This window comes from Miscanthus floridulus, chromosome 2, assembly GCF_019320115.1.
Source record: "Miscanthus floridulus cultivar M001 chromosome 2, ASM1932011v1, whole genome shotgun sequence".
NCBI classification, from domain to species: Eukaryota; Viridiplantae; Streptophyta; class Magnoliopsida; order Poales; family Poaceae; genus Miscanthus; species Miscanthus floridulus.
In genome coordinates, this window is record NC_089581.1 from 66,050,073 (window position 1) to 66,122,161 (window position 72,089).

Here is a 72,089-nt window from a genome sequence, read left to right on the forward strand (position 1 = left end):
GGCCCCTGTTTGATGTCGCTGGATCAAACAACACCAACTGAACGAGATCGGATTGAGAGTCCTGGGAACTCGAGAATCTAGGCTACCAAGATGACCCTTGGGTGCTCGCTTCACGTGTCGCACAAGTTTTCTATATGTCTGACCCACAAAGTAACCTCCCCCCGAAGAAGAAGACAAAGCACGTGGTTGCCTCTGGGAAACAACACATTATTGGAGTTGATGGCGTGGATGATGTTGAAGCTTAGAATAAGTACGATGAGATGCCGCTATTCACAGACTTTCCTAAGAAGATCAGTGTTGTGGAAAAGAACCTCCCCAAAGACATAATGCCATGGAAACGAAAAGGTGTCAAAGGGAAAGTCATTACAGCGGGCTAGCTAGTTGTTGAACGTGGAGTGTTTGTGTAAGTGTGTGTTGTAAGACTTCATTATGCATGCGTGTGAGATCTATATATTTATGTACATGTGTAAGACTACATATTTTTGTATGTGTATGAGACTACATTTTATGCATGTGTGTGAGGACTACCCTTTGCAACATCCAGATGACTCTATTTGAACATCCACTTTATTACTACAAAATTTCATTTATCAAAGTTTGAGCACTTCAAATTTTTAAATTAAAAAAATGACAAGTTCAAATGAGATTTTCAACCACTAAATGTTTTTGAGCTGAAAAGTGATGAATACCAAAGTTGTATAACTCATCAAGATCTATAACTTTTATTTTGATCATTTCTTTATATGACAAAGTGATAGTAAACATTGTTCACAAATCAACATGTTTCTCGTATAGTTCATGAACTATGAGTCATGTGAATTTATGAATAATGTTTACTAATACTTTGTCACATGAAGAAGTGAACAAAATAAAAGTTGTAGATAGTGAGGGGTTCAACAACTTTTATGTTCGCGACTTTAATGTTGACATCATTAAGGTTTCAAATCTTGTTTGAAGTTGCCATTTAGTGAAATTCAAAATTTGAACTGTTCAAATTTGTTCAAATGAAAATATGATCAAAATAAAGTTGTACATATTGATGAGTTCTACAACTTTGGTATTCATGAGTTTTTCATGTGAAATCATTACTCTTTCAAAATATTGTTTCAAGTTGAAATTATTTAAATTTCAAAATTTGAATCGTTCAAACAAAGTCACATGACAAGATGATCAAAATAAAAGTTGTACATGTTGATGAGTTATACAACTTTTATGTTTACAACATTTTCATTTTATTTCATTTAACGTCATAAAATTGTATTCGAAGTTTTAAAATTCAAATTTTTAATTTTTGTTTTTTTTTTGTTTTCTATATTGTTTTGACTACAATTGTTTATATATATATTTCTTCATATATAGAATAATAAAAAATATTATATTTGTGTATATACACAATTTTTTTATATTACTTTGTGTTTTTATGATATAAAAAATATAGAATTTATAATTTAAAAAAAATATTTGTAGGGGCGGTTGGATTAGGAACCGCCCCTAAAAAAATCATTTGTAGGGGCGGCTGGATCAGGACCGCCCCTACAATGCATTTTTAGGTGCGGCTGGATCAGGAACCGCCCCTACAACATGGTACCTAGTATAAATAGGACGGAAAGCGCACGGGAGTCATCGTTTGGGCGCTGTCTTCTTCCTCCGACGCCGTCAGGCTGCCTAGGGTTTCCGTCGCTGGTCCCGTGCCCGCCCCACACCCGCACCCGGTCCCCGGCGCCCGCCCCCGCGCGCCGACCCCGGCGTCCCGCGCACCGGCCCCCGGCGCCCTCTCCCCGCGCGCCGACACCCCGGTGTCCCCGCGCCCGGCCCCCGGTGCCCTCCCTCGCGCACCGACCCCCGGCGTCCCGCGCCCCGGCCCTCGGCGCCCCTCCCCCGCGCGCTGACCCCCCGGCGTCCCGCGCCCGGCCCCCCGGCGCCCGCCCCCGCAACGCCGAAACCCGCGCGCCGACCCCCCGGCGTCCCGCGCCCGGCCCCCCGGCGCCCTCCCCGCGCGCCGACCCCCGGCGTCCCGCGCCCGGCCCCGGCGCCCGCCCCGCACGCCGACGACCCGCGCCCGGCCCCTCGGCTCAGGTTTGTTCCGTCCCTTGAACCTTCTTTTTGTCTTCAGTTCCTTGCTATATTTTTTCATTGTCATGTGAAAAAATGTGGGTATCACTGATTCCCGCAACTTTTGAACGCGCTTCTGCAAATTATGTGGGTATCTATCTATTTTAGAATAGATGAGCTGTCTCGAAGACACCTTGTTTTATTTTTCCAAAAGTTCAAAATTGGCTAGCTGTTCTCACCGCTTCCTTTATCACGCAATGTAACCTATGGAACTCGGGTATGTAGTTGACACCTGTTAACTGATCTTATGAGAGCTGACTTCACATAACGTTGTTCACAGTACGTTTGTTTCAGCACGAGCTCCATTATTGTGTAAATAATAATACAGATTTGCGATCATGTAATGATGTACAAAACCAAATGCTGGGATGGAAATCCAGGCACATGATATAATTTACATATAAGCGATGACGTTGGGTCATTCCAGGCTGCATTTAGAGGGACAGAGTATCGTCCACTAATTTATTTACACATAGTAAAACTTTCTAAAATGTAGTCATGCAAGGCCTCATGTCAAACAAAATCCAGGATGGCCATAGTGCTGTACACTATGGATGGGGCAAATAACATAAATTTATTTGGTGTCAAAGAGGTAGCAATACTAATGAAAGGAACTATCTGTCTACGTAGTCATGTTGAGGTGAAGCATGAGATTGGGCAACATCCTGGTGCGTCTTTTTTGCCGTGGACATAGGATCACTGCGCAAATTGCCATGCCTAGAGTAAATTAGTAGACAATTAAATAAGATAAGATGATACTCTAGAGTGGAGAAAAGCTAACATAGGCAGCGCCTGAGAATTTGCCGTTTGCAGACTTATTCTGTCTTATAGGATAATAAGAAGGTTAAGACGAAGAGGAAGGGTCAGAAAAAATATATCATGTGAAGAGGAAGTAGTAGTGCCAATAATACCAACTGGTACCTTGCTTTATTTGTGTTTATATTACAAAACAGACTCACGTAAGCCTTGTGTTGACAACTGGTACCTTGCTTTATTTGTGTTTATATTATTTGTGAAGAGGCTGTGTATGTATAATAGAGGTCATTCCTTGTGTTGACAATGGCTAGATTGGAAGGCAACACGCTTATGACTAGATTGGGTAATTACTGTACTGTGCATTGCTACACTATCCCATTTAACTAAATTATATATCATTCGGTTCTATTGTTACACTACAATTAAATTATTTGTATTGTGCAGTAGCCATAGTCTTGTGTCATGTAGCTGCCTGTTATGTAGTAACATGCCAAATACTCCAGGCGCCTGAGCACTAGTACCTGTTTTGTCAGAAGTCATTACATGCTTAGTCATTTTGATACTAATACAATCATTTTGCTCAAGTATGTAGTAGCTTATCGAGTTGTTATACTCCGGTCTTTCTTTTGTGAATTTTACAGCTTGGTATTGGGTTAACAATCTACCAGCTTACTGTTGTATGGTAGAAGTAGAAGATCTCTCTCTTTTCTCCATAGGTCACACTAGATGCCTCCTTGTGATGGCATTTAGCAAATTTTCCAACCATTTTGCTTGCCTATTGGCCTCCAGCATGGCTTCTATCGGCTACTAACACTTGTCGGCTTTCTACAGGCCGATTTGTTTTTGCTTCCTACAGGCTTACCGATAGTACTTGCCTATCAGCTTCCTGCATGGCTCATATCGGCTACTGTATGGCTGACATGATCCTATCGTCTCCACTCTGTTTCTTATCCTCTCCTCTATGTTTGGCAGCAGCAGCTGCTCTATTTGTTTTGTCAAGCTCGTGCTGCTCTATTTGTTTTGGCAAGCAGCTGCTGCTTTTTTTGGCCTCCTCTCCTCTCCTCTTCTCTCCTCTCCTCTCCTTTTTGCCTATGATGAAATTGTCATCTCCATATATTATCTGAAATGAGCTGATGATCAAATTCTACTACTACTACTACTTCTACTACTACTGCTGCTCCTACTACTACTTCTACTACTGTCCTACTACTACTAATTTCTGCCTTTTGCTTATAGCAGTAAGTGATTTCCTATGTTTTCACATTGGCCGATTTCTACTGTTAACTATATTTGTGATTTCTGCCTTCATGCACTTATTTCTGCTCTTACTCTACTACTACCACTCCTCTATTTTTTTGCTTATATACTGCTGATGTGTAGTGGCTGCTGCTGCTGCTACTACTACTACTACTACTCCTACCACTACTCCTACTACTACTACTACTCCTCCTACTCCTCTTACTACTACTCCTCTTACTACTCCTCTTACTACTTGCTACTCATAAGTGGCTGCTGCTCTTACTCTACTACTTCCACTCTACTGCTACACTTACTCTACTCTACTACTTTCTACTTACTACTACTACTTGCTACTTCTAGCTACTAACTGTTTGCCAAATCTCCCAGGACTCGCCCAGGACATGTTGTCCTGTCTTTTGCCATCAGCTGCTGCTCTATGTTTGCTAAGCAGCTGTTGGTTTTTTTACCAAATCTCCCCTCTCCTCTCCTCTTCTTTGTTTTGCCGATGATGAAATTGTCCAAGTCCATACATTATATGGAATATGAGCTGATGATCAAGAACTTGTGAGGAACTTGGCATCATTAGCAGCCGCCCCTACATTACCTTCTCCTCTCTTCTCTGTTATGATGCCTTGATGCTCCAAGTTCAAGATCAGATGATGATTGACATGTTTCTGAGGCCTCTACCACTGCTACTTCTTGTTTTTTTATATTGTTGTTTTATAGGACTACTTTGGTTTATAGACCTTTTTTATTTCTTATACCTTCTCGCGTACCTAAAGCACACTTTCTTGCATCTTTTAGAACAAAGCGCGAAATAATGTCGCGGACAACAGACAGTGTAGCTCGATGCCCCGAGCATGATGAGCAGCCAACCCTTGAGGAGCAAGCACTAGAGGACCAGCTTACTCAGGAACAGTTCGATAACGAGGTAGAAAAGGATCTAGAAGTGATGCTTACTCAGGAGGAGTGTGACGAGGAGGAAGGCCCCAAAGGAGAGGCTGCTGAAGGCGAAGAAGAAGAGGATGATGAGTCAGAAGAGGGATATGAAAGTCCCAAGGATCCTTTCCCACCTGAAGCAAGAAGGAGGCCAACGGAGGAAGATTTGGACAAGGATTTTGACCCGAACGAGGAGGTAGGGAAGAAGCCTTAGCTTGTAAATTTTGCTAAAGCTTTGGCTGTGTTACCTCTGCTAACACTTTGACCTATCCTATATACAGGTCCCTCCTAAAACTCAGAAAAGACGACATCGACGTCCGCGGCATCTCGCTAGACAAGACAGAGTAGAGGAAAGGAGAGCAGAGGCAACAACCACAGATACGGATCACGATGCCTCTGCTCCACAAACTCAAGACACAACCACGATTACCAAGCCTAAGAGGAAATGAGGGGATAGAAAAGGAAATCTATATCCAGATAAGGCTTGCTATGTGATAACGGAGGTTGGGCCAGCAGGGGAGATCCTTGAGCCGAAGGAATTAAGAGGACGATTCCGTAATGCGATCGGGGCCCTAGTAAGAGATAAATTGAACCCAGGAATCCCTAACTGGAAAGAGGTACCAGTGAACATAAAGAATGCACTATGGGATAAGCATCTGAAGGTCAATTTTAGATTTCCGGAGGGTAAGCACGAATTGATAAAAAATGCTATCAGGATGATGGGAGAGTCACTTCGACGTTGGAGGTCGGAGCTCAACACGAAGTATATCCAAAAGGGGTTAACTCCCTTCAACGAGTTCAGCAAAATAACTCCTAGTCAATGGGAGGAACTCGTGGCTCAGAAGACTTCAGTGGAGGCATTGGAGCTCAGTGCCCGTAACACCGAGCTGGCGAAGAGGAACAAATACCACCATCATCTAGGCCCTGGTGGCTACTATGCCAAGGAAGAGCAGTTTAGGAAGATGGATGAAGAGGACGCAGCTGCTGGGAATATCGATGTGACGAACTTGAAGGTACGCTCAAGGAACTAGATATATGCGAGGAGTATAGAACCATCCGGCGGTAATCTTAAGTTTGATAAGCCGGAGACCCAAGAGGCGGTATCAAGGATACTGAAATATGCGGAAGACAAAGAGACGGGCTCATTCAATCCTTCCAGAGAGAGGGACGAGCTTAGCCTTGGCTTGGGAAACAAGGAGCACACAGGCCGCACCAGGGGGCTAGGGAAAAGGATGACCTAGAAGCAAGGATTCGAAGAGGATAGGCACATGTACAAGAAACATGGCCGAGACCGGGAGACTAGTCTTGAGCTCCAAGTGAAGGCTCTAGTTGCGAAGGCGCTGGAGGAGCAAGGAATGTCTACGGAGCCACGTATATTAGTGACGCCGCCGGGAGAACTGGCATTAGTTGGCAGCCCTCCAAAAGTTCCTAGCAGCCAAGGTTCCACTATAGCCACAACCCTAGTCGATCTCATACGGGAACCTACTAGTTGCACCTTGGTGTTTCTCAGCGGCCGGCAGAACACTGTGATGGAGGTGGCAACGGGTGTGGCACATCCTCCCGGTGGCTTACACCACAATAATAAGATACCGCCGGACTACACTAGGGTTGAGGTGCATACAGTGAAGCCCGAGTTCATGCAGTGGAGGATAGACTACGCAACTCCTGAGGGGCTGGTGTTACTCGGAGACGTTATGGGGCAGTTCATCCGCTGGCACAAATGGGACACTATATTGACTGCTTCTTCGCCGCCTCCCCCTCTACCAAATTTGGAGCGAGTTGTTGAGGCCGGGGAGATATTTTCACCATCTCGTGACCCCCACATTCCTGAGATGCCACATTCTTCCTCGCCTCCTATCGAGCATGTGCCTAATGAGATGCCACAACATTCTCCAGCTCGTACCGGGCAAGTGCATCATGAGATGCCACAGTCTTCTCAACAAGCACAACCAATACATTAACAACGAGTGCCTCCTGAAGAAGGTGATGCACAAGAAGATGAGGACGTGCCTGAATGGGAACTCCGAAAGAATATTCCAATCAACATAAGGCCAGTTTATGTTCCGATCAAAGACGTCTCGTTGGTGTCCAAGTGGTATTCCCATGATCAGTTCAAGCCTGAAAACCAAGTTAAAAAAGTCCCATCATGGGGTTCTGAGGAGGCCGTCAGTAGCAAACTCCACTAAATTGCAAAGCAGTATCCAAATGTTGATGCCATCGAATGGTCAAAGGATTGCCCGAAAAAATATGAAAGAGGCAAGCCCTTCCTACCAAACCGAGACATCCAGTGCCTACCACTTGGAATGAGAAGGTTCCATGATTGGTACTTGCGTGTTCTCCCAACGAGCATAGATATCATACAAGCATACTTTCCCATTGGCACATTTGGAAGCCCAGACGGGAAAATTGTCTTTGACTTCAATGACATGCACACATGCTTTCACCTGGGAGAAATGGAGATGAATCTAATTCGCACGTGGTGCCTGTAAGTCCTTGTCCTCCTGATATGATATGAATGTAATCTTCGAATTTTGTTGTAACTAACCCAGCCGTGATTTGTAGAATGTAAGTGCACATTGTCAAACAAATGCCAAGTGTGAAAGCTAGGTATGTAGACCCTCAAGCTATAGCCCAAACAAATTTTAATTACCCTAAACGGTGGACACTGGATGCCAAAGAGCTAGCAGCTGCAAAGACTCTTTGGGAGAAAGAGCGCATCCGTAGTGCGAAGCTAAGGGAAGAGTCCCTTAAGGTTGCGGCATACATTGCCTTGGCTTTCAAAAATCTCCAACACCACTCTACTATATGGCTACCATACAACTTCGAGTAAGCTCAACTCTATACTTAAAGCTTTGTTCGATATATTTCATTCGATGCAAAAGGGCTTATCTAGTTCTATGATTAAATCCATGCAGCAACCACTGGATTTGTATAGCCGTCGATGTCGGGAGGAGCATGGCATGGGTCTTTGATTCATTAGATAAGGACACAGTGACATACAAAGACCTCATATCGATTCTCAAGACGTATACATATCGACAATCCTCATTAGCTTATATGTTTGTATACATACTTGTAACGTTCACTTTTGGATACTAACAAGTTGTATTTGCTAAAATAATTCGAACAGGACATTTAGGTTCTATGTCACTAATCATCATGGAAGGCATGATCCAGCAAGGAAGGAAAGGCTGGCTATAAAAACACTATGTGCGGTAAGTGTAACTTACTTCTTCAGTACTCCGTTGCATGGCTGTCAAAAGCATTACTTAACATTTTCATATGCAAAACACACAGTGCCCCAACCAGAACTCTGTGTCTACGGTGGAGTGGATCACGGTGCCATCTCGCCGGAGAGGAGGAAGACGACGTTACGCCGGGCACTCCAGGGAGAGAGAGGCTTAGCTAGATGGCTCTACGGGTGCGCCAGGCAAACACGGTTACGGTGGTGACACTGGTTGGAGATGGGAAGGCTCGGTGGCTCTGGCGTGAGCTCGACAGAGCAGGGCAGCGGTGACGGGAAAAACAGAGGGAAGGGAGAGAGCGATTGGACGGCGCCTAGAGTTATCAAGCGAGCGGAGGGCGACGGAAGAAGGTGCGCTCGACATGTTATGGCAATGCGGACACATCGAAGCAGGAGGTGGCACTCATGGATGCGCGTAGAAGCCGGTGGAAGCATGGCCAGCGGCGAGAGCTGCCTGCTTGCACTGTTCAAGCAAATTACCGAATTGCCACTCACTCAATTTCTCAAATTACTCTCAAATTTATATGGAAACTCAAAATTCTCCAAAAATAAAAGTTGTTCCAAATTCAAAGTTCTACAACTTTGCTTTAATAACCATACCCAAATTCTATCTAGATTTGAAAATGCAAGTTTGAAATCAAAAGGGGACACTTTAAGAATTTATCCCCTTTCAAATTACTCCAAATTTTACATAACAACTTTGAAAACTCTAGAAACCAACTTTGTACACATTGACAAGCCCTACACTTTTCCTTTTAGGTTCAACCCCAAAATGTGCTTAGATTTTGAATTAGGTTTTCCAGGGTAATATTAAATGCTAGAAATTAGGGTTTTAGGAAATTCCAATTCAATGCTAAGGTTTTGAACTTGATTCATCCATACAAGTCAACACATATAATCATAAAATAAACTTGTTTTAGTGAATGCATATCAAAGTTTTCACTAACACACAAATGATGTGCAATGCATATGATGACATGGCATCTTTTAGGGTTTAAAACACCAGAGGTATTACAACATACACATAAGGGCTATACCAGTCATAAATTCCTGTAAAACAGAGTTAACCGATTCCGATGTCTAATCTTAAAACGCCAAAAACACAATCTTCCTGGCCATTTTTTGCAAATCTAATTTCAGCGAAACCGCCCTTGGCGGTGAGAATCGGATGTAAATTTTTTTTTCTCTACAATTTTCATTTAGAGTTCATCTCAATCCGAGGTCGTATGCAAAAGTTATGGTTGTTTTACCGAACAACACTTTTCCTTGCACCCCGGCGCCCCGCAGTAGATCCAATCTATCACCGTTGCGCATCACATGCGCTCGGCACTTGACCTAGGTTCGATTCGATCAATCTGATTGATCTCCATCTTGCCATGACTAGATTTACATGTATCACTTAACTCGGATGGCGGAATTCTGACCGGTACGAGTAGATCGTTACAAGACCAACATGGTAAAATCACGAACCATGATCAGAGACTCATCTACAACCGCATATCTCCATACGCACTCATCCGAACCTATAACAACGCAGTAACCCTCTCTGATACCACTGTAGGGTTATGAGGATGCTACGCTAGCCGGAAAACAAAAAATTCGACCTCATAAACCCGGATCTACTGCTAGTTATAGATCATGGGATTACCACTAGACGCACAGGTGCAGCAGAAGTGACTCGATGTAGTCGTACGCGTCATAGCAGTGCCGTGCAGTTGCCAGGTCGTCCGTACGTCCATCCCCTTCGTGCGGTTCGTCCTTGTGCTCTAGATGCAGCACCTCCGAGGTATCCACACATACAGGGAGGAAGCATCGCGCCTCCGGACTGCTAGGTCCACAAGGAGCAGCAGGCGCGGGCGTAGGATGGGCAGCGGTGGCTACCAAAATGGCGTGGATACCTAGCCCCGTTGTCCACCCCACTTATTTATAGGCGTCCCTAATGAGCTCCCGAGTTGGAGGCCCATTAGTAACCCTAAGCCTTGTCTAACTCAGATCCAATCTGAATTAGGCTTCCAGCCCCTTAAGCGTGTGACCCTATGGGTTCACGCACACATAGACATGGCTCGAGTACTCCTACTCGGCCATTAGTTGATAGCGGCCTCTAGCAAGGCATGTCAACTCCTATGCGTACGCAAAGATCATATCAGACGAACCACCGCAAAACCACATACTTGTTATTCCCCTGCCTCACGATATTTAGTCCAACTCATAGGTTAACACTTAACCCAAGCACGGCCATGCATTTCTTGATCTAATCATTAGAGTGATCCAGTGATATCTCTCTCATATAGAGAGGGGCAAATTCCATCTTGATTGTCTATGTCTCATAGCATGTTTCCCGACAAACCCAAAAACCACCTTTATAACTACCCTGCTACGGAGTAGCGTTTGATAGTCCCTGAGTAGGTCGTTTCACATCTTGAATACATATAACAATCTCAGGTCTAAGGACATAACGTACATGATGTGAATAGAGATAATAACAACATCTCACGTTGGATCAGTCCAGCCCCATGTCATACATGTGCCCACATTATTAGTTTGACATCTCCATGTCTATGACTTATGAAACATAGTCATCAACTAATAATGTGCTGATCCATTATTCATGTGTGTCCTCACACGAACATGGACCAGGGACAACATTAGAATAACCATACAAGTAAAAGAGTTTCACAAACAATTCACATAATTGCTAATCGATACAGGTTGTCTAATGGAAATTCAATGAACTCATAATATATCATGGATACAAGGCAATATAATCATCTCTATGATTATCTCTAGGGCATACTCCCAACAGATACAAGGGTGAAATATATGGCAGATCCTCATAGTTATACCCGCGAACCCTACAGGCCATGATCATATGAGAGCAAGGGGCATGCATGATCTGAGGGACGTGGCAACTACACTCTACTTTTTCAAGATCAACTCGATAGTTTCGTCCACCATAACATTCGCCACCCAAGCTTGTGCCACCCTTGCCCCATACACTAAAGATATGGCGGCGGGGTCCATATGGCTCGGTGGTGTGCTGCTTGGCCAATTCCTCGACCTCCTTCAAATGTTCTGCTCCAGCCTTTCCAAAACGACCGTGCTCAGCTATATTCCTTTGTGCAAGTTCCCACCTCTTGACAAAATATTCGTTGCACTTATGAAAGGAGAACTGAACAATTCCAGACATAGACAATGATCGAACTCCGGTGAATACATGGTTGAAAGACTCCGAGGAGTTAGTTGTCATGATGCCATACCTGAAACCCCCCTCGTCATATGCTAACGCCCACAGAGCCTTCTGTTCCATTTGTGCCTCTAACCAGGCCTTTCCCACTTCATTTAGCATCTTGTCTAGTTCTCTCTTTGTCTCTTTGAACTGGTGCTCTGTACATACACAACATAGAGCCTTTACCTTATCACATACCTCTTTGTTCCTCTGACGCCACCAGAAATTAGCGACAAAGTGTCTCATGCACCATCTATGCACTAGAGGCGAGAACCCATCTATATGCTTAGCTACAGCATTAAGAAGCCCTAGGTGATGGTCCGAGATCAAACATATAGTGCGAGATGGGTCAAGCACTTGTACACATAGAAGCCGCATGAACCATGACCATGATTCATTGTTCTCTCCCTCTACCAACACAAAAGCCATGGGTACTATCTGGTCCTTAGGATCAACAGCAGCAGCCATCATCAAGGTGCCCCTGTACTTTCCTATCAGGAAAGTGCCATCAACAAGTATGACTAGCCGACAAAACTGGAATGCATGTTCTATTTGCGTGAACAACCAGAACACACGATAGAGGACATGCCTCAATGGGTCCCGAAGATACATCCCTTCGGTGTCCACAAACCATTTTAAGCGAGGGTTGTAGTAATGCATTGCACATAAGATGCGGGACACCCTGTTGTATGCTTCCTCCCAACTACCCCAACGAATCGCTAGGGCAATTTGCTTAGCACGGCAAGCCTTTCCGTACTTCACATCATAATTAATGAATCCAGATATGGACTGTTGTAAAGAAGACATCAAAATGTCGTCATTGTCATCAACGAGCCCCAATATACGACGTGCAAGGTAACGTACATTGAGCTACTAATGATTTTCCTTCCCCCTATTTGTTAGGCAAGTGTGGGGTTCGACAACTTTACTTATCCTCCACTTGCCATCACTCTGTCTCTTTCGTGCATTTAACCTCCACATACAACCATTTTTTGCATATCACGTGTACCTCAACTCCTGGTCCGAATGAGTGACGCTATACGGCCAATGGTGATACACATCATAGTTCTAAAAGAAGAGCTTCATCTCTGACATTGTATTGAATATCAGCCCCTTCCTAAGGATTTCTTTCTCATGGTCGTACAATGATTTCCTACACATCTGGAGAATGGTGTCACAAACTGCCATATCCGTCATTCTGATACCCTTATAGTTCATAACGCCCCTGAAAGGTACATTCATCGACCTTAGTTGCTCAAGCTTAGTCGCTGTGTAAGGTGGTGGTGGAACATACTGTTGCGCTTCGCTAATTCTACCCCATGAATCATAGGGGGTATCATCTACTGGTAAATCTATGACGAGTCTACCCTAAGCTTGGATAGCATGCAAAACCTTAGTTGGTACTGGTAATGGCATACCATGAACAGGTACTGGCATGGCATCAACCAGTGTGGGCATAGCATGTCTATCTCCCTGGTCATCATCTAAATCGTTCGAATCACTGCTAACTACATCACCGATCCTGTCCTCCTCCTTCTGCTCCTCCTCTTTCAGTTTGAACTCGTTCACATTGAAGTCATTGCTTATACCACCTACTTGACTTGAATGAAACTGCTCCTACATAAACTGACCGTCCAAATCCATGTTAACCTGAGTTGCTTCCCCTTCGACCCCCAATTCTTGCTCATTGCCTCCAACACCGTCAATGGACGGCCCGTCCAGGACCCCTGCATCCTGTACCCATTCTCCACTACCACCTTAGCCATGGGCACATTGGAACCTTGGAGCACCCTAGTGTAGCGGGACCGGTGAACAGGGTCACGCAAGGGCATCAGGACATAGTGTGCGCTAGTCTTCCTAGTATCAAACCTCGCCTTCAATGTGAAATCACTGCCAAACTTTGCATTCAAACGGACACAAAGGTCGTTGAAAATAGGAGGTTCATCAAACCATTCCAATTCTTCTTCCATATCCTCAAACATACCATCTTCTCTCCTAACACTTCCTCTGTAAAAAAACTAACACAACAATCCATCTATAAAAGCATTTCAAGAAACTTCATCAAGTCGTCGAAATCGTCGTACATACTGTCCATAGTAATATTAATACCTCTAACTATAACTATACTAACTAATCTAATATTAACATCTATACAAGACTAACTACAACAACTAATTATACTAAATACAATGTATAACTAGACTCACTAATTGTACTAACTAAACTAACTAACTTTACTAACTATACTAACTTACTATATTGCCTATACTAACAAAACCAACTAACTTTACTAACTATACTAACTTTACTTATTGTACAAACTTACTATACTAACAATGTCGATTCAATAAACAAATACACTAGGGAAGTACCTCGAGGCAACGGCGCTCGTCCTCGTGGTGGCGGCGGCGCTTGTCCTCACGGTAGTCGCGTGCGCTCGACCTTGCGGCGGCGGCGCGATAGACCGGGCCGGGAGTCGCGGGCGCTGGCCTCGGCGGCGGCGGCAGCGGTCGGACACGGGATAGAGAGAGGGGCGTACGGTAGATGGGAGCGGTGTACAGCGCGGCAGTGAGCGCGGCGGCGGCAGTCGCGAGCGTGGCAGTGACGGCAGTGGCGGGCGCGGCGGGCATTCGTGGCGCGGCGGCCAGAGGGCGCGGCGGGCGGCCAGAGGGTGTGGCGCGCCAGTGTGCGTGGGCAGGGGGCGCAGCGGGCGGCCGGCGGCCGTGGCGCGCCGGCGTTCGTGGCGCGGCGGGCGTGGCACGCCGGCATGTGTGGTGCGGCCAGCGCGGCGGGCAAGCGCTGCAGACGACGGACGCGGCGGGCGCGGCGGGTAGGCGCGGTGGCGGGTAGGCACGGCGAGCGCGGCAGGCGGGCGGGCGCGGCGTGTGGGCAGGCGCGTGTGCGGGCGCGGTGGGCAGGGCGTGGCACTGCGGGACTGGGTCCATGATGCGTGGCGCATCACCGCCGCCGCGTCCGGATCGATGGCGCGGCAGAGCTAGCCACGTCACCGGTCAGGCCCATGGTCGCAGCCGCCACGGGGGCAGCCTTGTCGTGCCCCATGCATGGCGCGGCAGCGTTAATTCGACGCGCCGTGCGAATAGACGTGACCAAAAGTCTTAGATTTGAAAAAAAAAATTAAACATTGTTAGTTTTAAAATTTATTTAAAAAATGTGTTAAAAATAAAAAAAATTCTACAATTTTCACAGCACCTTCACCACCTCTTTCACTATTATGGCTTCCAAGTTTTCACAAAAATTACCCACCTGCCACGTATGTACCGGATTGTTTTTTTCTCAGTTCTTTTTCCTCACCCACATGAAACATTCGCTCGCAGGCGCACGTAACAAGGTCACAGCGGCGATGCGCCTCTAGCCCGTCCTCACCGATTTCAACGAGCCCCACGCCTAGGCCGCCGCGCCCCAGACTGGAGAGGCCTAGTCTGGCGAGCCCCGATCGTCGTGCCCAGGCCGCCATGCGTAGGCTCCTCCGGGCATGACCTCCGGCGGTCGATGGCTTGAGTTGGGAAAGAAGGCGAGGTGGTGGCGTTGCGGGAGGCCATGAGGCAGCAGGCGTCTGTGTGTGGCGGCGGCCGGCCGGGCGATGGCGGGGTGGTACATGACGTCGTGGAAGGACTCAGTCTGCGCCCATAGCTGGCGGACTTTCTCCTCCGTCAGGTCCCCCAAGCTCCAACCTAGCCCTGCCACTCTCTGCTCAAGGCAGCTGGTGGCGAGGATAGCCACCGCCCCACTCGCCCAACCCCACCCAGTTGCTCTACTTGCGGGCTCTGGTGAGAGGAAGATGTAGGCTGTGAGGCTGACGGGCAAGGTCCGCTCATAAGTGTAAGAGTCTGACAATATTTTTTAAAAAAAGCCACAACGGTTTAACCAAACGATTTTTAGCTTTCTCGTAGCCCATATCCCATAGCAGATTTTTCTCAGCCCATAGCTTATAGCGATTTTTTTAAAAGCCATAGCTCAATAAAACAGGGCCTTAGATATTTTATTCCCCTTCTTCTAGGAAGGTTGAATCCTAAATTGGTTCGTTAAGAGGGGGTAAATTCGCTATTGGTCCCCATCTCCCACTCCTACTTCCAACGTCTTGTCTTTGTCTCTATTCATTCCACAGATAAAATATAGGTAAGATATTTTATCAAAGAGGATATGTTTAAATTGAAACAGCTATACATAAGGAGATTGGTAGTGGGAGTGTTTCAGCAGAACCAAGTTCAGGTGTACTATTTGTTATCATAACTATACATGGTTGATCTCATAAATAATTTTCTTGCCATGAAAAAAGTGCTGCTCCATTGCCATGTAATCAGCGTAGAGCAGATTTCACTTTAACAACCAGGCCTTCGGGAATAAAGTTGAGGAACCTGGTATACTACTTGCGAGTGGTTTTACACTGTGGGTCAAAGATGGCCCCAAGTACCCGGGTTGGGGACAACGTTCCAAGCTCGAGGGTTGTTGTAGCTAGAGGCTCGAGACCTTCGCGGCCTCAGCACGAATATAGTGGCACGATGCAAGAGTTAGTTGGCGAATTAACTCTTTTTTTGCCGTTGTCCAAATCCGATCCCCTTTTACAAGATACGTGTATATATTTTCACCAGCCTTGGACTACCCTCTACTTGCTTGTGGGGACCATCTGCGCGACGGTTCAAAGGGTGGCTTCGAGAGTTCATGGAGCCTTTAGTCGGGCCCTCCCTACTTGCCGAAGGCTTGCGTTCCCGGAGGCTTTCCTGAAGACTTGTTCCAGCCTTCGTCCACTGATCGTGTCCTTTGGTGTCGCCTAAAAACACAGAACTCGTACGGTGCATGGCTCCACCCCATCAGATTGCAGAGGCAATACATCAACTAACGCTCTTGCAAGAGGAAATTCAAAGCCTTCGCTCAACCAAGGGAGATCATCCCTCGGATACTCCAAAGCTCAAACCTAACCATAGCCCAAACCTTCAAAACCATATTCGATACTCTACCTACTACAAAGCCGATCAATTTGTGATGAGCTTTGATACAACAATAGCTTTGGAAAAAGGAAACGACAGAATCACCAGCCGCCCCTACAAATGGCCCCCATATAAAACAGAAGCAACACTTTCTTTCTCCTTGGGTCACTCACTCCAACCCGTGAAAGAAAGGTGGGGAGGTCTTGGGCACCTCTCAAAAATTGCTCTACTAAGGGGGGAAGGTTTTGGTCTCAAATCCTTTGGTGGAGAGGTTGTAGAAGGTAAGAAAATGCTATTCCACACTTTTTTTGAAGTTTTAATGGTTGGTTAGTGAGTAATTAGAGTTTTGTTTTTCTTTCTCTTCTATGGTGCTTGAGCTATTTATGAGCAAATTAGACCCAACTTTTAAATGTACTAGGGTAAATTAGGAAGGAGAATAAGATCATACCCTTATTTGGTCCATGTTTCTTGATTTTAGTGAACCATTAGTTAGTTTTATGGATGTTTTATGTGCATATGATCTAGATCTAGGGTTTGGTTTTTTTATTAATTTCGTTTTTGTAAATTTATGTTTGATAAAATTGGACTAGGGTTTGTATGAAAGATATTGGGTAAAGTATAATTATTGCTAATTGTTGTCTTTGAAATTGTTTATTATAATCAATAAATATGTATTTTAATTATTTATGGATAAATGAGCCATTAATTAATTTTCCTCTACCATGGTGTGTTTGTATGTTTCATGTAATTATATTAGATTTATATTCATATATATCTGAGGTATATACAATTATTCTCAAATAATTATTACTTTAATTCATTTTTATATATATCTGAATAAGTAGTCCTTTAATGTTTGTTTTGTTGTTGTTGTAAAAGATGGAGTACAGGAACTCTTGGATGTATGGTTCGTTAAGGTTTAAGGCAGGTTTCCGTGAAGAGGTGGATAAATTTATTGAAGCCGCAACGAAGCATGCAACAACATTGAAAGAGAATAAGGATACAATTATTTGCCCCTGTAAAGATTGCAAGAACTGTATGGCATGGACAGATGTGACTATCATCAGATCACATTTGATTATGCGATGATTTGTTGAGAACTACATAGTGTGGATTCATCATGGTGAAACGGTTATTGTTAACGACGAGGATGAGGAGGAATACGACGACGAAACCATAGAATCCCTGTCCCAATATTCAGCAGAGCTTGATGCACGAATGGATTTTGAGTTTGGCAATGAACAAGGTGGTGATGCTGGTGGTTGAGATGGTAACGACGAATGTGGTGCCAATAATGATGGTGGAGCACATGTCGGAGTTGAAGATGATTTAGATGACATGATTCGAACCCTTGGACCAGAGATTTTACTAAATAGCCCGAAAGGTCTAGAAAATTTGGAAAGAGTGACAAAAGCATCGAAGGAGACTGTGTATGGTGTTGAAAAGGGTTGTCCGACACATTGGACATTGCTACGTTTCGTGCTTGAACTGCTCATCCTGAAGGCTAAGTACGGCTGGTTAGACTGTAGTTTCAATGATCTATTGCATCTCCTGTCATGGGTGCCGCCACAACCAAACTCAGTTCCCGCCAACACGTACCAAGCGAAGAAGGTCATAAGTCCATTGACAATGGGGGTTGAAAAAATACATGCATGCCCCAACCACTGTATACTTTTCATGGCGAAACGTTCAAGTCATTGGATAAATGTCCCCGGTGTGGGGCCAGCCGGTACAAGAACAATGACCTTTACGGTGGGGACGAACCATCCACGGGGAAAAAGAGGAATAAGAAGGGTACAAAAAGATGGTACAAGAATCTCAGCCCCCAGAGGACACTCCATTAAGCAACGATGCAAAGTAGAAAAGAATTCCTGCCCTGGTAATGTGGTACCTGCCAGTGACCGACCGCTTGAGACGTATGTTCCTAAACCCTAAAGAAGCCGCACTCATGACATGGTGGGATGATGAGCGTAAGGTGGATGATGATAAGATTGCACACCCGGCTGATTGTAGTCAGTGGCAAAGGTTTGATGAGAAGCACAAAGAATTCAGCGATGACCCAAGGAATGTACGGTTTGGCCTGAGCACCGATGGAATGAATCCCTTCAATGAGAGGATGAGCAACCATAGCACATGGCCAGTGATCTTGACCATGTACAACATCCCAACATGGTTGTGTTAGAAGAGAAAGTACCTTCTCCTCACTATTCTTATTTCTGGCCCTAAACAACCAGGCATTGATATAGACGTGTTCCTCGAGCCCTTGATGCAAGAAATGGAGAGGCTATGGAGGCATGGGGAGCAGATGTACGATGATTCCGAAAGGAGGACTTCATATGTAGAGCAATAATATTTGTTACTACGAATGATTACCCCACGATGTTTGCTTTGTCTGGACAGATCAAAGGGAAGATGGGATGCTTGGTTTGCTTGGATGGTACTACATGGGTGTACCTGGATGCATCCAAGAAGATAGTTTACCTAAGGAACCGACGCTTCTTAAAGACAAGTCACAAGTACCGCAGCAAATTGTTCTTTAGATTTTATGACAACGCCCCAGAGATTGAACCCCCTCCAGAGAGACGTCATAATGGAGAACATGTGTACAGAATGGTAAAAAACATACGCGTCGTCTATGGAAAGAAGAATCCGGATGGGACGAACAGAGATAGAAGCACACCTCCTATCGAAGGCGTACCTTTCAAGAAACAATCGATCTTCTTTCAGTATCTGCCTTATTGGCCAGACTTGGAGGTCCCCCATGCCATTGATGCTATGCACGTGCAGAAGAATGTCTTTGAGAGTCTCATTGCTACCTTGATGGACACAGGCAAGTCAAAGGATGGTCTAAAAGCACGGAAAGACATGGTGCAGCTAAACGTGATGCCACAGCTTCACCCGGTACCTAAGGCTAATGGAAAATACACTCTGCCCGCGGCGTGCTTCAACCTAACACCAGACGAGAAGAGAGCTATATGCACTTTCCTGAGGGGGATCAAAGTCCCGACTGGGTTTTCAGCAAATGTGAAGAAGCTAGTGTCGATGAAGGACTTGTCAATAACACACTGCAAGGCTCACGATTGCCATGTGATGCTGACAGTGTTTCTACCTATTGCAATCAGGGCTATAAAGCTAGAGTTCTTGAAAATGGCCATCACCCGCATGTGCTACTTCTTTAAAAAGATCTCACAGAAGACGATTGGCAAGGAAGAGCTGAGTGACCTACATGAATTTGTGGTGGAGACACAAAACCAACTGGAGATGTGTTTACCTCCTGCTTTTTTGATATAATGCCATATCTCATGATTCACATGGTTCATCAGATACAGGCGCTTGGCCCTTGCTACTTGCATGAAATGTGGTCCTATGAGCGGTTCATGTCGGTTCTAAGTCGATACGTGCATAATCGAGCATACCCAGAGGGCTCCATGATAGAGGGTTATGGTACTAAAGAAGACGTCGAGTGCTGTCAAGAGTACCTAAAAGTACAGAAAGGGATTGGTAAACCTGATTCTCATCACAAGGGTAGGCTGGCTGGGGAGGGCACCAGTGGTAGAAAAGTGTTCATCGACCATGATTACAAAGAGGTGAGTCGGGCGTATTATAGTGTCTTGCAGAGTACACAACTAATGCAACTGTATATTGATGAACACTTGGATATCATTATGGCGGAGAGAAATGGCCGTTCGGATGATTGGGTCATGAAACAACACAAGCAACGACTAACTACATAGTTGAAGGACCAAAACATACCACCTGGAGAAACCATAGACTCTATTACCATCAGTAGGTTAGCGGAGGGGCCATCGAGACAAGTGACATCTTGGAATGCTTATGACATCAATGGGTATACGTACTATACCCACGCAAAGGATAGTAAATATGTGAACCAAAACAGCGGCGTTCGAATAGAGGCTCTCGATGGATTAGGGCGAAAAATCCAATACTTTGGCATCATTGAAGAGATATGGGAACTTGACTATGGAAGGGATATAACGGTGGCCCTGTTTCGATGCCGCTGGATCAAACAACACCAACTGAACGAGATCGGATTGAGAGTCCTGGACCTCGAGAATCTAGGCTACCAAGATGACCCTTGGGTGCTCGCTTCACGTGTCGCACAAGTTTTCTATATGTCTGACCCACAAAGTAACCTCCCCCCGAAGAAGAAGACAAAGCACGTGGTTGCCTCCGGGAAACAGCACATTATTAGAGTTGATGGCGTGGACGATGTTGAAGCTTATAATAACTACGATGAGATGCCGCTATTCACAGACTTTCCTAAGAAGATCAGTGTTGTGGAAAAGAACCTCCCCAAAGACATAATGCCATGGGAACAAAAAGGTGTCAAGGGAAAAGTCGTTACAGCGGGCTAGCTAGTTGTTGAACGTGGAGTGTTTGTGTAAGTGTGTGTTTGTAAGACTTCATTTATGCATGTGTGATGAGTTAAACAACTTTTATGTTCACGACTTTTATTGTTGAAATCATTTAAGGTTTCAAAATCTTGTTTGAAGTTGCCATTTATTGAAATTCAAAATTTCAACTGTTCAAATTTGGTCAAATGAAAAGATGATCAAAATAAAAGTTGTATATATTGATGAGTTCTACAACTTTGGTATTCATGAGTTTTTCAACGGAAATCATTTACTCTTTCAAAATATTATTTTAAGTTAAAATTGTTTGAATTTCAAATTTTGAATCGTTCAAAAAAAGTCACATGACAAGATGACCAAAATAAAAGGTGACTTTTAATGTTTACAACATTTTCATTATATTTCATTTAATGTCATAAAATTATAGTCAAAGTTTAAAAAAATATAGAATTAATAATTAAATTAAATAGAAAATATTTGTAGGGGCGGCTAGATCAGGAACCGCCCCCTACAAATGCATTTGTAGGGGCGGCTGGATCAGGAACCGCGACTACAAATGCATTTGTAGGGGTGGCTCGATCAGGAACCGCCCCTACAAATCACCCTTGGTATATAAACAGGGGCGCTCGGGTGACAAATTGGTGGGCGCTCCCTTCTTCCTCCCGACGCCGTCAGGCTGCCTCTCCGCACCCCCGGACGGCCTCCCCCGACGCCGCCGCCTCCCTCTCTGCACCGCCTCTCTGCCGCCTCCCGCTGCCTCCCGGACCTCTCCCGACACCGGCGCCTCACTCTCCACACCCCCGGGCCATAGCTCAACATCCCCGCCGCCGCCGCCTCCCTCTCCGCACCGCCTCTCCGCCGCCTACCAGACCTCTCTCGACGCCGACGCCCCCACTCCGCACCCCGGGGCCATAGCTCGACATCCCCGGGCCGCCACGACACCGCGCTCGACCGCGTGCTCTAGCTGCAGATCGACTTCGGCGGTGGCTAGGGTTTGAGCTCCGCCGTCAGGCTGCCTCTCTGCACCCCTGGCTCGACATCCCCGACACCGGCGCTCCCTCTCTGTCAAGTCTTCTACAGGTACTCCCAACCCCTTCTCCATTCCCCGACCTTCCTAGCTGGCCATTTCATTCTAGGTCGTTGCTTCTGTTTGTGAGTTTGTCGGTAGAGAGGAGTTCCCAAATCATTATCCATAGTCTACATCAAAGGGTAAAAGAAATTATTAGCAACAACCAAGACAAATGAACGTAGTTTGGCATAGTACAGAAAAACCATAAAATCAATAGACAGCATAGGACCCATCTTACCTTGACAAGATCTACCAATTCCTCACTGCACTCCAGTTTGTCACTGTAGTACTTATCATCTGCACATGTGAGAAAACTAACTGTAGTACTTATCATCTATATCTATTAAAAATATAAATAAAACTAAGACATATGTTTGTGTCACTCAACCCAACAATTTGGGAGTGATCCATTTCCAAAATACAACCTACAGTTGAAAAGTAAATATATGGAACATGTTACTTCAAGTACATCTTGTTGACAGCTAGAAAAATGATGTCATATGCAACCATATTGAAAAGTGTTTTGTACCTACTCTGGCATCTGGTGAGACTTGATCTTAGTCTTAGCCTCAATGTTAAATATTTGAAGGTGATCCTTTGGCTGCCTTTTGAATCCTTGATTAGCTTATAGTTATTAGTGGTTTAGTTTTAGTAGTCTTTTTTTCAGTTTCATTCATTTCCATTTTTGAACTATACTGCTTGCTTATATCAAGGGCTGTATAACCGGTGCTACTTGCCGCAAGCTTCTCATTCAAACAAAAAAGTCATACACTGCCCTGTGATCATCTATCCTCCATTTGGCATCTCCTTGTCTTGTATTTTTTTAAAATCATCGTTGCTGAACTTCGTCAGGCTGCACAAATACCTCCACTCTTTACTAAAGTTCTCAATTTGCCTGCTTTGCACTAAAAATATGTATGGCTGAACTAAATCAAGTCCACGCACTGCAAGTATCAGGACTAAACAACTCTACTCCTCAACCACTTTTACAGCGAACCTTGCTTCTCTTTTCGGAAACTTAGTGCAACAGGACCGGTTTTGTTCTTCAAGATGATCTCTGAACATACTGTCAGCCACTTATCTTTTAGCCCTGCGTTCCTCTAATCTTCTAGTGCAGCATCACAAGCTACTGCCGAACAGCAAGGCAAGCTTCTGCCCCTACGCTTTATTACCTCTTCTAAACTCATCATTATTTCTGGTACTCTAACTTGGCATTTTGCATCAAAATAGAGTGATCAAGCCACATGCAGATTTGTCTTCTTTTATGCTAGTGTTACTACTATCTTATGCTAGTGCTACATTTTTAGCGTTTTGCTTCTTGATTGGTACTTGCTGGCTGCTACACATTCTTTTTCTTCTTTTATACAGTTTATTGTGACTGTTCTCTATATAAGTGCATGTTCTATGAGTTTAGCACCTTTATCGATTCCTGATTGTCCCCACCCCCCTAATTAATGGGTACTTGCTAGAATCAAGCCTGAGAAGTGAGAACTTGGATGATGTCATTTATTTGAGTATCTATGACGTCCATAAGTTAACAATACATTTCTGCACTTTCTTTACACAAAAACAAAAACATGTTTCAAAGCAATAGACTTTTTTTGACACAATGACAATATAGAGATTAAGTTTTAATTATGATAACTAGACATGATAATAAACAGAATTCGCTGTGTAGGCAGCAGAAATGAACAAGACATTAATTATCACACCACTAATTTATGCTGCACAAATACAATACAATACACTGGGCATTGCTTTAATTTGAATGGTTGTTCAGTGGGTTCGACTCGGATCTAGGGAAAAATAGATGTCTCTAAATAGATGTGCTCGGATATGGCAGGGATTGAGACATAAACACTTATATTTGAACTGTGCAACAAGTAGAAATGTAAAAGCTTAAACACTTATATTTGAACGGTGCAAATTAATAGTCAATCCTTTTATGTGCTCAAGGTGAAATAAGCACTGGAACTAAAATTATGTTTGTGATACTAACAGACTCAATCTTCTATTCTCCATAACAATGGCTGCTTTTAATAAGTTATACATACACTGTATTTGCTTTGATGCTATTGTCTGCTTTTAATACTCTAGGCATCAGCTTCTTCTCATATTATACATACACTGTATTTGCTTTGATGCTATTGTCTGTACTCTTACTCTTACTCTTACTCGTACTACTCTCTATACTACTCTACTACTACAAAGTTAACTGGATATGTGCCTACTACTTCTCTTACTACTACATAACTACTGCCACTGCTCTATACTACTACTACTATGTACTACTTAACTGTTGCTGATACTCTATACTACTACTTAACTAATACTTAAGTTGTCCTTGCTACTACTTTATACTCTTACTCTTACTACTACTTCACTACTCTTACACTACTACTCTTACTACTACTCCACTGCTCTTACTACTACTACTATGGAGGAGGTAGGGAAAAAGCCTTAGCTTGTAAATTTTGATAAAGCTTTGGTTGTGTTACCTCTGCTAACACTTTGACCTGTCGTATATATAGGTCCCTCCTGAAACTCAGAAAAGACGACGTCGACGTCCGCGACATCTCGCTGGACAAGACGAAGTAGAGGAAAGGAGAGTAGAGGCAACAGCCACAGAGATGGATCATGATGCCTCTGCTCCACAACCTGAAGACACAACCACGACTAAGGAAATGAGGGGATAGAAAAGGAAATCTATATCCAGATAAGGCATGCTATGTGATAACGGAGGTCGGGCCAGTAGGGGAGGTCCTTGAGCCGAAGGAATTAAGAGGACGATTCCGTAATACGATCGGGGCCCTAGTAAAAGATAAATTGAACCCAGCAATCCCTAACTGGAAAGAGGTACCAGAGAACAAAAAGAATGAACTATGGGATAGGCACCTGAGGGTCAATTTTAGATTTCCGGAGGGTAAGCACGAACTGGTAAAAAAATGCTTTCAGGATGATGGGAGAGGTATTCCGACGTTGGAGGTCGGAGCTCAACACGAAGTATATTCAAAAGGGGTTAACTCCCTTCAAAGAGTTCGGCAAAATAACTCCTAGTCAATGGGAGGAGCTCGTGGCTCAGAAGACTTCACCGGAGGCATTGGAGCTCACTGCCCGTAACACCGAGCTGGCGAAGAGGAACAAACACCACCATCGTCTAGGCCTCGGTGGCTACTATGCCAAGGAAGAGCAGTTTAGGAAGATGGACGAAGAGGCCGCAGCTGCTGGGAATATCGATGTGACGAATCTGAAGGTACGCTCAAGGAACTAGATATATGCGAGGAGTATAGAATCATCCGGCAGTAATCTTAAATTTGATAAGCCGGAGACCCAAGAGGCGGTATCAAGGATACTGAAATATGCTGAAGACAAGGAGAAGGGCTCCTTCAATCCTTCCAGAGAGAGGGATGAGCTTAGCCTTGGCTTGGGAAACAAGGAGCACACAGGCCGCACCAAGGGGCTAGGGAAAAGGACGACCTGGAAGCAAGGATTCAAAGAGGACAGGCACATGTACAAGAAACATAGCCGAGACCGGGAGACTAGTCTTGAGCTCCAAGTGAAGGCTCTAGTTGCGAAGGCGCTGGAGGAGCAAGGACTGTCTATGGAGCCATGGATATTAGTGACGCCGCCGGGAGAACTAGCATTAGTTGGCAGCCCTCCGAAAGTTCCTAGCAGCCAAGGTTCCACTGCAGCCACAACCCTCGTCGATCGCATATGGGAACCAACTAGTTGCACCTTGGTGTTTCTCAGCGGCCGACAGAACACTGTGATGGAGGTGGCAACGGGTGTGGCACATCCTCCCGGTGGCTTACACCACAATAATAAGATACCGCCGGACTACACTAGGGTCGAGGTGCATACCATGAAGCCCAAGTTCATGCAGTGGAGGATAGACTACGCAACTCCCGAGGGGCTGGTGTTACTCGGAGACGTTATTGGGCAGTTCATCCTCTGGCACAAACGGGACATTATATTGACTGCTTCTTCGCCACCTCCCCCTCTCCCAAATTTGGAGCGAGTTGTTGTGGTTGGAGAGATATTTTCACCATCTCGTGACCACCATGTACCTAAGATGCCACATTCTTCCCCGCCTTCTAGCGAGCATGTGCCTGATGAGATGCCACAACCTTCTCCAGCTCGTACCAAGCAAGTGCATGATGAGATGCCACAGTCTTCTCAACGAGCACAGCCGATACATGAACAACGAGTGCCTCCTAAAGAAGGTGATGCACAAGAAGATGAGGACGTGCCTGAATGGGAACTTCGAAAGAAGATTCCAATCAACATAAGGCCAGTTTATGTTCCGGTGAAAGACGTCTCATCGGTGTCCAAGTGGTATTCACATGACCCGTTCAAGCCTGAGAACCAAGTTAAACAAGTCCCAGAACAGGGTTCTGAGGAGGCCGTAACTAGCAAACTCCACCAAATTACAAAGCAGTATCCAAATGTTGATGACATCAAATGGTCAAAGGATTGCCCGAAAACATATGAAAGAGGCAAGCCCTTTATATCAAACCGGGACATCCGGTGCCTACCACTTGGAATGAGAAGGTTCCATGATTGGTACTTGCGTGTTCTCCCAACGAGCATAGATCTCGTACAAGCATGCTTCCCCACCGGCACATTTGGAAGCCCAGCCGGGAAAATTGTCTTTGACTTTAATGACATGCACACATGCTTTCACCTAGGAGAAATGGAGATGAATCTAATTCGCACGTGGTGCTTGTAAGTCCTTGTCCTCCCGATATGATATGAATGTAATCTTTGAATTTTGTTGTAACTAACCAACGTCGTGATTTGTAGAATGCAAGTGCACATTGTCAAACAAATGCCAAGTCTGAAAGCCGGGTATGTAGACCCTCAAGCTATAGCCCAACCAAATTTTAATTACCCTAAACAGTGGACAGTGGATGCCAAAGAGCTAGCTGCTGCAAAGACTCTTCGGGAGAAAGAGCGCATCTGTACGGCAAAACTAAAGGAAGAGTCCCTTAAGGTTGCGGCATACATTGCTCTGGCTTTCAAAAATCTACAACAACACTCTACTATATGGCTACCATACAACTTCGAGTAAGTTCAACTATATACTTAAAGCTTTGTTCGATATATTTTATTCGATGCAAAAGAGCTTATCTAGTTCTATGATTAAATCCATGCAGCAACCACTGGATTTGTATAGCCGTCGATGTCGGGAGGAGCATGGCATGGGTCTTTGATTCAATAGATAAGGACCCGGCGACATACAAAGACTTCATATCGATTCTCAAGACGTATACATATCGATAATCCTCATTAGCTTATATGTTTGTATACATACTTGAAACGTTCACTTATGGATACTAACAAGTTGTATTTGCTAAAATAATTCGAACAGGACATTTAGGTTCTATGTCACTCATCATCACGGAAGGCATGATCCAGCGAGGAAGGAAAAGCTGGCTATAAAAACACTATGTGCGGTAAGTGTAACTTACTTCTTTAGTACTCCGTTACATGGCTGTCAAAAGTATTACCTAACATTTTCATATGCAAAACACATAGTGCCCCAAGCAGAGGCCTGGGAGTGTACATTGTGGATACTATATATGTTCTATGATGAGTAACACCAGTGCCTACAGGAGACACCCCTTAAGGGTAAGTTTGAACCTCTTCATCAGTAGTATAAAAACTTCGTACATGGTATGAAATACTAAACCGAAACTTGTTCACTTGTAGTGGAGAGAAGAGAAAGGAATGAAAAAAGACTCATACAAGGATGACCAACTCTTAGAGCTCATCGGCGACCTTTGCAACTTTATATTGGACCAGATTGTACACGTCAAAGGCGTCTACCATGACCGAGAGTCTGACTTAGGTAGAAATCCTCAGTACCAACACTTTCGTGAGACTGAAAGGCTAGCTCTAGGACATTGATAACAATGTTTATGGAATTTGTATATTAAATGATGGATTGTATATATCCTTACGAATTTGACTTGTAATTGTAGTTTATATAATACTATTGTGCTGGTAGTCGCGTTCGGAACGTTGGTCACGGGGCGTTCGGCAACGCGAACGCGGTTCGGAACGTTGGTCGCGGGGCGTTCGGCAACGCGAACGCTGGATGGAATACGCGGAAACAAACAGTTCTGGTCGAATTTGAATTGTAAATTTGAATTTTTTTTTTGCGGGAAAATATACCGGTTCTATATTGAACCGCCCCTACAAACAGGTATTATAGAGGCGGCTGGCACTACAGCCGCCCCTACAAATCGATTTGTAGGGGCGGTTCGTAATACCAGCCGCCCCTACAAATTGATTTGTAGGGGCGGCTCAATCACCAACCGTCCCTACAAATCGATTTGTAGGGGCGGCCTAGGAACTGCCCCTACAAATACATGATTTGTAATACCAGCCGCCCCTACAAATCGATTTGTAGGGGCGGCTCAATCACCAACCGTCCCTACAAATCGATTTGTAGGGGCGATCTAGGAACCGCCCCTACAAAGAGTTCCCAGCCGTCCCTAAAAATGCTTTGTGTAGTAGTGAGCATACGACTTATACTATGGCCTGCAGTGTGAGTGCATTGTTGCTATCCGGCCCCAGCCGGCCGATGGCACACGGATGTCGGACAAGGCGCAGGGCGTAGGTGAATCACCTATCGATGTTGGGTGACCCGCGCCGCTAATCCACATAATCCCGCCAGCCATGCCCTCTCGCGTTCTGGAAGCGGGCTTAGGCTCCATTTTGCTTGTTGAAATTGGCTGAAAAACATTGTTCTGCCTGAAATGTTGTGAGTGCAAATCATGGCTGACATGAGACACAACTAATTTTGATGTTGATTTGCTAGCACACATTGTGTATTACACAGGCTGATGCCGCCAAATTTCGTCGAGTAATGATGATGATGAGCATTTAATTTGTTCCAAAAGAATTAGTACCTGCAAACAAAAATAGATGATGAATGGAGCAAGGAATTATGTAGTAGGTTCTAGGATTTATAATAGAGCACATTCTGAGATTGATGGTGGTCCATGAAACAGGGTGCACAGTTTAGAGAGTAGCTAGTGGGCCGTGGCCCAAAGCAGCAACACGACACCCTTTGTAGAGCTACCAGTCTGAGCCTGTGAGGGCATGGTCTTCGGACAAACATTCGATGCATGAACCAAGGCCTTGTCAGCGTCCGGACGCCCACGTCTGCAGCGGGTTCCGTGTCTGGACGTCCGCGTCTACAGCCGACTCATGCCGCTCCGAACTTCACCGAGAAAAAGACGGATGTTCAATCGGCACCAGAAGGAGAAGACGCCGAGGAAGGCAGCGGAAAGGGAATGAGATGCGACACTCAATTTACTTTTTGAAACATCTAGATACAACAATTGCAACATACGTCTGAAGACGAATAAAACATTTGAAAAAACACATGAAAAGCATTTGAAAACCATCGTAAAACATACGCAACATCTAGATAAAACACTTGCAACATATGCGTAAAACATATGACACATCCAAATAGACATTTGTAACGTACGTCTGGAAAAAAAACATAGATGAAACATTAGGAACAAAAGCTTGCAACATACGTGTATAACTATTATAACTTGTGTAATATCGTGATCTACTTTTGCAACATCCGCATGAAATACTTGCAACATACCTCTAAAACTCTGAAACGCTTAAAACATAAGCCTGCAACAGACGCATTCAACGCAATATTTCTGTTTCGGAATGGAGGCTCGTCGGCGCGTAGAGTTCACCGGTGTAGAGCTCGCGCGGGGACCATGCGTTAGCCACCGATTCCTCCCACGCGTGCGGGCCTCAGAGCCATCGTCGCCTTGCTTGCGCGGCGACAGCCGGCAGCCAAATGCGGGGAGCGCAGTGGTCGTCAGAGATGCGAGCTACAAGAGCGCTGAAGGGGCGTAAACCAACAGCCGGACACCGAAAGCGCAGTGGTTGCCTGAGGGCGGCCGCTAGATCCCTGACGTCGCGGCCTGGGGAACGGAGATGCGCTGCCGTGCGCGAGGTAGATGTCGTTGCCTCTGTGGCTGCATCGCTGACCCCACGCCACCGCCACCGAATCTCTGATTCACCACAGCAACTACTCCAGTGAGCTTAGTCGGCATCTCGCCCGCCTCCTTTTCGCCAACCTTCTGGCTCGGTGAATAATGGATAAGAATAACTCACTCGAATGGACGAGGCCACAACGGCCACCGCTTCAACCATTTTCTTTTAGAGCCGGTAGTTGGGCTTGCGTGGACGGCCCACGATCGGAGCGTCCGGCGCTGACGGACTCACTATATCAAGAATTACCAATGACCCAACATTGCATTCGGGACGTCTGTGGCTGTGGCTGTGGGGGCTAACCGGCTAAAGCAGTATAAGCCTCGGCTGCCCTTTTCAGCGGCTGCCGCTGCAGGAATCCACAGTACAAAATAGAAGAAGAGCACAGCCACAGCATGCAGAGGCAGCGGCAGCGGCTGTTTTCACGAAAATACGGGAGGATTTGCGGCTGTTTTCGCGGACAGAGAGGACAAATGTCCAGATAGCTAGTAAGCGATGCACTCTTTATGAGACTACCTTTTTAAGCGATAGCGTCTCTCGGCTGCAGCTTATAAACCGACTAAAGCTGATTTGTTATGAGAGAGAAAACACTGTTCAATAACTGATAAGCTAGGTTAATAAGTTGAAGCGAGCTAATTCTGGACAACATCAGCCGATACGAAGGATTCGGGACGCTGATTCCGCCTTGTTCATCTTTGGGATCAGATCGACGCTTCTTTGGACCAGATCAGCTTGCTGGTGGACACGATGGACTGCAGCCTGTCTACGGGCAATGTCTAGAAAACTTGTAGATGCGTTTTTAAGCTAACTCCAAGTCAGGTTCAGGGATCTTACACACTGGTTTTCCTATCGTCAATACCGTCCTGTGTTTACCCCTGCAAGAACAGAACATCTTGCTTACGGTGGCAAGCACAGTAATATTGACCACTGCAAATTTATAAATAAATGCATCCCACTCCCAGCCAACAGGCTGACTCGGAACTTGATTTCCCGCTAGCTTATGTGCTCTTGTGCACATCAGGGAATAGGATCCGCTAGCTTATGTGCTCTTGTGCACATCAGCATCATACAACGGAATAGGATATTTGGTTTGAGAATCCACTAATCCTTGATGAGATGGTGCACATCATCATAAGTTCCTATCAGTTTTGGTAAAATCATCTCATTCATTGTACTAGTTCTTAGCGCATATGATGAGTTGATGAAGAATCAACCCGTTCTGTCGCACTAAAACTAAAAAAGAGCTTGAAACAATGATGAATCGTTCCATTCCTCAAACCAAACACACCCTATCATTGCCTTGCCTACAAACCACGAATCCGAATGAAAATACAAACATGTATATAACCATTAGACAAGCATCAAGATTTGTGAAAGGCAAGGTGAGACATTAAATTATTCTCTCCAGAGTTCACGAAACCTCACTCAATGTACATTCCGAGGTCAAATGCATGAACATGTGGCACCACAGCAAAAGAAATGAGCAAGGTCATGCGATTGCCCCCAAAACACCATAACACATACGCTCCAACAGAAATTTTTGGCATTTTAGCTAGATGAACACGTTATGGATGGCAAAAGCCAAACCACAAAGTATGTTAACATTACCAAGGATTCTACGATTGAGTCTCTTGTTTCAACTCCGCAGGTACAAGTCCTCGGATCTTCACATCATAATAGACCTCTTCCACCCTCCTCAAATCATACTTCATCCCTGCAAAATGATTAACAGAGAGGAGGCATAACCATGAGCATAGCATTAATATACAACAATAGATGAGGCCTTGTTTTCAATTAACAGCTTAAACAAGTTGATAACAGATAAACTCACCATCAAATTTCTTACGCAAGAAGTCATTGCGCAGGTTCAGCATCCTAAAGGAAGCATGAAGATCGGTCAAGAAGCCCAAAACCCTTTTAGGACAGTCGTAGTCGCCAGCAGTGACGCGATTTACTACAAATCTAGGCTGCAAAACAAAATCATCACAGCCATTAATTCCAGTTCTTGGCTTGTGATAATTACAACTTTTTCTACACATCCATCCATGCAATAACCACAAAATATCTCTATCCAGTATGAAATGCAGGTGGTGTCATGTAAAGTTTGATGCTAACCATGATTGACAGTTTTTCCTTCACCTAAAGTACACTAGGGACAGCACATCAGCCCAGGTGCCTCTAACAAGGTATTAAGAAACTATGGAAGGAAGAGGTGCTATATGATTCTAATTTATTTGTTTCCCTTGATGTCATGAATCAACTAGGATGTTTTGTTCTTTTAACCGTGCAAAGAAAATAGGTTGAACATACTAGACAACAATGGGAAAGAATAAAATGGATTAGTCCTGAGCTCACACAAAAATCTTAAATTCATCTCAATAAACAGTACATGTTGAGCATGAATGCATGATCCCTCAACCCACTTGTTTTTTTCTTTCCAGTTGGCATATTAGCAGTACAAATTGATTTAGTATTTAAAGTGAAGTTAGCATATGAAATCATGCATTTATTCCCTTTTTTTTGGAGAAATGCAATAATGTAAAATAAATGATGAAATGGAAGAATCAACTTGAGTGAACAAACTGAACAAAATTTAGGGAGCATATCAATTAATTCCAAAAGAAATAGAAGCTCAGAGAATGTATTTCAGCCCTACAACTATGACCAATCCTGTCATACTAGGAAGGGGCTGTAAAAGGAAGCGAAACATCAAACCATTTAAGTTCTTTGAAGGAATTATTTCCTCTAAGCATAACCTTTTTTTCCTAACTACTGCTGAAATGTGCAAGTGTCAACCATTGGACTAGCTTGCAACGATTGTCACAAGATTTAATCAAATATATTCATTTATGAAAATACACTTCCATGTCAAAGGAAGAGCTGTGTGCTCTATTACTATTAATAAGTTTAAAGCTGTGTTCAAGATTTAAAGGCATCAAATACAGTCACAAGAAATCTGGGTCAACCAGGTAAGGGGTCAGGGTCGCACGTGTCTAGAATATTGATGTGTGGGTGAGGGGTGGCAATTTTGGAATGCTGACCCCAATTAATCTGGGTCAACGACCCAAGTCGACCAGGTTCATGAATCATGTCTCATATTGATCAGTAAGAATATAGCACATGGAAGAAGTTCCAGGGGACAAATCAGAAAAGCAAAAAAGAACAGGACTCTTCTCTTCTTACCTCTGTTTTCAAGTCTAATTGTGATTTTGCTCTTGTTTATTTAACTTTGTGGTTTTGCCCTTACTTTTTTCAAAATGAAGGCAGAGTTTACCTATGTCCCATTAAGAGGAGTTAACAGTGTCGGTTCAGCTAAAAAATACTAGTTTTCCGTGTGAATTTGCCCCAAGGTTTTTTAGTACTCCGTAATTTTATCCTCTATTTTGACATCAAATATTTGGACAGCGTTTCTGAAAAAAAAATACACCAACATTTGCAAATATTTCAAATTTAAGTAAAGTTTAACAAGTCGCACATGCTTAGTCAACCATCAGCGGATGTCAGGAGGGTTAGGATAAGGTCAGGGGTTAGTGTCGCCTTTTTTTTATTTTTCTTCTTTTCCTTTCATTCATTTATCCAGCCTTCGGCTAACAGAGTCTATAACAGGCTCAAACGGTGGCTTTGGATTCCAAAAACAAGGGTAAAATCACAAAGTTGAAAAAGGAGTAAAATCACAATTGGCCATCCAAACAGGGGAAAGAACAACAATCTTCCAAAAGAAAATTGGGCTAAATTCAATTTTCATAAAAAAATAGAAAACAAAAATTGGGCAAATTGGGCTCGATTTGTCACTGGTTCGTGACACACAGAGCAGGTATCCATGATTCATCTGTAGATCTAATATTTCTTTGTTTTCCAAATGTGATTTTTGCGAGCCCTGACAGTTTCTCATTTGTAGGATTCGATTCATGCTGCTACTTTGTTTGGAGGTAAAAAGGCAATTCCTTATCTCTAGGAAGATTTGTTCTTGTTTCCTATAGGTAATTTGGTACTAACTCAGTTTTCTCTTGTGTGGATGTGCTTCGCTCCACACAATCCCGTCTGTTGCTCGAGATCTCACAGTAACTACGACTGTTTTCCCCATTTCCCTCCCTGTATGCATTCTAATATGATCCTATATTCCTGTTTTTGAACTGATCCAATGATGTTGTGCAATGACCATATTCACATATTACTGTTTTTTTTTAACTGACGCAATGGAGTTGTGCAATGATGATATGTTCCTATATTACTGTTTTGTAAAATGAGGCAATGTGATTGTGCAATTATGATTTTGTTGTCTTTCTTTTTTTCTACTGAGGAGGTGGTCATGTTCCATTCTTTCTGTTTTATTGATGGAATGGCCACATGTTCTGTATGCTTTTTTACTGAGGTAATGGTTGGATGCATTTGCTGCTTACTCATTTTCAGTTTTCATGCAGTTCCTCTCCCTATGCATATGACCATTGCAAATAGTGTCTTCATCTCTGCTATTTCTGCTGTTCCAGAGCACAACTCAACTGCCTAAGATGTGATCAATAAACAAGCTTGCTAATTCTATTGTACCTGAGCACAGCTCCATTGCAAATGATGAGTGCTAATTCTGTTGTACTTGAGCATTGTTCCATTGCATATGATGTGTTCATTTTCCCTACTTGTTTGCTATGATATTATGAGCACATCTCTATTGCCAATGATGTATGCCTTTTTGACAATTATGCTATGTTCCATGGACAAGAGAACAAGCTTGGGCACCTTTCTATCATCAAGAAAAAGACACGGGACAAAAATAGGGTAGGAGAAATCAACAGGAAGATCAAGGGGGTTTCACATGTAAATATGCCATAATCTTAGTTCAAGTCATTGCCATCACCATTTTAATTTGGAACATGATGTAAATGTGTGCTGCAATTTAATGTAAATTGGCCTCCGTATGATAGACCTGGAGGTGGGATGGTGGTATCCTCACCATTTCATGTAGAAGGTAATCAGACCATGCTGTATACAGCCAACCAAACAAACTGATCTAGTATGTTCTTCTTTGAATTCACATGCAATCCACCACAACCAAACATGCATTGTCCATATAGTGAAACAGGCAACCAAACAAAGAGGCCAACCAGGTCAGGGGTCGGGCTGGCTAGGGCATGCATCCTATATATGAGCCAGGCTGGGCTCTGATGGAACCAAACACGTCCTTAGGGAGATGAACATGCAATTTGCAAGTACTAAGACCCCGATGAGAACTTGGGATAAGTTTAAGGACCGCTAGCGAAATTTACTCCTGAATTTTAGGATGAATTTAAGGTATTTGATTTTATCAGGTTTTGAAATGGTCAGATTAAGCTTGTCCAACATCGGTTGAGGTGGTTTGGCCAAGTCCAAAGGAGACCTTCAGAGGCACCAGTGCATTGTGGAGTCATAAGTCGAAATATCAATGTGAGGAGAGGTAGAGGAAGACCGAAGCTGACATGGGGGGAGGCAATAAAAAGAGATTTGAAAGGTTGGGATATACCTAGAGATCTTTGTTTGGATAGGAGTGCTTGGAAAGCAGCTATTGACGTGCCTGAACCGTGACTAGGGGCTCATGTTGGGTTTCAACTCTAGCTTACCCCAACTTGCTTGGGACTAAAAGGCTTGGTTGTTGTTGTTGTTGTTGTTGTTGTTGTTGTTGAAATGGTCAGATTATTTATTGCACAAGCAAATAAAATGGCCTTAGTATGATAATTGTTTAGAATAAATGTTTAATTTGAAATTCCATATGCCCATAGCAACGCACGGGCCATTACCTAGTATAAACACAAAATATTATCACAATTCCAAACTCTCTACAACTAAAATGGAGCTTAAATTGTATGGCGACTGGCATGCAGCAACTAGCCCAAGTGAACATAAAATGGAAATCATGCAACAACATCAGAGTAGTTTTTAATCCTACCTGATGGCTTTGTAATTCTACTGCACGATTGACATTTTAAATTTAAAATGATTAGTCCTGAATACCATAGGTGGAATTCATATAATTAATTAATCTTTTGGACTTATCTTTCTAAATAAGATCTCCACAGGTACACATAAATAATTTCAAGAGTTCCAAATGATGGCATTTAATTAATGGCTCGTGGCATAATTGGTTCTAGTCCTCAGATTTTCTCAATTCCTCTTTGTAACAGTGATATGTTCCAACACTTGGGCTCATTGAAGTTTTTATTGTTTCAGGCGGTCATAAGCATAACCGAAAAGGAGCTATTTTAACAAAAAAATAAAATCACCATTCACCAGAACTATTGCTTTCTTTGATGAGTTGATGAACTTACAAATTCATTGGACATGAAGCACAGTCCTACAAAACAAGCGAGTCCTCAAGTAACACAGCATATTTGCACACAAAATTTTACAAGACGTAGGTGTCATAAATCTAGAAACCAAATGAGTTCAGAGATGTATGACAATCGTGCGGTACTTCTCGCATTTCAAGCAATAAGTAACTGATGGCGGTAACATGGTAAACATGTCTAGATGCATCAGGATTTTCAGAAACTTTGAATCCAGAGGAGATTGATATGAAAAATTTTCCATGTAGAATTCTTGTGCAAAACCACTCTCAAGACTGGCTAGCATCAATGTTTTACAAAGTACAAAAGCACAGTGAAGATGTATACAAACTTACAGAGACACTAACCTGTCAGGTAGTCCTCAACATTAAGGCCAAACTCCCCAGAGCACACTGAAAAAGACAGGATAAAAAGACAAACTTAGATGCCGTAAGAAGCTATACTAAATTACCAATTACCACAATGCATCTACTGCAACAATGGACAGATTCCTGACATACATCCTAGCTTCTCCTGGGCTTCAGCGTGCATGAGTAGGCCACCAGTCTCCAGCCAGTGCGTGAACGCAAGCATCGACACTACCATCTGTGTCTCGGTCCTCCAATCACCATGGAACCTTAAGCCACAACCCTCCAAACACATGAGACATGACACATTTCCGATTGCTAACAACCTGGAAATAGATGCGCCAATATGGATGAAACAATTCACCTGTAGTACTGACCAGGGCACTCCTTGAGGACCTCTGCCAGCTGCGCGTACAGCCCCTTGATCACCTCCACCTGCGCCTTGGCCTTCACGAGCACATCTGCGTGAAGAGAGAAGGGGATAAACAGTTCCAGAGTAAGCAACAAGATTAGGCGCAACGGTGTGGCTAAACCCTAGAAGAAGTGAAATGGTGGAGAAGGGGACTTACCTGCGAGGGGGACGGGCTGGTGGACGAGGAGGAGCGCGGCGGTGGCGACGCGGGAGGCGGACTCGATCTCGGAGACGACGGCACGGATGCGGTCGCGGAGGGTGGAAGACTCGTCGAGCTGCGCGCGGAAGAGCTCGAACTGCGCGTCCATGATGGGAGAGGACAACCGCGGCGGGGGCTGGGAATCGGAGGCGGAGGCGGAGGCGTGGGGAGGCGCAGGGGAGCAGATGCGGCGCAGCGGAGGAAGGATGAGGGAGGCTCTACGGTAAGGAAGGAGGGCGGCGAGAGGGAGGCAGAGGCGGCGCGGAGACGGAGCGCGGCGGCGGTAGCGGTGGCTGCTGCTGCTGCGGGTCTCATTGCGGAGTGGGGTTTTGGAGATGTTTTTTATGGCGGAGTCAGGGGAGGGGTGTGTGGGAGCAGAAGCTGCAGAACTGCAGGAGAGAGAGGCTTCGGGCCGTGGAGAAGACAAGTTGTCCATCCAAGTCCGCGGCTAGTTTTGAGCTGGGCCGTACTGGGAACATAAGCCCAAAATCCTAGCAACTACAGGCCTTGCTCGAGCAGGCCTACCTGATCTGTTTTTTCAGTCTTTCCGTACTAAAGTGGAATATTTACATTTTTATTTCCTTTTTTATGAAAATGTAGTGAGTTTTGTGAATCAAGGCATATGCTGCCATTTGACAAGGTGTTATTCAAAAACCGCTCGGTATAGGGGTGTTTCAAACGGTGGTTTTTATCAACCGCTAGCTCATGTGGTCATAAAAGAAGTAAATGCAGTGTGATTATGTCTCCACGTGTTTCACCACCGGTAAAAACGATGGTAAATATAGCCGCCCATAGGATGGGGCCATGCAAAAATCCACTAAATCAGCCCACATTATCTGGGTACTAGTTTTGCACATCTTTTAGTGTACCTTTGGCAATAGGAAGTCTGAACCGATACCATGTGTCTCAGTATGAGTGTAAAACACTCTGGTGGAAGTTATCCACCTATCATAGAACCAATGGAAGTCGATTGAAGCATTATCAATCATTATTGCACATTTCAAGCATATTGGATTTCATTGACGAAACATTGCTCCGCTGAGGCGCTCCACTGATGCTTTTTATTTCATTTTTATTCTATGGATGTTGAGGCTAAATTGCAGAGATGGTATATGTCAGCGCCGCTCCCATGCACTTATCATCAAATGAACTTGGGGTAAGCTGTCTTCTTTGAGGCTTCAAATGTTGTTGTTGTGTCCCCTCCACCCTATAAAAGGCCAAAAAACTGGCCAAAATTCAGTTTTATTAAAAAAAACGTGGAAGAGAGGAGAGGAGAAAGAAGGTAGGAGTTAGAGATTCCACCGTTCATATTAGTTCATAGATATAGTTAGAATTTACCTAGGTATTAGATTTTCATAATAGTCATGTAGACAGTAGATCTAGATAGTAATTACATTTAGATTAAGTAGTTTCTAGATTCAGTTTAACTAGTTGACATTTGTGTTACGGTTAGATTAGATAGTCTCTTGATTTGTGCGAGAATTTATGTTACATTAGTTTTTCTCCTAATATTTAGAATAAACTTTTTTAATAAAATATTAATAATAGGTTGTTTCCATTATTAAAGTTTAACTGAAAAATCAATATCGGTTGTATATGCCATGAGGATAGTTATTCATAGGTGATATATCTTTATTATTTATCATGAGCTGCTGCCATAGACCGGTTTAGATTGTAAGTAGGGACTAAGAGCATCTCCAAGAGTACCAAAAACATTCTCACAAACCTTGATTTTTGGCAAGATTAAAAAAAACATATCTCCAACAATTCTCAATCCCACCTCCCAATCTTTTCCACTTGGAAAACTCCCCCCCCCCCCCCCCCCCCCCCGCCTCCCCACGTGCAGAAAAATCCGCGGAATCCATCACGCGCGTATCCTCCTCAGGGTTAATTTGGAAGCAAGGGGGAGGCACATCCCAGGGATGAAAAACTCTACCTGAAGAACTAAATAATTTATTTAAATTATTCCCCCATGGATTTTCCACCCTGGAAAAAAAGTCAGGGATCCCAAGGGAATTTGAATTGAGTTTCCAAATTAACCCTCAGTGCGACTTTTCCCGGGCGATCTCCTCCTTCCCGCAACATTTTCTTGGGCTTCTTCTCCCTCGCGTCATATACTACACAATGTCCAGGAAGCCGATCTTCACCGCTGCCATCCCTAGGAAAGATGTAATCCATCGCTTGACTCAATCATCTTTGCCCTAGACGACTTGTGGCCGTCCCTAGGCACTCCAACCGGCCGCTGCCGTCGCCCGGAGGGCCATGGCCGTGTCGTTGGTAGAGTGTGGCCAGCCATAGCCGGCTGCTGGCCACCCCTGGGCTAGCTCTTTAATTTAACATTGTTGGAGACACCCTTCACACGTGCACAAATCATGCCAAACCAAACTTCAAAATTTACGAGACACGGTGAAGGAACGGTGTGCTCTAGCATACCCATTCCCCTATACAGAGTTGGTGTGCTGTGTAGTTTTTCTTTCTTTCATTAACATATAGATGTGTAATAAACAATATGATAACTAGTTCCTCCATTCGAAATTACAAGACGTTTTGACTTTTCTAAATACATAGCTTTTGCTAACATGAGGCAGACGGAAGCGAAACTGCTGTTGGGATGTGAGGAAGACTGTATACTTTCTCTACATCGACGCACATGATGTTATCGGGCTGCACCAACTCTTCTATTGCTGCACTATGTGTTTAGTGGTAATGATCTATGATCTCCTACTCACATGACTATTCGTTGAAGTCGGTAGAATTTTATTTTGCACTAGTGTTGTAGCATACACGTTTTGCTTATACAGAGGTGATGTGATGTGCAGTTTTTCTTTCTTCCATTAACATATAGACGTGCTAGTGGTATGAATTCCTGGTTGTACTGTGAATCAGATTGGACCTATTGCTCACTGCAATGCTTATCCACTAGGATGGCATACAGACTAAATTGTTCTCTGTTTGACTAGTGCATTACAGATTGGTAAGAGCCGCACGATTGTGGTTCGCTGTACATCAATTAACCCGTAATGCAGATCCAACTCACAGCACCTATGCATATCTACTATAGGAAACGTCATCTGAAACATTTTTGCAGAGTCCAGATGAACTTCCCCACAATGCAAACATGGCACTATTGCTGCTACACAATTGAATAGGACACCAACTATCATCTCACCTGTGTCGGCTGCGGCAGTCATCTCCAAAATCCAAATCCTGCACGAAACTGCATGCATTTTACAATAAGATTACATGCTTGCACTGGCTGGGTCTCCACTCCCCACTACCACTTTGGATTTGAGACAAAAAGCACTGGGAAGCATGCTAAGTGCAGCACCATCAGTCATGCATCACACTAGTGACTTCACCATTGAAAATCAGAAAACGGAACAAAAGAGCTCTTGCCAGTGCTCCAATAGCCCAATTGCCATCTTCCGAGTGTGCAGTCCAATCATTGTTTAAAAAAACTTTCTAGCCGCCCAGCCGCCGGTCACTCACCATCGTGCTGAATTAGCCTACCCGAGGTAGTATATTCCGTGATGGATCACTTTTTACCGCCTATATAAGAACAATGCAAGAAAACTGTGGAGTGTGCAAGAGCCCAATATAGTGTGGAGACAAGACACAAGACAAGCAATAACTGAGTAAGAAAGAAATGGAGAACTCTTACTGCCGTTGGGTGCTTGTATGTTCGGTTCTTGCGCTGTGCCTCGGTAGCCGGGGTATGAGGTGTCAGCTAGCACCAAATTTCTACCACAACACTTGCCCTCAGCTGTACTATATTGTGCAGCATCATGTGTTCGCTGCCATGAGAGCTGAGATGAGGATGGGTGCCTCCCTCCTCAGGCTACATTTCCATGATTGCTTTGTCAATGTAACTGTCATAAATCTCTCAATCTCTAGTAATGTTCTTTTCTAGTACTATTTTTTTGACGAAGTGACTGAAATGGTGTGTGCATGCATGCAGGGGTGTGACGCTTCAATCCTTTTGGATGGCACTGATGGCGAGAAGTTTGCAAAACCCAACCTGAACTCGGTGAGAGGGTACGAGGTCATCGACGCGATAAAAGCTGATCTCGAGAGCGTCTGCCCCGAGGTGGTGTCATGCGCTGACATTGTAGCCCTTGCAGCCAGCTATGGAGTACTCTTTGTAAGCTCATTCTTCTATTCTATCCCTTAGTATTACAGTCCAGTCTGTCGGAATATTCAGTTGTTTCAGACAAAAGGCTAACACTGCGTGCGACGGCTGTTGTTCAGAGTGGAGGGCCCTACTATAATGTTCTTCTGGGGAGAAAGGACGGGCTCGTGGCCAATCAGTCTGGAGCTGACAACGGTTTGCCTTCGCCGTTCGAATCCATCGATTCAATTATTCAGAAGTTCGGCGCTGTCGGCCTGAACACGACCGATGTCGTGGTCTTATCAGGTAACAGTCTCGTTGAGTTGCCCAGAAATGCATCTTTTTTGGGGGGGAGGCAGAGATGAAGCTCCTTCATTGTGATCTGATTCTGCACAACTCACATGATCCGAACTTGAAAATGAACAGGAGCCCACACCATCGGGCGAGCCCGGTGCGTGCTGTTCAGCAAACGGCTGTCCAACTTCTCGACCACGGATTCAGTCGACCCGACGCTGGAGTCCAGCCTCGCCGATAGCCTCCAGAGCCTCTGCGCAGGCGGCGACGGCAACCAGACCTCGGCGCTCGACGTCACCTCCCCCTACGTGTTCGACAACAACTATTACAAGAACCTCCTGACGGAGAAGGGCCTCCTGTCCTCCGACCAGGGCCTCTTCTCCAGCCCTGAAGGCGTCGCCACCACAAAGGATTTGGTGGAGACCTACAGCAACGACAGCGAGCACTTCTTCTGCGATTTCGTCTGGTCCATGATCAAGATGGGGAACATCCCGCTCACGGGCTCCGACGGGGAGATCCGCAAGAACTGCAGAGTAGCGAACTAATAACAAGGGACGATCAGCAAATTTCAGTCATTCACTGTTATTTCTTGTGTTGTGTGAACTGTGTGAAGGCACCTATATATGTAAGGTTTATGGGTGCAACGTTAAGCAGCTACATGCTTAAGTAAGAAGAAGAAGAATAAGGACCGTACACTTCCAAATTGGTCCCACATGTCAAACACAGTTGTCTTTTTTAGGGAAAATTGAAATTTGAAAATGTTACCGGGATGAAATGCCCCACGTGCCGTTGTCAGTACCAAATATATGTTGTATTATTTCTTCTATTATAAAATGACAGAAAAAAAAAAGTCAGCCACAGATTTGCCCATCAATAATTGCGAGCCCAAATTTCATTACTGAAAGCAACAAAATTACCGAAGTCCATTCAAGTTTGTCTACCACACTACCACAGCAACTAGAAACAATCACATAGCAGCGCTATGTCCATTGCTTCCTTCGTCCCAAAACACTCTATTCACTCCTAACAAACATTAGATTTAGATGGGCAAACCCTAGAATAAAATACTACTCCACAGTTGGCTAACAAAACAAAAATGGACAGACAACAACATAAGACGATAACAGATGGGACTTCAAGGCATCCAAACAGTCTTGGCCGTGGCTAAGTAGTCACAGTCTCATCAAACTGTGGCAGAAGGACTTGCTGAAAGATGTTGGCTATCTATCATAAACTCAATCTAGCACTCTATTGCACTTCACGAGCAAAATAGAAACTCTTAGCTTATTGTATTTGCGTTCGGGCTTGCTTCCATCTCCTTTCACTTCTCTTCTCTCCAATGTTGAGCACCTGATCATCTTTATGGCCATCTCACCATCTCCTCCTTGGTAGGTTTCTAGCTCAACACTTGAGTATGGACATAACCTAGCTTATACAACACTTAAGCACTGGTTAGTCCACTAATTGTTACCCAGTTACCAAAATCAAACTAGAGCTTTCAAAAGACTCGGTGCATCAAACCACTTCGTGCGACAACCAAGGTGTCGGGAGAAGTCACAATCGCACCCTACTACTAGAAGAAGATAATGTTGTTGGTCCAAATCGGCAAATCAAGCCCCATCATCCCGTTGGTTTGGTCCAAAACTAATTAACTCAGTGGCCACAACAACCTATATATGGGACAACATTGAGGCAAGGCATTAGGCTCTCTATTATGAGATGAAGCAAGAACAGTGCTATCACCGCAGCGACGACGACTGTGATGACGACATGGTTAAATGTGAATCGTTAAATGGCATTCATCCAATGGCAATCAAAAGTAGTAGCGTGCCATCAATAAGATAAAATAAATTCTATGTAAATTAGAATATTGAAACTAACAGAGAATCAGGTGTTTCATTTATGGCAACTTGGCAAGTATGCTGATGACGACATGGTTTTGGTAAATATTGAATTGAACAGAAAAATTTCAGATGATGGAGTCAAAACCACTTCAAAATTGAGAACGTGATTTCCTCCAGTGCATACCAGTTGAAAGTAGTTACCAGTGAGAAAAGAAAAGAGAGAGGAAAAAAAGATCTCTAATGATTATATAAGACGATGGATATATGCAATTAGATAAAACAAGCACTGGCATTGCATTGAGCGTTATATTTATCAATTAGATAAATGAACGAATTAGATTATATAAGTAAATTCAGGCTGCACATAAAGTGAATTATGTCATGTTTGTAATATCTGATTATATGATGTGTGTGTATATATTGTTTTTGTATCTGCATAACTATGAACTGGATTAAACATAATTATGAGTATCGTTGTTCTTCTCGATGAACTCAAGCATTTTACATATCTATGCGATCACTGAATATTACTTATCCAGCTTGGCTTATCGAATCATATGCAAGCTTCTTAGCAAGTGACATGGAATTATAAGGTCTAAGAAAATAGCAATAACAGTGCTAGGAGCAAAAGCAGAATCAGAGTATCAAGCATATTAGCTAAGTAACATTCAGAAGGAGAAAGTTATACAAAGGCACCATCCGAGCTAGTTCTTGTTGGGCAATTATCATACTTCGTGAGATTATAAAGAAAAGGATACGTAATACTGAGGCATAATTTCTCCCCCAATCATTAGTCTCAATCACTTCCTAAAATTACGTGTTTTGTGAGCTTTGTAGAACTCTCTGGCTGATTCAATATCCTCAAATGTCATGCCAACTGCTGGCTTTAAGGACTCATCGCATTCTGCAGTGTAGGATGATACCTGCATGGAAACAAGATTATTGCGTAAACATGAATGACTGCTTGTAGAGATCATGCAATTTTTGTAACACAGCAACAACAGTAGTTTCTTACTAAGAAAGGTACACTCCATGATTTTTGTGGTGTTGTAGACCCTACACTCAAAGTCACGTAGCCACAACCCGGAGCGAAGGATGATCTCTGCATAAGAAAGCATGAATATATAACATGGTACAGACTAATTATGTCTTTGAAATATACACAGTACATTTTTTCATACAATGAATGATATACTCCATGATTTTCTCCAAAAGTGGCATCCACTTGGACTACTGATTCCGCATCAGACAACACATCCAGCAAATCAGGTGCTACAGCGTTGCTCGTGTTAACATTGAGAGAGAGAGAGAGAGAGAGCACATATGAATTAATAATAGTTATATTGTTTGTCAGAAAAAGTGGATAGTAATTTTGTTACAAACAGCTTAGAACACACCCACATCTGTACATAACATACTAGACGCATTCAAACATACCCTTTCTTTTATTGGTATTGATAACATACAGTCAGCTGGCTAGCATGGTCCAATACGCAGCAAAGATTCCACATATGGCACCATGTAATGCGAAAAAGGGAGTGAACCAAGGACGAAATTTACCCCTTCCCCGTGGTCATACGACAAGCCATATGGCATACTGACTACTGTTTCTGTTATGGTGGGCAATGTATCAGAGGAGGAAGCGTGCACGTGGCTAAAGAGTGAGCCAGGGAGCTGGCGAAACGAGGAAAGCCACGATGCGCGTGCGCGAACGCAGAGCGCGGTCACCATGGTGGTTCAGTCAGTCAGTCGAGTCATTAGGAGTTTGTTTCAGATCCAACTTTAGCATGCAGTTTGTTAGTACTCGGTAGCTTTTGAATTGGAGTCCTTATGTATTGAACGATTGTGAGCAAATGAGATCAGCCAGAGATTAGAGTTATCTCTCTAGCCTCCTGGCGCCCTTGCGCTCTCACCCTCCGTCCACGAACTCTAAACACCGGCGCCTAGCACGGCGCCACCAGCTCGCCGTCGGGCCTTCAAGCCTTGTCCGAGCACCTCCCACTCCTATGCATTACGCAGTAGATCGAGTCATAACAATCTGGTATCAGCCAGGTCTGGGCCGATGTCTGGAGCTTCCGCACCCATCCCTGTCACCTCCTCCGCCGCCATCCCTCAAACCACCGCCCACCACCCACCACCAACGCTGCCACCATACCGCAATCCACTGCTCCATTGTCCGTTGGTCCCTCCCAGGCGGTCGTCTCTGCGGGCGTTCTGGACACCCTGACCAACGCCATCTACGGGCTGCAGAGGCAGATGGGTCAACTGGCCACGAGGATGGCCGGTGGCGATGGGCGTGCAGGCTCGTCGGTGCACCCGCAGTCGCTGCCGTTCAAGATGCCGGGCTACGGGGGCTTGCCTTCTGCACCGTCATCCGGGTCGGCCATTGTTCACCCAACTATGGCAAGCCGCCCTGTACCCATCACACAGATCTCCTTCCTGCCGTCGCCATCGCCACTCCCGGCCCCATTCAACACGCCAGTCTACCCGGTTGCCAGGGATCCAGAGGACGGTGGTGTGGTGCCCAGGTTTCATAAGCTCACGTTCCCCACGTTCGACAGCAAGGCAGACCCTCTGGATTGGCTCAACAAGTGTGATCATTTCTTCCGCACCCAGCGAACGCGCAAGGCCGACAAGGTGTGGTTGGCTTCATTCCACATGACGGGGGCAGCACAGCACTGGTACTACATGTTTGAGCACGATGAAGGTGGTGTCGCCGCCGTCTCCTAGGAACGCTTCCGTGCCATGTGCCAACAGCGTTTCGGGCCCCCCTTGGCACCAACCACTTGTCAGATTTGGCTCGGCTTCCATTTCATGGTTCAATTGATGACTACACCGAGTCCTTCCTCGCCCGTTTGGCGCACGCCGGTGTGTTGGCCCCAGTCCAACAGGTGCAGCTTTACATGGGGGCCTGCCAGATCCGATCCAGACAGACGTCAAGCTGCAGATGTCGGTGGATCTCCAATGCGCGATGATGCTGGCGCGTGCGTATGAACGCCGTAACGTCCTAGTGGTGCTGCCTGCAACAATGCGATCGCATCGCCCACAAGGAAGACAGTACGCAGCGCCACCTGCTGTCACGGCGCCAGCGGCTCTGCCTTCGGCAACTGCCCCACTGTCTTTGCCAGCGCCACCGGCGCCGCCACGGTCGTTTCGCCGCTTGACGCCAGCAGAAATGACAGAGCGCCGTCGCATGGGCCTTTGTTACAATTGTGACGAACAATACGTCAGGGGTCATCGATGTGCAAGGCTGCTCTACTTGGAAGTCAGTGATGATGTCAATGAGGAAGCGGAGCCAGCCATTGAGTAGTCGATCCTAGATGATGACCATCCGTTGATTTCCCTTCACGCCATCACCGGCATCCGCACTGAGGAAACAATGCAGCTCAAGGTCACCGTCGGAGCTCACGAGTTCACGGCCCTGATAGACTCGGGCTCCACACACAACTTCATCAGTAGCAGCGCGGCACAGAGAGCCGGCTTGGTCTTCCATAGCAGCAAGGGCGCCCACATCACGGTCGCCAACAGTGATCGGGTGGCTTGCCGTGGTTTGGCATGTGATGTTGGCCTGCGTATTACACAACAGGAAGTTGGACATGAGGACTTCAACCTTGACTGCTACACGATCCCTGTTGATTGCCATGACATGGTGCTCGGCATAGCTTTCCTCCGTACCTTGGGGCCGATATTGTGGGATTTTGATGATCTGTGCATGGTGTTTTGGCGCGGTGGTTGCCGAGTCTTTTGGAAGGGCATTGGATTGACGAGAACTGACATTGCACCCACTGGTCATCTTCATTCTATCCGCAAGGACGAGCCGGCCCTCCTTGATCGGCTGTTGGATTCTTTTCAGGATGTCTTTGCAGCTCCTACGGGACTTCCTCCGGCCAGACCCTGTGACCATCGCATTCACCTGAAGCCCAACACGGAGCCTGTGGCAGTAAGACCTTATTGATATCCATAATTGCAGAAAGATGAGCTCGAGGCACAATGTACCACAATGATGGCTCAGGGCATCATTCGACCAAGTACATCACCATTCTCAGCTCCGGTTTTGCTGGTGAAGAAACAAGATGCAACCTGGCGCTTTTGTGTCGATTATAGAGCCCTGAATTCCTATACAGTGAAAGACAAATTCCCTATTCCAGTTGTCGAAGAACTCCTTGATGAATTGCACGGTGCTCAGTTCTTCATGAAGCTGGATCTTAAGTCCGGGTATCACCAGGTGCGAGTCCATCCGGATGATGTACACAAGACAGCATTTCGCACTCACCACGGGCATTTTGAATTCTTGGTCATGCCCTTCGGATTATCTAATGCGCCATCGACATTTCAAGCTCTTATGAATATGGTATTGCGCCCATTTTTACGCCGGGGAGTGCTAGTCTTCTTTGATGATATATTGGTTTACAGTAATTCTTGGTCTGAGCACCTCTGGCTCCTGCGAGCAGTTCTGGCCACCCTCAGGGAGCATCAACTCCATGTCAAACAGTCGAAGTGTTCATTTGCCACCTCTACCGTCTCCTATCTGGGCCATGCAATTTGAGCACAAGGAGTTGCAGTTGACAAGGACAAGATTCAGGCCATTCAGTCATGGCCGCAGCCACGGTCAGTGCGGGGTCTGTGCGGGTTCCTCGGATTGGCCGGTTACTACCGGCGCTTTATTCAGAGTTTCGGCACTGTTGCAGCTCCAATAACCCAGCTTCTAAAGAAGGAAAGCTTCCACTGGACAGAGTCAGCTACTGCCACTTTCAACGCCCTAAAGCAAGCTCTATCAGAAGCGCCAGTACTGCATTTGCCGGATTTTGAACAGGCTTTTGTCGTGGATTGTGATGTGTCCGGGACAGGGCTCGGCGCTGTCTTACACCAAGGTGCCAGCCCATTGGCTTTCTTCAGCAAGCCTTTTGCACCACGGCACATGAAGCTGGCAGCATATGAAAGGGAATTAATCGGATTGGTGCAAGCAGTCCGACATTGGCGCCCTTACCTTTGGGGTCGTTCGTTTGTCGTCCGTACAGATCACAACGCACTCAAGTTCATCCTCGATCAGCGTCTATCGACGATTCCATAGCACCAATGGGTTAGCAAACTCTTCGGGTTCGATTTTAGTGTCGAGTTCCGGCCCAGTCGCCTGAACGTAGTCACGGACGCCTTGTCCTAGCGCGACACCGAAGAGCTGCAGCTGTCAGCGGTTACTGCACCATCATTCAGCTTTTATGATGAAGTTCGACGACAGCTCGTGAACCTGCCTGAACTTGAGCAGCTACGGAAGGACGTTGCCTCCGGTGCACGTGGCGAGCCCTGGGTGGTGACTGACGGCCTGATCACCCACAATGGTCGCGTCATGATACCGGAGACATCGCCCCTGTTGACAGAGGTACTGCGCCTTGCACACACAGTGGCGCATGAAGGAGTACAGAAGACACTTCAGAGACTCCGAGCTGATTTCTACGTCGAGCATGACCGCCACATTGTGCGTGACTTCGTCCGCGCGTGCACGACATGCCAGTGCAACAAAACGGAAGCTCTACACCCCGCTGCCTTGCTCCAGCCGCTGCCGGTTCCATCATGAGTTTGGGCGGACATATCGATGGACTTCGTCGAAGCACTTCCTAAGGTACACGGCAAAAGTGTTATTCTAACCGTGGTTGATCGCCTCTCGAAGTATGCCCATTTCATCCCATTGGGACACCCATACACAGCAGCGTCAGTTGCTAGAGCTTTCTTCGCCGAAATTGTTTGCCTCCATGGATTCCCGGAGTCCATCGTGTCGGACCGCGATCCGGTCTTCACTGGACATGTCTGGCGCGACCTCTTCCGATTGGCAGGGGTCTAGCTTCGCACGAGCTCGGCGTTCCACCCCCAAACTGATGGGCAATCAGAGGCCGTTAACAAAACCATTGCTATGTATCTCCATTGCATGACAGGTGATCGTCCCCGCGCGTGGCTGAGTATTGTTACAACACGGCGTACCACTCCGCGCTGCGCACTACCGCTTTCCAGGTGGTGTATGGTCGGCCACCGCCGGCGATCGTGCCCTATCAGCAGGGTGCGGCGCGCACCGACACCATCGACACCATGCTGGCGGACCGGGATGCGTTCCTGGATGAGGTCCGCGCTCGACTCTTGCAGGCGCAGGAGTACGCTCGACGTCACTATGATGCCACTCATCGTCGCTTGGAGTTCGCGCCCGGAGACTGGGTCTGGCTGCGCATGCTACACCGACCTGCCCAAACTCTGGCGACGGGCAGCCGCGACAAGCTTGGCCCGCGTTACGCCGGGCCTTTCCAGGTGCTGGAGCGCGTCGGAGCCGTGGCGTACCGTCTGCAGCTGCCAGATGGTGCCCGGATCCACGACGTCGTCCATGTTGGTGTGCTCAAGCCGTTCAGGGGCACCCCGCCGTCGTCGACACCGGCACTACCTCCACTACGACATGGCCGTCTACTTTCGCAGCCAGCGCGCGTTCTGCGTGCCAGCCTGCGTCGCGACGTTTGGCACGTGCTCATTCACTGGGCGAACATGCCGGAGTCGGAGGCCACCTGGGAGCCACTTGAAGCGTTCCGCGACGCTCATCCAACGTTCCAGCTCGAGGACGAGCTGTTTCTCCAGGGAGGGAGAGATGTTATGGTGGGCAACAAGTATCAGAGGAGGAAGCGTGCACGTGGCTAAAGCGTGAGCCAGGGAGCCGGCGAAATGAGGAAAGCCGCGATGCGCGTGCGCGAACGCACAGAGCGCGGTCACCATGGTGGTTCAGTCAGTCAGTCGAGTCATTAGGAGTTTGTTTGAGATCCTAAACTTTAGCATGCAGTTTGTTAGTACTTGGTAGCTTTTGAATTGGAGTCCTTATGTATTGAACGATTGTGAGCAAATGAGATCAGCCAGAGATTAGAGTTATCTCTCTAGCCTCCTGGCGCCCTAGCGCTCTCACCCTCCGTCCACGAACTCTAAACACCGGCGCCGAGCACGGCGCCGTCGGGCCTTCAAGCCTCGTCCGAGCACCTCCCACTCCTACGCATTACGCAGTAGATCGGGTCATAACAGTTTCAAGAGATCCATCATGGAGGTTGCACTTGAAAAGGTGTCGGGCATCCACGGAGAGGAATACCATGTCTTGATCAGATGAAGCACAAGCAAAAACACGAAGAATCCTTGGTATGGGCAGATTGAAACGACAACATAGCGACCATGTTATTATGTTTTGTCCGTCTTGTGCTAACCAAATGGAGATCGAAGCCAAAGGCGACCCTTTGGTTCAACGACACATTCCGGGTGCCCGGCGGCAACTCGACAAACTCCTTGGTGGCCGGGTTGCACACGAATATGTGCCCTGTGACGCTGGGGATCAGAACCAATCCGTCGCAGTGCAGGGGGATGCTGAATACTGAGATGCCATTGGGAAGAGGCTTGTTCTTCAAAACGAGCTTGGCGACCTTGCTCTGTGTTGCTGGCTGGAAGCTGTAGATGTGCACGAACCGAGAGGCCAGCTTCGTCGGTTCCGGCTGGTACATGGCATGGAACTAGGAAGGAAACGGGAACTAGGAAACGTACGCGTCAGCCATGCAGAAGCCGTACTTCCTCTGCAGCTCGGCGGTGAGCTTGTCGCTGACGGGCTGGAGCTCCTTCTCGAGGTCCTGCGGCTGCACGACCGGCAGCGGCGGCGCGCCCTCGATCGCCTGCGCGATCGGCGGCGGCGCGTGGTCGATGACGCCCGGTGGCTGGCATCGCGCCGGTCGGAGCAGCGACAGCGCGACGACAGAGACGACGAGGAGGAGGAGGCAGGCGCGCATGGCGGCTACCACCTGCTAAAGCTAGCTAGCCGGTGGCCACGACAGGTCTGGTCAGTCAACCACGGCGCAATCCATCGAGCGGGGACGACGAATTAATGGACAGCGTATATGGGCCCTGTTCGTTTGTCGTGAGCGGTACGAAAGGTGTTTCTCTCCTAAGAAATCAGCTAAGAGTATTTTTCACCTATAACTTTTCAGCGAAGGGAATATGACTTATTCGTCTGAACTTATCAGCCAGCTTATTAGCTACAGTATTTTTCTTTCACGATAAAACCGCTGCAGCCGGCTTTAATGACAGCCACGCGGTCGTGTGTTGTTTACGTGCTGTGCCGATGCAAAGACCGGGCCTCTGTCGGACACGGTCAGGTGGAATGCCTGCATACGAAATTTCGGATGGTGGTGCCAAGCTTAGCCCTGGTTTAGTTCACGAATTTTTTTTTCAAAAAGTGCTACAGTACCCATCACATTGAATCTTGCGATACATGCATGGAGCATTAAATATAGATGAAAAAAAACTAATTGCATAGTTTGGTTGGAAATTACGAGACGAACGTTTTGATCCTAATTAGTCCATGATTAAACACTAATTGCTAAATAAAAACGAAAGTGCTACAGTAGCTAAATTTCCAACTTTTCACAAACTAAACCCGGGCTTATCTGAGGCAGTCTTTCACTTTGACCTTCGTGCTTGTTTTGTTTACAATCGACACAGGAGGATTCAACAGTTTCAATTTTATTGATCTATATCTATATCTTATTAAAAACAAAAATATCTTCTTCTTTTATTATTATTTTTACTTCACAGATGCCCTCATGCCACCTGTGTTTTATATGTGATACCGACTTAACACTCGTACTTAGTATATATTAGTACAACTCACGCTCAACGATAACACCCATACTTAGTATATATGAATTAGAACAACCTTGTGTTCAATAATCAGTCTGTTCGTTTGGTCGTATTTGGCTTATAAGCCATGATTTATCAGCCAACGAACAGTATTTTTCTCTTACACTAAACCAGTCAATAATACTTTCAGTCATGACTTATAAGCTAAACAAGCCCAAACAAACAGGGCAAATAATCCGAAGTCTAATTGTAAGATATATTAGATTCTGTTACAACATATAAGTACATGTGTCTCTTTGACACCTTTTTGTACACCTGTCTTTTTCTTTAACAAAGTACAGCAGGGACGTGTCTGTTTGCCTTAAAAAAATATATGTTTGCAAGTTATATATTGCGAGTCCTATACATACATAAGTGAGTGGCATGGTCCTTCCTGCACCTGTGTCTTCAACTGTATTCAACGGAGTAAAACGTCTGAACTTGCATAATAAATAAGGTAAACACGAAAATTCTACCAAGTTTCTCAACGAAGGCATGTTTCTTCAGCTAGAGCTTCCGTAGCCGATTTAACTGACTTGCCGAGAATTGTTTACAGATCCGCCTACTGTCCATTAGTTCCTACCAGATTATGTTAATTACTCACCATTGCTAATCATAAATATAGTGCATGGTCCACATGCAAGTGAGATAAACAGCATGTTCGTTTGTTGATTTCAGCCAGGACTCCATCCAGCGAACAGGCTGAAAAGAGGAGGCTATAAACTAACAGCAGCCCTTATATTAGGCTTTCAGTTCTTTTATTTACAATCTATATCTTCTTACAAAACCAGCTTCAAGCCACCTCTTTTGTAATCCCTAGCTAAAACAAAATACAGCTAAGTTAGTTGAACAGAATAATTATTTATACAGAGTTTGGATTGTTTGTTTTTCATTCATAATTAAGTTTTTTCCAACGACAGGATATGGAGCAGAACAAACCAAAATGCACAAAAGCGTGCTGGAGCTAGCTGTGGGATTATGCCAGGCATTTGTATTTACTCAACAGTATAGGGCCATCATGAGGTATTATGAAAATATTGGTCTCACTGCACTGTAGTTGGGTTTTTTTTAACCTGTTTGTTTGGTTCAAGTCCTCGACATGACACATCAATTTGTAGTTTTTTGGATTTATTTTGGGATTTAATGGCACTATTCTTTCAGTGAAAGACGATGTGCCCATCTATACAACAATACACACATGGTGATTTCATCAATCTCAATATATGATGGCTCAGTCTCAGTCCCAATCTTTCGACGATGCTCATAGAGGTAAAATGTGTGTGTATTCATAAGATTGAGTGTATATACATATATGAGTGTTTGATTCGCAAAAAATATGGTCTAATTCAATACTACTAGTCTATCAACCCATGATACTAATAATTTTAATAGACATAGTACGGTGAGAAGCATTTTTAGAGACGATCATTTCTGTTACAGGGGTGATCGCTTGCCCATCGCATCCCTACCAATACACTATAAACTTACTTGTAAGTGAGTATATGATGTTATTATCTTATATTTCATAAAGTGAAGACTGAATATATTTGACCGCTAATAAATGATATAAATAAAAAGGACATGTCTTCACTCGAAATTGTTTGAAAAATTCAAAACTTTCATTCAAAAAATATGAGAATTTAAAGCAAATACTTGAAACTCTAAACGACATCAAATAAAAAACTTTTTAACTACAAAATTGTAGATAGCATTGAGCACTACATTTTTTATTGAACATGTCAGCATTAAAGGTCATTTGGAATATTTAAAATTTATTTTCAAAATATAAGAATTACAAATCTATATTTGGGACTACAAACAACCTAAAACTTTGGTGGAGAACATGTCAACATCTGAAATCATTCAAAAACACGCCCTCAGCGCCACGCCTACCTACCTACCCCACGAACCACGGATAGCACACAGCCTATTCGATTGGCTGGTGCTTGTCGTATACGATCGTAAATTTCTAGCCGGAACAGTATTTTTCTCTCACATAAACCAGCCAGCAGTACTTCTTCACGAACCAGCAACGAAACGAACCAACCTGCCGAATAGGCTGACAGCCCAGCCGTTCGAACGGCCCTGCACTTGCTACCTTTGACCATTCCCCCTCCCCCCACTCGGCCCAAACGAGCCCGCTGTTACGCACTTGGCCCACAAGTTCAGCCCAACGAGGCCACGAGCTTTGCCAGCTGCCGCCCCGTCCCAATGGTGAATTGGCTCACAAGCATGCGTGCCAGACCTGCCGGTGCCGCAGTCGCGCGTCACACCGCCGCGGGCGCTTCTGAACCAAAATTCAGTGCTGCTCCGCCGCGTCATACTCCATGATACACTACGTCCGAATTTTATATATTTTAGCTCTTTTTTTAAGTTTCTCACAAATAGACTCCTAGCGGAAAGAATTCAGAAAATGGACCCTTAGCTCGGCGCCGGCCATTAATGCTGGCGCCGAGCTAACACGTCTCGGCGCCAGCGTCTCTGGCGCCGAGCTCCTGGGCACGGTAGATGACATGGAAGTGAGCTTGGCGTCAGTCGCTCTGGCGCCGAGCTCGGCGCCGTAGATCTTGGCGCCGAGCTCGGCACCAGAGTGACTGGCGCCGAGCCTTTAATACCTATGGGCCCCGCGCCTCTCTTCCTCTCCCTCTCTCGCCTTAGCAGAGCCGAGCTCCGCCGCCGTCGCCCGCGCCCTTGCCTCCACCGGCTGCCCTCGCCCGCACCGCGCCACCGCGCCCGCGCGCGCGCCCCAAGCCCCGCGGCCGCCCCGTGCCACGCCCCAGCGAACATCCTGCGCCCCGCGGCCGTGCCGCCCCCCCCCACGCCGTTGCCCGCGGCTGGCCACCCACGCCGTGGCCAGCGGCCCTCCTCCGTCCTCCACCACCGTCCTCGCCTTAGCCTCCACCGCCGGCCTCGGCCGTGACCCGCCTTGCTGCCCTCCACCGGTGGCCTTGCCCCGCCTTGCCGCCCTCCACCGCCGCCCTCGGCCGCAGCCGCCATGCCTCCCGCGCCCATCGAGCCAGACTCGCTGCGCGGAGCCCCGGGCATCCTGCGCTCGCCGCGCGCCACCGCTGTCGTCGGCCGCGCCACTGCCAACCCCGCCACCTACAACGGCCGGTCGTGCCACCTACATTTCCTCATGCCATCGGTTATTTTTGTGGTGCATATCCCCTCTTTCGTGCAATTACTTGCCTCTTGTTCAGTTCATCCAAGAACTTAGCTTGACCATCATAACATTCCCACCTGCATTTTCTAGTGCTCTGTTCAAACGACAAATTCTATCATATATGTCTTAGCAAAAGAAATAAAATACGATTTCATGTTTACCACAAAAATAACCAACCTCATCATACTCAAGCATATGGCCGCAATAATGGCCTATTTTAAGCTCCGAAGGGACTAGGCCATAGTTGAATTTAACACCACATTCGCACATGATAGGAGGTGCTTTGTAAATTACCCTTTCTTTCTTCTTTTCCTTAACCTTTCGTGGTTCTTCCGGCCATTGGTTCTTAGGACCATACAACCACTCCTTGAAACGACACTTCGCCATTGAAAACACCTAAATAAGTAGACATTAGTACATGAACACATATAGCTCAATATTTCAACACATACACTTTGCACTTACTTCATGCTTGTTTGGACACACAAACTCCAACATATTCTCAGGGTTTATCACAGCTCGATCTCCACAATCGCACAGAGGAGGTTCCTCGAGTCGTCTAACTGTGGCTAGGTGCTTCTCCTTAGCCGTCATTGACAGAGGGTTAGGGGGGTGGAACCCACCGCTTGAAGTGCTCACGTGGATGTCTCCCTCTAAACCAATCATCAAAAAGGAGGTACCTAGGATCAAACTTGTCCGTGCCATCGATCCACTGAAAGAAAAAACACCTCTCATGATCCTACACAACGAGATTCCAATAAAATATTAGTAGCATACTTACACAAATAAAGAAAAAGGATAGTGGAAACAATTTCTTACATTAAAACAACTGCATGTGTAGAAGCAATGCGCCGCTGTGTCCGGATGTTTCGATTGAAAAACATGGGCTAGGAACCACAGTCACAGTTAGGGATATGGAGGTCAGGAGGGACGGGGGCATCTTTGCTAGACGCGTCGGGGTATAATTCTCGAGGACGACCCCGTTTTCGCCAAAACTCCTCCCGAAACATTTCTTGCATCTAACAAAACGGATGTAATTTAACAAACATAAATCAAAACATCACAAATAAATGTCAATGAGAACCATAACTATAATACAACCAATTTTGTTCTAAGAACCCAAAGCAGTTAACATTAAACCATAAACCTAGGGTTTCCCATTTGATGCACAACAATGAACCTATAACATAACTACATGCGCCAAGGTTTGCTAGCTTTTCCATGCCTTGGCATCATCCTACGGTTGTATAATACATATATTGATGGATACAATGAAACCCTAAGTGATGACGATTATTACGTTCAAAAATCTGACTAATACATACCGAATCGATGCAAAAAAACTAGAAGGGGCGCGAGGATACCTTGCTCTCAAAGATCTATGGATCAAATCAAAGTTTCCAAGGTCCAATATGCCGATTCGTGAGGTAGGGTGAAGTGGAGAGAGAAAAAACCCGAGAGGGAGGAGAAAGAAGAGGAAGAACGCTCGGACAGGAAGGTTGGCCAGGGTTAAATGGCAGGGAGCTCGGCGCCAAGATCTACGGCGCCGAGCTCGACGCCAAAGTGACTAGCACCGAGCTCACTACCATGTCATCTACCATGCCTAGGAGCTCGACGCCAGAGACGCTGGCGCCGAGACATGTTAGCTCGGCGCCAGCACCAATGGCACCGAGCTAAGGGTCCATTTTCTAAATTCTTTCCACCAAGGGTCTATTTGTGAGAAACTTTCAAAAAGGGCTAAAATGTAAAAAATTTGGTACACTAGGCTGCCTCTGAACCAAAATGAGTCTTGTTGCGGAATATGTACCGGAAAACTTTAAAATTAGCTTGTTTTGATTTCTATCAAGAGGCCTTTTAGTTTTAGATTCAGACATTCAGTATTGACAAGTTGATGTAGTTATGATCATGAATAATATTGTAATGCTAATTAGGGCGTCTGTCCAGGCATGTGCGTCCCCTTTTCCGGGCCTGCACAACGATCAGACCCAATAGGCAATCGGCCTGCTTCCCTATACGCTCTCTCCTCCATCTCTATCCCGCAACAGAACCCCCACCAACAGGAATTCGAGGCTTTACAACATCAAGCGCCCACCCTACTCTGCCTCGCCACTGGCGGTGCATGGCGCCCCCATCCCGCTCCGCACTGCATCTGCTGCCACGCCACACCCACTCCTCCTCCAGAACCTTGTCCGCGCCTGCGTGGTCAACAGGTCGGACGTCTTTGGCGGTGCAGGGGACGACAACGATGGCCTCCTTTGGGTGCTCATCAACATGGACCTCCCTGGCAGGGACCTCGACCTCGGCATGTGGAAGCTCCTAGATGTCGTGGCACTCTCCTTTGCCACGTGTGCCCATGCTGCTCGGGTACCTCGTCCAAGCAATAAGGTGACATTTGCGTAGCGCATGTTGCAAGCTTATGTTTCAAGTGTTTCATATGTTTCATCAGTGTCTTGGTCATAATCCCGGGGTGTATCAAGGCATCGATTAGTTAGCATGCCACACGCCCTACAACGCAATAGTCGGCAAGGGCCCAAACGACCGAGGCCTAGCAAAAACCAAATAGGTCAGACCAGGTGCTGAGGTTGAGGTTATCCATGACCCCTTCCACCTGCCCTGGTCTCACCATGCTCGCAAGGCGTATGACCTCTCTCCATCACGACCTTCAGAAGAGATAGAAAGAGGTCGCGCCTTACCAAGCAAGCCTACCCAGATAGGGCCAACATGCTGCATTGACCCCATAAGGACCAAGGTGACAGTAGTCACCTAAGCCCGGTCAGATGCCAACCCTGTGCCATGCTGCACGGACAAGACAACACCACCTCGAGGCAATAACGACAGGTATGATGACCACCGATCGAGTATAGCCCAACCAGGCAGGTATACGGTCCTACCCACTGCGGAATGGAAGCCATGACAAGGGTCTTAGCGCAAAGGCCGACTAGGCTGGTTGAAAGCCCTGACCCCGGCTATCAGGGTCATGGCCCTCAGCCCCACAGAGCGACTAGGTGAATAATGACCTAGGGCAGCCACCTGCTATGGGTATGATGCCCTGTGGAACTTGGAGACGATGGCGAAGATCATGACGGATGCCGCGTTGCATAGGACAGCTGACGAACCATCACCGTGGCTATAGTGTTGTCATGGCCAGCACAGTAGCACCACGTCAGACCTTGCCATAACATGGCCACAAGACCATGACAACGGCCATGTCAGGATGGACACCAAAAAATGGTGTAGCTTGCAAACCAAGATAGCTAGGACCTCCCTTAGGCTCTCTACCCTTCGGTCCGGGGAACCTTCTCTTTGTAATGAGCTCTGACCCTAAACTCTATATAAGGGCAGCCAGGGCTTCCATCTCGGGGGTCTACACATTCTTCATCATCTACCATTCCATCCATAGGCCCCGTTTGGCTTACCTTATAATCCGGCTTATTCGGCTTCTTTTTTCAGCCAGAACAGTATTTTTCTCCCACAACAATTCAGCCGGAAGAGTGTTTTCCAGCCAATTTCAGCCAAGCGAACGGGGCCATAGCAGTAGGGCTCTTAGAGCTTCTCTTCAGGCTGCCCCTTGTCTAGCATAGGTTCTACCACCTCTTTCACCATTCTTGCACCCCATTGTAAGAACTTTAGAGCATTCAAGCGAGGAACACACTTGATCTTCTCTGAGACGTAGGGTTCCGGCCTAAACCAGTATAAATCCTTGTGTCTATTGGATGCTACCATCATCTTCCTAGAGTAGTATGGCAATCGTATAAATTTACTAGTCCGGTTTACGAAACATCGACAGTTGGCGCGCTAGGGCACAGTCACACACTCTCGATTGTTGGGAAGGAAGTGATGGCTTCTCATACCACTGGTGAACTAGCTGGCGGAATGGCCCACAGTGGCCACATCCACCGTGAAAACTATGAGTCCATTGGCATCAAAGGGCCAGTGCCCATGTCCACCTTCGGCCATAGTCTAGACCTTCATCTTAGAAGTTCAGATCCCACAGCCTATGGCGGATGCACTCTCGAAACTACCCTCGGGGGCTACATCCTAGAGTTGATTCGCAAGGGGGGGCAACACCCCCTCTCGCCACCAACGGTGGGCACACTCACAGAATGGCCTATAGTGGCCACATCTAAGAGTGCACCACGACGAAAGAGCCACTATCTTCCTGCACCAAAGATCATGATCGAATCCCCCAATTTGGGAGCCCCGAGCTCCCAGGCCATGGTAGATGAATTTATGAAATGGTTTTTAAGGGCCATGTATGGACATTCGATGTAGCAAGATAGCTGATCCCTCTGATCAGTGAGCCTTCCGATGATGAGTCAAAGCTGATGTCAACTTTAGTGGGGAGGGAGGTCAATGTGATTGCATCCTAGACCAAGACCACCCCAGCCTACTTGAAATGGTTGGAGATAGCGATCACCTTTGATAGGACCGATCACGCCAACCACATTCAGCCACCAGGACATTTTCCCCTCATCGTCAGTGTAATGATCGGAGGAACATGACTCACCAATGTGTTGATGGATGAAGGAAGCGGACTCAATGTCCTCTACTTGCGGGCATATGATGCCATAGGCCTCTCCAGAGCAGCAATACGGCCAACAAATGCCCCAATCTACGAGATCATACCCGGAGTGTGAATATCACCCCTTGGGCGGAACATCTTACCCATCATGTTCGGAGGATGAACAAATTTCTAAACTGAGACGCTCAACTTTGAGATAATCGACCTCTCCAACTCTTACCATGCCATTTTGTGCTAACCGTGCTATGCAAAATTCATGGCCATCCCTAATTATACCTACCTCAAGCTTAGCTCCCCAATCCTCAAGGGGTCATCACGGTCAGCGATGACCTACACCAAGCGCATTCCTATGAGGAGGAAAACCTCAACATCGTAGCAGCAGCAGTTCGAGCCTCGAAGCTGCAAACTATCCTGGCCACCGTGACTGAAATCGTGCCTGAATCCAGCACAAGGAAGCAATCTGCAGGGGCCTTCAAGCACACTAAAGACACCAAGGCGGCATAAGTCGACCCCAAAGATACCAGCAAGACCGTTCAAATCGGTTACGGCCTTTTCGACCAGCAGGAGCGTGAGCTCATCAACTTCCTACTCCAAAATCAGGACATCTTTGCATGGAAACCGTCTGATATGCCAGGAATCCCGAGGTGGGTCACCAAGCATAACCTCGATATTCTACTTGGTTCCAAACTAGTCAAACAACACTTTCGCCACTTCGACGATGAAAGGCAGAAGGCCATTTTGGAAGAGATCGCTAGGCTCTTGGCGGCAGGATTCATGAAGGAAGTTTTCCATCCAGACTAGATCACAAACCCAGTCCTAGTTGTGAAACCCTCTGCTTCCTAGATGTGTATTCAGGGTATCATCAAATCATGATGAAGGAAGATGACCAACTCGCCACCTCCTTCATCACCCCATTCGGTGCTTACTGCTACATCACCATGCCCTTTGGGCTTAAGAACGTAGGAGCCACTTACCAAAAGTGCATGAATCGGTGCCTCGGTGGGCACGTCAGGGACATCATAGGGGTCTACATCGATGACATTGTCGTAAAGTCTAGGAAAGCCGACCAGCTGGTCGGCAACTTGGAAGCCGCCTTTGCCCATCTCAGAGAATTCAGGATCAAGCTCAACCTTGAGAAATGCGTATTTGGGGTCTCCAAGGGAAAGCTCATTGGGTTCATCATTTCTGATCGGGGCATCGAAGCCAACCAGGAGAAGATCACAATGATTGAGAATCTGGGCCCCATCATGAGTCTAAAAGGAGTCCAAAAGCTCATGGGATGCTTAGCCTCCCTTAGCCACTTTATCTTGTGGCTAAGGGAGCATGGCGTGCCACTATACAAGCTCCTGAAGAAGGCCGGTCAGTTCACCTAGATGACTGAAGCACATGAAGCCTTCGAGAAGCTCAAGACATTCCTAGCGATGGCCCCCATGCTGGTGTCGCCCAAGAAGGGAGAACCACTCCTCTACATTGCTGCAACCTCACAGGTGGTCAGCGTGACACTCGTCGTCGAGCGAGAAGAGAGCGGGTACACCCACAAGATCTAGAGGCTAGTGTACTTCATCAGCGAGGTTCTCTCGGACACCAAGGTGTGTTACCCACAAATCCAGAAGCTCATTTACGCCATCCTCATCGCCAAATGAAAGTTACTACACTACTTTGAGGGGCACTCATTGTGTTTATAGCGTCTGCCTCGCTCGGTAATGTGATTCAGAACCGCGATGCCTCCGGCCACGTGGCCAAATGGGAAACCGAGCTCATGGGCTGCCACATCACATATGTCCCAAGAACAGCGATCAAATCACAAGTCCTCATGGGCTTCATCGCCGAATGGACCAAAGTGCAAACACCTCCACCTCCGACCTGCTAGGAGTACTGGACACTATATTTCAATGGATCACTAATGGCCACAGGCGCAGGGGCCGGGGTTGTCCTAATCTCCCCGACAAGAGAGCACATGGTGTATGCCATTCGACTCCACTTCTAGGCAACCAATAACATCATGAAATACGAAGCCCTCATACATGGCTTTAGAATTTCCTCCGAGCTTGGCGCTTGTGGCCTCTTCGTAAGGGGGGACTCAGAGCTGGTCATTAGCTAGGTCATGAAAGAAGCGTCATGTCATGATAGCATGATGGTAGCTGACTGCAGTGAAGTCTGAAAACTTGAAGAAAGGTTTGATGGGCTAGAACATCCTCAGGAGGGACAACCTAGGCACCAATTCCCTGGCCAAGATCGCATTGAATTGGAGACTAGCCCCACTAGGAGTGTTCATCAATGACGCGCATGAACCGTCGATGCAAGCCCATCAGTCGCATGAGCAATCAATGGGCGCGGCTGGTAAGGTGGAACCCACCCTACCAGTTGAACACCACCACAACCCAGAGGCCACGAGCCCTCTTGACCTAATGATGATCGATCGAGCGGTGGTAGACACCAGGACAGACTAGACCGTGCCTTTCATAGAATTCCTAGCGCGGGGGAATTTGCCTAATGACCTAATGAAGGCATGACATCTAGCAAGATGCTGCAAATCATACATGATCATAGGTGACGTCCTCTAGAAACGTAGAACCTCATGGATTCTTCAAAGGTGCATCTCTCAGGAGGAGGGGCAACGACTCCTGTGGGAAGCTCACACGGGAATCTATAGACATCACGCAACACCTAGAGTGCTGGTTGGGAAGGTCTTCCGACAAGGCTTTTATTGGCTCATAGTAGTTGTTGACGCTCAACAAATCATGCAAAGCTATGAGGGATGTCAGTTCTACGCATGGCAAACGCACTTACCTGCACAAGAGCTACAAACCATCCCGTTAATGTGTCCCTTCGCAACCTAGGGGCTCAACCTTCTCGGGACATTCAGGAGGGCACCTAGGGGTTACACCCATCTACTGGTGACAATCAACAAGTTCACCAAGTGGATCGAAGCCAAGCCCATAGAGAGTAAGATCCGAAGACGTGATGGAATTCTTTCTTGACAACATATATAGATTTGGAGTCCCAAACTCCATAATCACCGACAACGGCATGCTTTTCACTAGGAAGAAGTTCCTCCGGTTCAGTGACAACTACAACATTCGAGTTGACTGGGCCTCTATCGCTCACCCGTGGACAAATGGCCAAGTGGAGCGAGCTAACACCATGATACTTCAGGCCCTCAAACCCTGCATCTTCGACAGGCTTCACAAATTCGTAGGACGATGGGAGAGGGAGGTACCAGCCGTGCTCTAGGGCCTGAGGATGACTCCAAACCAGTCCACTAGATTTACACCATTCTCCATGGGATATGGCACCGAGGCCATCCTACTGACGGACCTCGACTACAGAGCACCACGAGTCCTGGTGTATGATGAAGCCAAAGCGGAGAAAGATCAGCAAGATGCACTCGACCAACTTGACAAGGCCCACAAGATGGTGCTCCTCTAGTCCACGAAGTACTAGCAAGTGCTACGGAGGTACCACAACAAGAGCGTCCGAGAGCGAGCATTCTAGGTCGGCGACCTCGTCCTACGGTGGATCCAAACCACCAAAGACGTACACAAGCTAACTCCACCTTGGGAAGGACCCTACATCATCACCAAAGTTATTCGCCCAGGATCCTCTCGGCTCATGAATGACGCCGGTGAGATCTACACCAATTCCTGGAATATTGAGCAGCTACGTAGATTCTATCCTTAGCCTCTCTTCCCGTATTTATATTAACCTTCCGTCATCACAAACTAACCCCCTTTTTGCGAAAAGACCTAAGACAGGAATGGCCCTAGCAGAATGAGGTGAAGGACAGGGAATGAAGAAGCGATAGGCAGAACAAGTGTAAGACTTGCACCCCTTCTTTCACTTTGATTTCCCACACAACCTTTTCTTGCCCCATAATTGAGCAGTCGTCGCTAAGCTACACAGCGACCAGGGAAGCAACGATACCTCAAGTCCACATGCAAAGCGGCCCGACGCATCCACGACCCTGCATTGTAGCTTGAAACTCTACCTTTTGGCCTGTCCTTAGAAGGACTCGAGGCCAAAAAAGGGATTGGGGCAGGGAGGAGATGGGCCTCTGTGGCTCTAATCAGTTGTGCGGAGCCACATGACCATCTCCCCTTGTGTTCGAGTTGTCTGCTTCAAAGTCCCCTGGGTTGACCCCCGCTAGGGGGGAGGCATCTTGCCCTCTGGCCACTACAGAGGAGGTTGGGGACCAACAGGATTGATGGCCGATGATTTATGGGATGTCTCACATGAGGCACAGTCAAACTCCACATTGATTGGGGAGGATATCAGGTCCCGCTTGAATTACCCATCGACCCCAACGAGGCGCACCACTCTGACCGCATGGTTACGGTGGACATGCCTCCCCCACGTGGGGTGAAACCAAACGTTGATCGAAAATAGGTCACAATGACCCCTAAGGTCACCGGGAATGCCGAAGGAAGTAGGGCTAAGTCCCCACAACAAAGCCCTTTCTAGGATCCCGAATCCACGGCCAAAAACCAAAAAACAAATAGGGATCAACGATCCCCACGGAAAAATCCCTTGGGCGCCTGGGGCCTCTGGTGGTACCCTCCTCACAAGACAGCGATAAAAAACCCATGCAAAAATGACCCTACCACGACTCTAGCGCGTATGATCTGGGCTCGCTTGAGCCTAAGTGTCCACTTTTGGCTAGAGGAAAACGCCCCACGATCACATCGCTACTTAGGATGCTAGGCCATAACTTGTTCGACGAATGGGGCGCCCAGACCAGATAAGGTCAAAACACAAATGAAGCAAAGGCTTTCATGCCGAAGGATGACCTTCCTATCCCACAGGAAGGGAGGACTACCTCCCGCACAAAAAGTCTAGCTTCAGAAATGAAACCCTACAGCCAAAACTAGCGGTTTGGGGAGTCGACACGACTTTGAGGAAGGAATGAAATGTTCAAAAAACACATTCCATGGGTACAAGCGTTACACGCGCGGGCAAACTACGAAAACAAGAAAGAAACCCAACACCACCTTGAAAACAACACCACTGGGAGCACGAACTACGAGTATGGTTGGACAAGGTGAAAAAGAACACCTTGAAGGCCCCCTCGCAGCATCGCGGCCCCCCAAATCAGAGAGCGTGGGGAGGAGAGAATGGCAAAACGACCTTCGATGAGGAATGCCTTGCCACATCGTCATAATGCTATGACAGGGTATAGTGACCAACATCGCCCTGAGTCCATCATCCAGTGACCAAGGAGCGACGAACGTTCTCTCCAAAGAACCGACTCGCTGCCTGCACACTTGGATGACCTACGGCAAGAAGGCGAACCTTCCCCTGATCAACGACCCTTATGGTTACCTGTGCCACTCAGGCATAGGTAAAACCAAGGCCACATGGTCACAGAGCCGACCCCCACTGCATCTCAACCTCCCCTGCTCGCAAGATCCCTTCTAGCACCAGCTGTCGGAAAGGATAATCTCTCTCTCCCCCTTATTTTCACACTCACCCAATGGGAGGAAGGGAGCAATCCGTAATCACAGACCTGAGTGTTTCAAACAGGAGAGGGTCCCCACTTATAAAGTTCAAAGGTAGACTGAGCAGCCCAAAACTTGGTTCGTCGTGCGACGAACCAAGGGAGGTCACGACCAGTGATGAATACCTACCTAGGGACGTGAAAATTAGGACCCTTGCAAAAGCGGGGACGACATAGTGTCAACAAGACCATTTGGCCTGCCTGGTGTTGGGACATGCCACATTTACATGGGCCAAGTCCCCAAGAAGAGGCCCCACTAGTGCCATTGGAGTGGCATGTAACCCCCCACCGAGGGGTCACTTGTAAATTGTCGCTTGCCTATATAATGCTAAGAACATGAGGGCAAGGGGGGCTCTCTCCTCTCTGACTCAATTTTTGCTAACCCTAGTCGCCGCCTCACTCTTCCCTCTTGCATGTTAGAGCCTTCTCCCATCGACCTCCATTGGGAGCCTTCAATAGCTGGGCCTTCGTATCCGGCCAAGCCTTCATCTCTGGCCGGGTCTTCGCCTGGAGCCTTCTCCCCTTGGCCTCCGCCGGGAGCCTTCTCTGGCCAAGCCTTCATCTCTGGTTGGGCCTTCATATCTGGCCAGGCCTTCACTAGAAGCCTTCTCTGGCTGGGCCTTCACCGGGAGGCTTCTCCCGCTGGCCTTCTCTAGAAGCCTTCTCCTGCCGGCCTCCGCTGGGAGACTTCTCCCGCCGGCCTCTGCCGAGAGCCTTCAACAACCGGGCCTTCATATCCAGCCAGGCCTTCGTCTCTATTCGGTCCTTCGCCAAGAGCCTTCTCCCGCCGGCCTCCGCCAGGAGCCTTCTCTGACCAGGCCTTCACCAAGAGCCTTCTTTGGCCGGCCTTCTCCATGAGCCTTCTCATGCCAGCCTCTGCTGGGAGCCTTCTCCGGCTGGCCTTCTTTAGGAGCCTTCTCCTGCTAACCTTCCCCGGGAGACCTTCTCATGTCGGCCTTCACTAAGGAGCCTCCACCTCTCAACCCCGTTTGGGATGCTTGTCCCAACATTGGCACCCACCATGCTTGGCATGAACCTTTTTGAAGAGCTGAGAGTTGGAACCTTTGAAATTTTTTCGCAGAGTTGAGAGTTGGAACTTCAGACATTAACTTAAAAAATCCCAAAGACCCCTAGGTGTCTAGCCTTTGTATCGGGGACCAAATATTGGGGTACCCAAAGAGGTGGAGCTAATAATCGTCAAACATTGATGGTTATAAACAGATAAGAACGCAACTACACTTCTTGCCCATATGACCGAAGGTTGGCTGCGCCTCGCCTGGCCCCTAAGAGATTGGCTCTACCTCGCCCGACCCTCAATGACTAGACTCCACCTCGCCTGACATCTAGGGGCAAACTCTGCCTCACCCAATGGCTGAGGGCTAGCTCTGCCTTGCCCGACGTCTAAGGGCAGGCTCTGCCTCACCCGACGTCCGAAGGCAAGCTCCGCCTTGCCCAACGTTCGAGGGCTGGCTCCGCCTCACTCGACATCTGAGGGCAGGCTTCGCCTTGCCCGATGTTCGAGGGCAGGCTCCACCCTGCTCAATGTCCGAGGGCTGGTTGCGCCTCGCCTGACGTCTAAGGGCAAGCTGCGCCTCGCCCGACGTCCGAGGGCAGGCTTCACCTCGCCCGACATGAGGTAGGTCAAGAAGTAATGGAATGCCACATGAGGGCTATGCTGACCCCGTGAGTGGGTGACGGACCTAGATTCCACACGAACGTGCCTATTAGCGAGCTCATTGAGCACGACACTCGAGCCGTCGAGGCAAGTGTTGTTAGCTCAGCCCCTCTGGTTGTGAAAACCGAGGATGGGGTGACGCGTGAAACACGGCCGATCCCTATCAGACCCCAAGGGGCTTGGGGGCTTGAGCGCTTGATCCTAGATCAAGAGACCAAGGTTCAAAGGGTGGCCCGCAAAGGGCCCGAGGCCTCCTCGCGTCGAACAAGAGCCAGGGGAGAAAACACAGATTAGCCTCAGTGGACTTTGCCCAACTTGCATAGAGGTGGATAGGGTCATCTCAACCTTCTAGTTCAATCTAGCCTCTAGCCGAGCCCATAGAATCAACATTGAGGGGGAATCTGTTGGAAGGCGGGTTAAGGAACAATGGAATGCCACCCGAGGGCTTTGCCGACCCTATCGCGAGCGATGGGACCGAATTTTGTTCAAACGTCCCCATTAGCCAGCTCATCAAGCATGTCACTCAAGCCATCGAGGCAAGTGACATCACCTCAACCCCTCCAATTGTGAAAACCGCAGACGGGGCGACAGTCATAAAAATGAGCCGACCCTTGACCGAACCCCCTCCACGCGCGGGGGCTCACGGAAGGCCAGACTTATAATGAGACCAATGCAAGGTCATAGAATGATAGCTAAAATCCTAAGGAAGGGGTACGTGCAAATATAAGAGTAGTTCCTATAGGGTTATGAGGATGCTACGCTAGCCAGAAAACAAAAAAACTAACCACATAAACCATGATCTACTGCTAGTTATAGATCATGGGATTACCACTAGATGCGTAGGTGCAACGGAAGCGACTCAATGTAGTCGTACATGTCATAGCAGTGCTGTGTAGTTGCAAGGTCGTCTGTACGTCCGTCCCCTTCATGCGGTTCGTCCTTGTGCTCTAGATGCAACAACTCCAAGGTATCCACGCGTACAGGGAGGAAGCATCGCGCCTCCGAACTGCTAGGTCTGCGAGGAGTAGTAGGCGTGGGCGTAGGATGGGTGGCGGCGGCTGCCAAAATGGCGTGGATCCCCCTAGACGTGTTGCCCACCCCACTTATTTATAGGCATCCCTAATGAGCTCCCGAGTTGGAGGCCCATTAGTAACCCTAAGCTTTGTCTAACTCGGATCCAATCCGAATTAGGCTTCCAGCCCCTTAAGCGTGCGACCATGTGGGTTCACGCACACATAGACATGGCCCGAGTACTCTACTCGGCCATTAGTTGATAGCGGCCTCTAGCAAGGCATGTGAACTCCTATACATATGCAAAGATCACATCAGACGAACCACCACAAAACCACATACTTATTATTCCCTTGCCTCACGATATTTGGTCCAACTCATAGTTTAACACTTAACCCAAGCACGGCCATGCATTTCTTGATCTAATCATTAGAGTGATCCAGTGATATCTCTCTCACATAGGGAGGGGCAAATTCCTTCTTGATTGTCTATGTCTCATAGCATGTTTCCCGACAAACCCGAAAAACCACCTTTATAACTACCCTATTACGGAGTAGCGTTTGATAGTCCCTGAGTAGGTCATTTCACATCTTGAATACATACAACAATCTTAGGTCTAAGGACAAAACGTACATGATGTGAATAGAGATAATAACAACATCTCATGTTGGGTCAGTCCAGCCCCATGTCATACATGTGCCCACATTATTAGTTTGACATCTCCATGTCTATGACTTGTGAAACATGGTCATCAACTAATAATGTGCTGATCCATTATTCATGTGTGTCCTCACACGAACTTTGACCAGGGACAACATTAGAATAACCATACAAGTAAAAGAGTTTCACAAACAATTCACATAATTGCTAATCGATACAGGTTGTCTTTAATGAAAATTCAATGAACTCATAATATATCATGGATACAAGGCAATATAATCATCTCTATGATTATCTCTAGGGCATACTCCCAACAATCTCCCACTTGCACTAGAGTTAATCTTGAAGATATCTAATACCCATAGCTCTCATGTGCGCCTCATGCTTAGGCTATGGAAGAGCCTTTGTCAAAGGATCTGCAACATTCAAATCTGTGTGTATCTTGCACATCTTGATCTCATCTCGTCTAACGAACTCTTGAATGAGGTGAAATTTCTGCAATACATGTTTGTTCTTTTGGTGATTCCTTGGCTCCTTAGCCTGCGCAATTGCCCCATTGTTGTCACAATGTCAATTCAATGGGCTGGACGCATTCGGAAACACACCAAGTTCAATGAGGAACCTCCTCATCCAAACACCTTCCTTCATAGCTCCAGAAGCTGCAATGTACTTGGCCTCTGCTGTAGAATCGGTCACTGTCTCCTGCTTGGAACTTTTCCAACTTACAGCACCACCATTTATTATGAACACAAAACCTGATTGAGACTGTGAATCATCCGTGTCAGTTTGGAAGCTATCATCGGTGTAACCATTTACAACGAGCTCCTCCTCACCTCCATAGATTAGGAACACATCTTTAGTCCTTCTCAAGTACTTAAGAATGTTTTTAACAAGTGTCCAATGACTCCTGGATCAGCTTGGTACCTGCTCGCAACACTTAGAGGAAATGAGACATTTGGGCGAGTACATATCATGGCGTACATGATGGAACCAACTTTCAAGGCGTATGGAACCTTACTCATGCACTTCCACTCATCAGCTGTCGAAGGACACTATTTATCGCTAAAGCGCATACCATGTGACATAGGCAAGAACCCTTTCTTGGACTGTTCCATGTTGAATCGTTTCAACACCTTGTCAATGTACATATCTTGGCTTAATCCTATAAGCCTCTTTGATCTATCTTTATAGATCTTGATGCCCAAAATGTATGCTGCTTCTCCTAAATCCTTCATAGAAAAAATATTATTCAGTGAAGTCTTTACGGATTGCAACATAGGAATGTCATTCCCAATCAATAATATGTCATCCACATACAAGATCAGAAATACAACAGTGCTCCCACTTTCCTTCTTATAAACACAAGGTTCTTCTTCATTCGGACGGAAGCCAAACCTTTGACCACTTCATCAAAACTAATGTTCCAACTCCGAGATGCTTGCTTTAACCCATAAATGGATTTCTAAAGCTTGCAAAATTTTCCAGCATTGTTTGGATCAACAAAACCTTCGGGCTGTATCATATACACATCCTCATCCAAATTTCCATTTAGAAAGGCTGTTTTAACATCCATCTGCCATATCTCATAATCAAAATAAGCAGCTATTGCTAGAATGATCCGGATAGATTTAAGCATCGCTACTGGCGAGAAAGTCTCGTCGTAGTCAATTCCTTGAACTTGCCAAAAACCCTTTGCAACAAGTTGAGCTTTATATATGTGAATGTTTCCATCCATATCCTTTTTCTTTTTATAGATCCATTTGCACTCTATGGGTCTGACCCCATCAGGCGGGTCAACCAAGTTCCAAACTTGATTGTTTCCCATGAAATCTATCTCGGATCTCATGGCACTTTGCCATTTCTTAGAATCTGGGTCCATCATTGTTTCCGCATAAGTCGCAGGTTCATCATCGTCTAACAATAACAAATCCCCATGCAACTCATGGATTCTTGCTGACCTTCGTGGTTGTGGCGGTGTTTCTATTACCATGGGTATCTCAACTTGTTCTGCTACATTAGCATCACTCGTAGAGTCCTTCCCAACTGGCTCATCTTGAACTTCTTCAAGATACACCTTCTATCCACTTTTCTCTCTTTTGAGAAACTCTTTCTCTAAGAAAACACCGTTCCAAGCAACAAACACTTTGCCCTCTGATCAGTTGTAGAAGTAATACCCTAAAGTTTCCTTCGGATATCCCACAAAAAATCATTTGTCTGACTTGGGTGTTAGTTTATCTGTTATAAGTCGTTTGACATAAACTTCACAACCCCAAATTTTTAGAAAAGACAAACTGGGACTCTTACCAGTCCACATCTCATGTGGTGTCTTAACTATGGACTTAGACGGTACCCTATTCAATGTGAAAGCGGCTGTTTCTAGAGCGTATCCCCAAAATGATAACGGTAGGTCTGACTGGCTCATCATAGACCGAACCATGTCCAACAAAGTCCGATTACATCGCTCGGACATGCCATTTCTCTGAGGCGTTCCAGGTGGTGTAAGCTGTGGAACAATTTCACAACTCTTTAGATGATTGCTAAACTCGTGGCTCAAATATTCGCCTCCACGATCAGATCACAAAGCCTTAATTTTCTTGCCACGTTGATTCTCTACTTCAATCTGAAACTCCTTGAACTTTTCAAATGTCTCAGACTTATGTCTCATTAAGTAGACATAGCCATATCTACTAAAGTCATCAGTGAAGGTTATGAAGTATTGGAATCCGCCTCTTGCTGTCGTACTCATTGGTCCGCACACATTAGTATGTATGAGTTCCAGCAAGTCTACCGCCCTCTCAGGAAAACCTATGAAGGGCGTCTTGGTCATCTTGCCCAGCAGGCAAGCCTCACATGTCTCGTATGATTCAAAATCAAACGAAGTTAAAAGCCCTTCAGAATGGAGCCTCTTCATGCGATTCTCACTTATATGACCTAAACGACAATGCCACATATAGGTAGGACTTAACTCATTAAGCCGAGGCTTTTTAGCACTTATATTATAGACAGGAGCATCTTCAAAATTTAAAATAAATAACCCATTCACAATGGATGCAGAAGCCACAAACATGCCATTTTTAGAGATCATACAACCATTGTCTTTACTCGCAAATGAATAACCATCCTTCATCAAACATGAAGGTGACATAATGTTTCGACTTAAACTAGGAACAAAATAACAATTATTCAACTCCATAATAAATCCTGACAGGAGGTGGAGTTGCATCGTCCCGACGTTCAACGCAGCAACTCTTGCATTATTGCCCACGTGGAAATCAACTTCTCCCTTTTCCATGCTTCTACTTCTTATCATTCCCTACATCGTATTGCAAATATGAGCAACCGATCCGGTATCAAATACCCAAGAATTAATATAAGAATTAGCAAGGAAAATGTCCGTAACATAAACAACAAGTGTACAAGCTGCGGGAGTAC

General features: G+C 46.2%; 1 protein-coding gene and 1 pseudogene across 1 annotated transcript; one reads left to right on the plus strand and one right to left on the minus strand.

Annotated features, from left to right (window-relative positions):
- Positions 1-31,348: 31,348 nt before the first annotated feature.
- On the minus strand, positions 31,349-37,525 carry LOC136539020 (uncharacterized; annotated as a pseudogene).
- Positions 37,526-40,841: 3,316 nt separating this feature from the next.
- LOC136539021 (peroxidase N-like) lies at positions 40,842-42,315 on the plus strand. Its single transcript, XM_066530946.1, has 4 exons — positions 40,842-41,075; positions 41,169-41,351; positions 41,459-41,624; positions 41,745-42,315. Exons 1-4 carry the CDS (start codon positions 40,857-40,859, stop codon positions 42,155-42,157), a joined length of 981 nt encoding a protein of 326 aa, XP_066387043.1. The 5' UTR covers positions 40,842-40,856; the 3' UTR covers positions 42,158-42,315.
- Positions 42,316-72,089: the final 29,774 nt, after the last annotated feature.

Coding starts and splice junctions, on each gene's coding strand:
- LOC136539021 (XM_066530946.1), top strand. CDS start 40,857: ATGGAGAACTCTTACTGCCGTTGGGTGCTTGTATGTTCGGTTCTTGCG. Junction 41,076..41,168: donor TCCATGATTGCTTTGTCAAT/GTAACTGTCATA, acceptor GCATGCATGCAG/GGGTGTGACGCTTCAATCCT. Junction 41,352..41,458: donor CCAGCTATGGAGTACTCTTT/GTAAGCTCATTC, acceptor GCTGTTGTTCAG/AGTGGAGGGCCCTACTATAA.